The sequence below is a fragment of the Hermetia illucens genome, chromosome 2 (assembly GCF_905115235.1).
Source record: "Hermetia illucens chromosome 2, iHerIll2.2.curated.20191125, whole genome shotgun sequence".
In the NCBI taxonomy this organism is placed as follows: Eukaryota; Metazoa; Arthropoda; class Insecta; order Diptera; family Stratiomyidae; genus Hermetia; species Hermetia illucens.
Genome location: NC_051850.1, coordinates 74,510,446 through 74,582,534, shown reverse-complemented (window position 1 = coordinate 74,582,534; position 72,089 = coordinate 74,510,446). Strand labels below are relative to the sequence as shown.

The following is a 72,089-nucleotide window of genomic DNA, read 5'->3' as shown; positions in this document are numbered from 1 at the left end:
GATTTTGATAATGCACATCCGGCATGTGCTACATAGAGTTTGTTAGCCGGAATGAATGTATTTTATTTCATTACTGTTAAAGTGCAATATTGCTTTTATTAGGGGCATTTGGTGTATTTGATTACATTTGAATTTAGGTGCATTTGGTGTATTTGATTACATTTGATTGTGGGAAATTAGGTGTCTATGCGATTTGTTATGGGGACATAACTTCTCCCCCGCTGGAAGAAAGCGATGGCCAAAGAAACTGGATCTTTGCAGGTTCGTTGGTCGGAGCTATGACATGTAGAGTATGTTGGCCTGAGTTTTTGATAGTTCGTCTAGAAAAGGCATAATATATTATAAAAACGACGAGGATAATGCCTGTGGTTGCAGAGAGAGGTAGGTGCAGATCCATTAGTTCGAAGTCGGTTATCGAGTCCTTCTCTAGGCGCAAATTCGTGAATTGGTAGTCTCCTAGACGTTTGAGTTGAAGGTGATTATTAGTGGGCGATGTAAAGTTTATGTTGTTAAATGCAGCTGGATGTATGCTGATCTCGTCCCAGAAGGTTTGATCGAAATCTCGCAGTCCTTGAAGTGGATTAGGAGGGTTCCCTTCGCTTTAAAGTCGTTAGGTCCACAGGTAGTATTAACCATCGTTTCCGGAATACTGATCAGCAACAAGTGATTTGGCTCTGGTTCGAAAATCTCGATGTCGTTTTCGTGATCGTAGATGTGACATTCGGCAGGCTTGTGATTCAGGATGCTTGCTACGCATTTTGAATGAGAGACTTTTTCCAAATTAGTGGTTTCGAGGCAATAAAATGTCCCCTCGATATTTTGACATTTACTATTAAGTTCTTGGATATGTTCATGCCCAAGGATGGCATAGGGTTTTGTTAATATTGTTCGGGTTTTGTTAATAGGTAGTGGTATAAGGTGAAATAAGAAGTATGATTCTTTTGAGAGGACCGGGATTCTTATGTTGAAGATAATATTTGAGTTATTTGAGTAGGCTTGAAGACTTAATAATTCATATATGTGTTCATCGGATGTAATATTAATGTTTTGTTCTTCAAATAGGCGATATAATTCCGTTAGTTCTTGAGGATTCAGTATCATTTTGGATATATTGTTAAATTTTGCTAGAATGATTGCTTCTGAAATCCCGTTTAAGTGGTTATCAAGTACGTCAATGTTAATATTAATTTGATTCATATACTGCGAATGTTTTATGTTTCTATTATCATTTCGAATTTGGTTTTTGGAAATTTCATTAATATGTTTCAAATAGTCAGTTATTGTTTTTTGTTGTTGATTTATGTGCGCTGTAATGTTATCGAATCGTTCAATCATTTGCCCGTTTAGTTGGCCTTGTTGAGTTAATTTAGTTTCGAGTTGCCTTTCATTATCAAAGATTTTATTTATTTCGTTATTTATTCTTATCGCGTCGTTTGCATCCAGGTTCCCCGTAATACCTTTTATGATAGTACCTAGTCCGTCTATTAGTCCTCTTTTAGTCCGTTTGTGAGGCATCATTGCATCAAGTTTAGTTTTAACTTCGTCGACCTTTCTTTTTAATATTGTCGAAAATTGCTAGAGAGTCATGTATATTGTCAATATTTTCCTTGTATTTATCGAGTTGTACGATGTGTATCAAGTCTTTGTAGGATGTTATCAAACGTGCATTTCCCAAGTTTATTGGAAGTAGTCCATTCCTATGTGTCAGGTCCTGCAGGTTCATCGTCTGGCTGGTTACCATGGTCAGTAGGAAGAGTTCCCTGAAATTTTCGTTTTCTTTTAATTTTGGACTTATGTAATTTTTGGTTTTTGTCTGTAATAACTGTAACAAGATTATTCTTCTTAATTTTGGGTTTAGTAAATCTTCGATTCAATTCGTTTCGTCTACACTCTCTTCTAAACACTACCGATCCTTCGTTGTAATTTTCTGGGTTTTCTCTATTTTTATTTAGTTTTGTTAATCGTCTATTGGTTTGATCAAGTAGTAAACGTTCTATTTCGGGATAGAGTTGTGTTTGAAATTGTCTAAGTTTTTCTAGATATTCATGATTACTAGTGTACTTCGCGTCTTTGTCAAACTTGTAGGTTCTGCCGTAGAATAATTCAAAGGGAGTGTATTTCGTAGCTGAATGGATAGCGTTGTTGTAAGTGATGATTACTTCATTAAGTATGTCTTCTGGGTCCTTGTCTCGGTGTTTGTCGTGTATTATTCTGTAAGTTGCAGTGATAGTCGAGTTAAGCCTTTCTACAGGTCCGTTGCTGCTTGTCTGCTGGTAAGAAACTACGTAATGATTTAATGTATATTGTTTACAGAAGTCTTTGAAGATAGAAGATGTAAATTCGGTTCCTTGATCGGTTACGATTGTGACTAGATTTCTGGGAATACCGTGTAGACTGATGAAATATTTGAGTGATTTAATAATATTTAGGCTGTTTCGGGTTTCGAGAGTGTAGGCTGCCGCGAATTTCGAGAACTTATCAATGATGGTTAGTGTGTAGCGTTTGTCTATTGTGTATATGTCTATATGGAGTACGTCTAAAGTTTTTTTTGGAGGATCTGGGGTTTGGTGCTTCGGTTTTTGAGGATTTCTGTCATATTTAAGTGTTTGGAATTTTTCGCAATTGTTGATTATTTGTGTGATTTTGTTCTTCATAAAAGGAAAGTAATATTCTCTCATAAGATGACCAAGAGCCTCATTTATTCCTCGATGATTACTTTTTAGATGGTATTCAGTAATTAAAGCATCTTGTTCATCGCTCTCACTTATTTCTTTTAGGATTTCCATGCATCTTACGACCTTAAAGTTTTTGGATTGAGAAAAATAGTTTGAATGAGTTTCCTGTATTATTCTGAAAATTTCTTCGGTGGTATATATTGCAGTTAGTCTATTGGGAGGAATAAATTTTTTGAAGATGTCGATAAGGTTTGTTTCCGTATATTCTTGCATTCGAATGATACGTCGCTGTTTATTTCTGAATGGCATTTCGAGAATCGTTTGGGGTCTATTGTTAGTTTTTTCAAGTACCAATTGAAGAGAGAATTCGTTTAAAGGGCGTTCAGAAATAGGGATTCCTGTATTAAGGTTTTCTTCTGCGGAATGCACAGTGGAATCCATAGTACTTTGTGCGGATGTACCTGGAGTATCATTAACATAAACTTCAGTTAAGTTTTTATTGTTCGTCTCTTTATTGATTTTTATTCGACTTAAGGCGTCTGCGTTACTGTTCTGGCTACCCTTTTTATAATGCAATTCATAATCGTACTCTTCTAGCTTGAGCCTCCAACGTATCAGTCTAGAATTTGGATCCTTTAGATTCATCAACCAGATAAGGGGTTTGTGATCTGTCACTATTGTAAACTTCCTACCGAAGAGGTATGGGCGGAAGTACTTAGTGGCCCACACAATTGCCAAGAGCTCCTTTTCGATTGTCGAACAGTTGATCTCGGTATCAGTCAAGGTCCTACTAGCATAGCAGATTGGTTTATCACTGCCGATTGGCCCTTGTGATAATACACCACCAATTGCAAAGTTGCTCGCATCTGTTGTGAGCACAAAGGGTTTTTTGAAGTCCGGATGTTGAAGAAGGGGATCGTTGGTGAGAATATCTTTACAAGATTTAAAAGTTCTCAAATAGCGATCGTTTAGGTCAATACGTCGTCCCTTCTTTAGACATTCTGTGAGTGGTTTGGTTAATTTTGCAAAATTCCGAATAAATTTACGGTAATAGCCGAGTAACCCAAGAAATGATTTGATTTCTTTTGGGGTTCTCGGAATGGGAAAGTCGCTGATAGCCTGGATTTTTCTAGGATTTGGTTTAATACCTTCTGTTGTGACCAAGTGGCCAAGAAAAGCTATTTCCTTTTTGAGAAACTCGGACTTATCGAGTTGAACCTTAAGGTTTGCTTGACGAAGTCTCTGGAATACCTTTCGAAGATTTTCTACGTGTTCCTGCAAGGAGGTAAAGAATATAATAATGTCATCTAGGTACACTAGACAGATTGTTCCTTGCAATTCCTTTAAAATGTTATCCATGACTCGTTGAAAAGTCGAAGGGGCATTTTTCAGCCCAAATGGCATGCGTACATACTCGTAATGGCCACTTTCGACCGTGAAGGCCGTTTTAGAAACGTCGCGTGGATCCATCTCGATCTGATGGAACCCACTAGCGAGATCCAATGTCGAAAAGTACATAGACTTCCCTAGTTTGTCCAAAATGTCATTAATGTTTGGGAGTGGGTACCTGTCCCCTATTGTTTTCTCATTTAATTTCCTGTAGTATATAACCAATCGCCATTTTTGCTTACCACTCGCATCTGGTTTTTTTGGAACTATCCAGACAGGGGAGCTCCATGGTGAGTAGCTGGGTCTAATTATGCCCTGGTTAAGCATATCGGAGATTTGATTACGTATTTCAGGTTTGTGTATGAAAGGATATCTATAGGATTTTGTATAAATGGGTAGTTCATCGGTAGTTCTGATGCGATGTTTCACTTGGTTAGTGAAAGTCAAGTCTTGTCCTTCTCGGAGGAAGATATCGTCAAATTCTCTACAAACTTTGAACAAGCCTTTCTGTTCTTCGGTATTTAAATGTGACACTCGAAGAAGGTTAATAATATCCTCATGTAGAGCCAGTGGTGACTGATCCCTGTCACAGCAGATGTTTAGGTTATTTATTTCTTCGTATCGGTTTGAGAGTTTTTCCGCCATAAGGGGATGTTCAATTAAAAGGATTTGTTCTTTTTGTGAATGGTTAGAAACCTCAATTGGTGCGTACCAATTAACCGCGCTGTAAATTCCTTCCGAGATTGCTAGGTTAGGGGAGATTTTAGTTGATTTAATATAAATATCTCCATTTTGTATGTCAACAGGAAGTTTTACGATTACTTTTGTTTCGGGTGAAATTACGTATTTGTTAGACATGAAGTTCAAAGGGAGTACGGCATTGTTAGTCGTTACCACCTGGTTGCCTAGGTCTGCTTTAGCTCCGAGGTTACTCAAAATGTCTATCCCAAGTAGCCCATCAAAATAACCGTGAAATTTGAATATTAAGAAACGCGAGTTACCGGGTTGGTTGAATTCAGTAAAATTTGGTAAGATAACTTCTTCTTTGACTTCGTGTTTAGAAAGAACAGTGCTAATCGAAATAGGTTTAATTGATTTTATATCACTCGGATTGATATATTCGGGGTTGATGAATGATGAAGATGCTCCTGTGTCGATTAAAAATTTTAATGGACTTTCAAAAGGGGAGGAAATGCTAACATAGGGTAGTAGGTTACCGTGTGTGTTAATATCTAGGTATCCGATTGGGTTGACGAGGCATTCGTAGGAAAATTTTCCTCATCAATATTGTTTTCTTCGGAATTGTTGGAATGGTTGTAGTTTTCGTAGGGATAAAAAAAAATAAACGTCTTCATCATCTTAGTAATATTGGGAATAATATTGTTCGAGATTATAGGGTACGCTAGTTGGGTTACCTTCCTCACTATTAATGTTTAAGAGGGATTCCTTTTGGGTTTTAGAGTGTGAGTTAGACTCCTGTTCCCCTACATTGAACAATTCTTTAGATGTAAAATTAGCTGGTCCGGTTGACCGGAAGAAATTACTTCCTGGTTCTCTTTGCTGTGGATGGTTTCTTCGAATTGTACCTGAGCCTATTTCCATTGGTTCGGGTTTTGAAACAGGTCCATTACTTGGTCTATTAGGTATAGAAGGTCTTTGTTGGAAATGAGGATAGTTATTCTGAAATGGAACTTGTGGTTGGAATTGCTGAGGATACTGCGGAGGTCTAAACTGTTGTTGCCTGACAAAAGGATTTTGAGGTTGTTGATACATGCCATGTTGAGGTAAAAAGTTAGGTCTGTATTGTTGATTAAACGGAGTATTCGAGAACCCTTGTGGGGGTATTAAAGGAAACAAAGGTTACGTTTAAACACATCCTTATTTTGTTGGGGAAACATGATGTGTTTCAGCGGGTTAACTGGCCTTGGGTTTAATAGACTCCGGTTCGAATCTGACTTAGTATAAAGTATATTCTGCTCTTGTATGCAGCATGCGTAGGCTTCTGCAAGAGTTGTAGGTTTCATAGCCCGAACGGTGGACCCAAGTGGTTCTTTCAATCCCGATAAAAATGTGTTTAAGCACATCTCTTCGAAGAGAGATTTTTTTGCAGAGATCACATTGAGGTCACTTTCATGAATACACACTTGATTGTTCATACTACTAAGTATTTCGATAATTTCACTGTAAAATTTTTGCACCGAATCATTATTTTGTTTTAACACATGCAAGTCCCTTATTAAGGAGGTCTCATTCCTTTTGTCGGCGTAGTGAAGGGTGAGGTTGGTTTTAATGAGATTCCAATCTAATGGTGTCCCATACATATTGAGAACTTCGTTCGCTTCTCCAACAATTTTGTTGCGAATGGCCCTCAATAATAACTTGTCATATGGCGTTCCATTTGTAACATCGATAAGGGAAAGTATTTCGTCGACGTTGCCAAGGAAATCAAACAGTAATCGCGGGTTACCCTCGAATCTTGGGAGATCCTTGATTGCGTCAGGTACCCGTAATGAATTGAAAATATCTATGGTTGTAACCTGAGGTTGCGAACTTGTACCTGGGTTAGCCATTATACTATATTCTATTTTGTTTTCTTCTTCACTTCACTTCTTCACTGAATAAATTGGTTAATTTCGAGATTGAGCCAACGATTGATTGATTTGGAACACTAAGATTATTTTCGCTCGCGGGAGATTTTATATGACCACTACCGGATTTATATTTTCTTAATTTAGTAGGAGAGTTATTACGTCTAAATAGCCTAGGAAGCGTGTTATAGGGTTTTGAGGATGGGGATTTCGATTTGGATGGGAGAGGCATATGACCAAGAACTTACTTGAGTATAATGATCAGTAGGACTCTCATAATCCTTGCTTTGTTGGCTCGAGTAGCGATATGCTTTCGCTGAGCCTGCTCTGCGCAACAATTATCCTTCGTCACTTGCACTTGCACAAATTAGCACACCGAACCGTAAGCGATCAACCGTCGCGAACCGATAATCCTTCGGAATGATTTCTGCGTACTAGGAATCCTAAATCGTACCGTCCTCCGCCCTTACTTTTGCGACTGCGCCAGTTATGTGTCTGATAGACACGTCGAGTAAAAAAAATAAATGAAACAGAATTTTGTTCAGAAAAGAACCGTTTATTCCCGTGATAAAAAGTCTAGTGTCTTTCATTTCATTCTTTACAATATTTTATAACATGATTATGCCGATTTTGATAATGCACATCCGGCATGTGCTACATAGAGTTTGTTAGCCGGAATGAATGTATTTTATTTCATTACTGTTAAAGTGCAATATTGCTTTTATTAGGGGCATTTGGTGTATTTGATTACATTTGAATTTAGGTGCATTTGGTGTATTTGATTACATTTGATTGTGGGAAATTAGGTGTCTATGCGATTTGTTATAGGGACATGACTAACGCCAAGGTGACATTATATCCGCGGTTCGACGCAAACATCAGACAGTACGCTTTGCGTGCCCATCGCGAGGTTTGCTAGTTATATCGGCCGGCCCTATGAGGGGATCGCATGAGATAAACCTTCCAAGGTTCTAACCACAGGTAGATACTATACAGCTACCACACTCCCCCTTGCCTCTCAAAGAAGGGAAATCAGTGCGAGTACGCACGATTTGAAATTGCTCTGCTCCTGAGTATGAGCGAGATATAAAAAAAGGGGATCAACTGTGTTTGTCATGCCAGCCGGACCACAGTATATCTAATGAGCAGTACCAACACTAAAATGCCCCCCTTGCAAATGCATTGCGGAAACTTACCCATGATAGGCGCTAAAGAAAGACAAACCATAACCTTCATGAAATCGTATTTATAAGAGAGAGATCAAAAGAATATGTCAGCCGTGGGACTACTGCGTGCTCACCCATATAGCCAAAAGTAGGTTGACGTATTCACTTCTGCCTAAAAAAACAAAACGTGGCAATCTCACTAACACATTGGCAAGTCCGGATGGCATGCTGAAGGGCAGGGCAATTTGAAATCGTGCGTACTCCCATTGATTTCCCTTCTTGAGGGGCAACGGGGAGTGTGGTAGCTGTCTAGTATCTACCTGTGGCCCGGACTTGTTAAGGGATTGGTGAGATTGGGACGTTTTTGTCTATGGATAAGTGAATACGTGAAACTACTTTCAGCTATATGCTTGTTCTTCTTTCTCTTCAGCCTTTCTCCCGTTCACAAGCGGGGTCGACTCGGCGTAATCGGCTTCGCCATTTGGGTCTATCGAATGGATTATACGATATGACCAGATGGGTAGGTATCGTCTAAATGTTTGGCGCCAATACGGTGTCAAATTGGAAGTAAGTTGGACCGTTTAAAATTTTGGACGAAGTGATCTGTAAATTAAGTAAATAAATAATAGTATAATAATTCTACAAACTGCAAACTATCTATCTTAAATTGTTATCCATTTATATATCGGTTATAAATTTAGTAAATGCATAACCAACATTCATTCTGCCTTCAATCGGCTGTATACCTCATTTCCGGCAACGAACACTTTATTGGGAAGTTGGCGCATGAAGACGTTATATATGAAAAAATATTTTTTTTGGTTATTTTACTGACATTATTATTGAGATACTAATAGATTAACAATTACAGATTTTCAGCTCGGGTTCCGACCACACTGATCCGAATAGCACGCATAAATCCCTTCGTTTTAGCAAAGAGCTCTCCAGCACACAACCATCTGTTCGACAAATGTAAATTGATAAATGGTTGCCAAAGACCATTGATCTTCTGTTGGACTGAAGTAGCTGAAGTAATCCCATTCTCTGCTTCTCCAGTTGAAAGTAGATAATTTATTATCTGCCATCACGGTAGCCTGATGTATTTGGCTAGAGGATTGTTTCTCATAGAAAAACTCACGAAGAAAATGCACTTGATTGTAGTGCAACGTTTCTAAATCAAGTACCCCCCTTCCTCCCTGATGACGTGGGATAGTGATCCTCAATTTTTCGGCAGCTGTATTGTGCATGTTGTTGTTTGCAAGAACTACCCTTACACGTCTATTGGCAGATTCTAAATCCGTGTTACTCCACTGCATCACACCGAAAGTATACAGAAGGACGGGAATGGCGAAGGTGTTGATTGCCATGATTTAATTTTTGCCGTACAGCTCAGTTTTAAGAACAGGATCTAGACGTCGTTCAAATTCCCACAGCAACCTAGATTTGATTATTGCCAGAACAGGTGTTGTTACTTGCAATATGCCGAGGTATTTGGACACGTCGTCCGAATCCATACTCTCAATTCGGATGTTATTTTGGCTGTATCCTTCGTTGTCGGTGTGTTTTCCTCGAACAATTTTTTTTATGCGACATTTCTCCAAACCCAACTGCATGCCGATATCCCTGCTAAACTGGATGGTGACGCCCAGCAAGGAGCGAAATTGGTTCCCGTCTTTGGCATGCAATTTGATGTCGTCAATCTTATATATAACAAGTCATAATACCGGAAGCTCGCGCTTCGGGTATAAAGGTTTTGTGTTCATCTTATGTAAGAAATTTCATCGCACATTTTCCTATCCGTATATAGCTACAAATCCAACATACTCCTTCATATTTTTCCAAACTACGAGACATATGTACATATTACAGCCATAGATATTACGCTCACCCTAAACAAACAAATTGGCTATTTCCGAATACTGTACAGATATATGCACGTAAGTAGTATAGCTATGCGGGTTCTGCGCCAAAATCCCATGTATTTTTAAAGGGGCTTCCGATTTTTACATTTGCCGCCATCTTGGATTTTTGGGATGACGTCATAGGCTTTTTCCTAACGAATTGCATAATATGCGGAGTTGTTAATAATTAAATTAAAAAGCTCATTACATAATATTACCTTATATTGTGAAATAGCTTTTCAAGATTTTTACTCACTATGGATATTGGCAGTGATTTTTCATCTCAATAGATGGCGTTCTGTCGGTTATTGATATGTAAGAGTTTAATGTAGAAGGATTGAGTTCGAATTGGTTGGGTGCTAAAATATTGATATTTAAATTTATATTATTGCTCCACTTAGGTTAGATTAATAAGTACTACAATATACGCCAGTCAGTTTTCAAATACACACGTATGCGGTAAATGCCTAATTCAATGCCTTCTCTTTGATGATCACTTATCTGGTCAATGTACCTCGGTGCTATATCCAATTGATAATTTGAGATAGGAAAACTTGATGTTTATCCAATATCAGTTGAAAGAAGTGAAGGGTAAATGAAGCTTCAAAGCAAGAAAACCAATATTACCATATAATAAGAAATTTATTTATTGAATTAATCAAGTATATTACAATAGTGGATATAATTCATATTTTAAATTTAAAGAATATTCTAATACATAGTATAGTTTACAATATTTCCTTATTTGCTACGTTATCACTTATATCTACATCCATAATACTATGATGACCCCATGCAAGAGTTTCGAAAGTATCTTTTATTATGTACCTCTTATCATCATTAGCGCTCAGGGCAATTTTGAGTTGTCTTACTGAACTCACCTTATGTTTCTGAGATTGTATGAGATTTTGCTTTACTTCTTTTCGAGTGTTATTTTTTAAACAGTCTACAAAATCATCGAATGATAATCTATTTTTTACAATTTAACTTTTAACACCTTTAGATTTTTCCATTTTGTCTTCACCAGCCACGCGAATTGCATACATTTTTGAGAGTAAACCAACGAATTCGGTCATAATTTTCCCATTATTCTCATCTTCCATAAGGCCTAATACTTTTTTGTTTACGAGGGGTATTCCAAAAATGTTATTAGAAGGATAATCACTAGGATCAAAGCGATTGCGACAATCACGTTTAATTACTTCGTAGAAATCGTAACATTCTATTTCATATATAAGGGAATCTGTATCCGTATAACACAATGAACAGTTGAAACCAAATTCAGGAATCATATAATTATAGTGAAAATCATATATAGTGGTTTTTGCCAAATCTAAAATACACATACCTACATATATCGGTTTATTGAAGTAAATTTCAGATTTATTCAGTTCAATGGCTACAAGATTCTCATTAAAAACAGTTGACGCTTTAAATTCTTCTTCTTTCTTCTTTTTCTTCAGCCTTTGTCCCGTTCACAAGCGGGGTCGGCTCGTCGTGATCGGCTTCGCCATTTGGCTCTATCGAATGCCTGATCTGGGTGCTTTAAATTCTGGCTTTGCAATTAGCGATTCTGCTCCATACCGACCTGACCATTGTGTTACTAGTTTCACAATGCTATGTTTACGAACGTTTTCCATTGTTTTGCCAAACACAGCATTGTTCATTTTTGGATAAAGTTCGAAGTCGTGTGTTGAGTTCAATGTACGGTTTGAGCCAAGGAGACTGCCTAAAACTGAGAACTCTGTGAATTTTAGTAAGATTTAGACCATGCTCCATTGCTTGCTTCAAGTTTCGGTAATGGATGATATATTTAACTTTATCTTTTAAAGTAGCCAACAATTTTTCTTCTTTTGATCCAGGCGGTACACTGCGTTCTGAACAGAAGGGGAGTTGATTGTGTAGATTATGTAATTCTTTCGGATATTCCAGATCTACTTCAAGGATATAACCAATAGGTGACTCATCAGACACATCTTCTACTTTAAAATATAGTATATAGTATAGTATAGTATAATATTAATATTAATATTATACTGATAATTATTAATTAATATTAATTAATTAATATTATAATAATAATGATATTGATTATTATTGATTGATTGATTGATTGATTGATTATACTGATAATTATTAATTAATATTAATTAATTAATATTATAATAATATTGATTAATCATGATAGTCATTCAATCAATCAATCAATAATAATCAATATCATTATAAACAATGTACATTCTTTAAGTTTTCTAAGTTTCGTGCAACTCCGGGATAAACTATCAATTGTGGTAATTATTAGGTAAAGTTTTAAATTAATATTATCACTTCATTCTAATTAACCTGTAGTTTAAATACACATGCTTTATAATTTGCTGTTATTGTAGATAATGTGCAAGCCGTATGTCACAGCCACGCTTTCCCAGTTTGTCTTGTTACTCCAACGTGTTTCAAACTTCTTATCAAAGTGAAACCTCGTTGTCATGTTGTCCCTCGGTATCAGTAATTCGGGATACCGCCTAGAAAGGATATCAATCTTCCTTCGATTTAGGCAGCTCCCCGCCTCACTCATGCTACCGGCCATCCTGAATATTGATCTCCTTGCCTGCATCTGTATGTGCAGATGGAGAGGGGTTAATCCCAGAAGGACCTCCAGGGATGCCGTTGGGCATGTCCTCATTGCCCCACTGATACACACGCAAGCCAGCCTTTGGAGCTTATGTAATTCCCTGGCTTGTGTGCTGAGTTGGGTTCTTTCTGCCCAGATTACCGCTCCATAGGTAATCATTGGTCTTACTATTGCAGTATATATCCAAAGTAGTATCTTCGGGCTACAACCCCATTTTTTTCCTGCTATGGACCTGCAAGTCATCAGAGCCCTCGTGGCTTTCTGACAAGTGTTTCCGACATGTGTCTTCCAGAGTAATTTTTGGTCTAGCGTGATTCCCAAGTATTTGACCTCTGTTTCTCGTTTCACCTCCATATCATGTAATGTTATGGCTTTCAGGTCTCAGGGGTCGTTAGATTCTCAGGGGTCGTTAGCGATTTTTTTTAAACGGGTCGCTTACGATACGGGGTGTGACGTCCCCGAGGTGCCCGAGTAAGTAGTTTTGCCCCCTAGCTGGCAGCATACCTGCGTCCTAGGTAGTAGCCTCGAGAAAGCTTCTCGGTGAAGAGCGAACCGCGAATGACCGGTACACGTCGGGACACACTGGGAGTCTCCGGAGCCGTCGACAACTCTCTGTCGGCGTCGACGGGGTGATGTGAGCGTAGCTCTGCCAAGGTGGTAGTTGCGACGTGTATCAGGAGCCAGCCCCTTCGGGACCCTGGTCGGGAAGTGTGCATTGAACCGGTGTTAGTAGACCGCGTTGCCCCGAGCGAGCGCTGATCCGTCCGTGAATTCCGGGATCAGCTAAGCGTAGGTCAGGTCTCAGGGAACTGGGGTAGGGGCTGTGTCCCCGAGGGTATACCCGTTCTTGACTATTGCGGCCCGCTCCCTTGCATACGATGCGCTGGTAACTTTTTCATGGAGAATATTCTGAAAATTGTAAAAAAAACGTCGAAACAACAGACAAGGAGGAAGAGCTGGGTGCGTTTGGGCGGAGCACAAAGATGCGTCGTTCACCGCAGCGACCAGTGAAAGAGGCAACGAGGGCTCATATACCCGATGAGACACCGGGGCGCCCAAATAAAGAGGAAGCCTCATCAAGTGGTGCGACTGACCGTGCGGGGATGGCAACTCCACTACCTTGCAGTGCCCCTGTCCTGGAAGTAAGCTCAGTGAGAAACGCTAGCCCTGAGCAGATGGATTTCGGCACAAATCGAGTGGAAATGCATTCGACCGTCCTCGCTAGAGCCGAAGAGGAAAGGCTCATCCGAAAGTGCGCAGCAGTGGTGAAGCGTATGCGGTCGGCAACGTTCCTTCAGAGAAACGTCAGCAAAGGCGTCAAAAACGGGCTGATGGAACTGGAGGAGCTACTGGACCGCGTTTCCTTTTATAGACGCACGTGGAGAGCAGCGGAAGACGATTGTAGAGCAGAAACAGTCGCACTCCCCGCTGAGAATGCTGCTTGCGTCAAACGGACCGCAGATAGCCCTCTGCAAAGTGAACAGGGGAAAAAGCGGAAAGAGGACGACGTGCCTGAAGGAGACTTTATCGAAGTAGTCTCCAAGGCCCAAAAAAAAGGCGAAAAAGGATAAAAAGAAACAACGGACTCCGGCGCCAGAGACACGTCTGTCCAAAAACAAGGAGGCTGCCAACCCAAAGCCAGTAGCGGAAAAAACGAGGAAACGAAGAAGGACTAGACCGTCGGCTCTGCTCATTAAGCGACGGAAGGCAAGACATTTGCGGAAGTCCTTAGTGAAATCCGCTACAGGATGAAACTCGAGGAGAACGGAGCAGAGGTGTCTTCGATACGGAAAACAAGGAGTGGTGGAGTTCTCGTCGAACTGGGCCCAAATACGACCAACAAGAGCACGTTCTGCGAAGCGGTCAAGGGGTTATTGGGGGAGAAGGCCCTTGTTTCCAGCCTAGAACCCATGTGCTCTCTGGAAATACGGGATCTTGACTGCCTCACAGAAAAGGTCGAAGTAGAGGAGGCGCTAAAGCGTGAATGTCCAGAGGTAACCAATGCCCGGGTAGCTATTACCTCTGTAAATGCTCGAGGCCAAAAACTTGCCGTGGTGGATGTCCCCGAGCAACATGCGAGGAAACTCCTTAACAGCGGGAGAATCAAAATCGGATGGGTAGTATGCAGGGTACGAATGCGGATAGTCCCCACCAAGTGCTACAGGTGTCTGGACTATGGACACACGTCAGCAGCTTGCAAGGGTCCGGACAGGAAGACAGCATGCCGGAGATGCGGCCAAGCGGGTCATCAAGCAAAGACTTGCAAGGAAAGCGAGAGTTGTGTTCTCTGCAGGGATCGTGGTGCGTCTGGCGAAAGCGTCGCACACACTGCGGGCTCGGGACGGTGTCCGATCTTCAGGGCGGAATTGGAGAGGGCTAGGGTGCGAACGCCATGATTCGCATTTTGCAAATTAACATGCACCGGAGTGCAACCGCTCACCAGTTGCTAGAGCAGTTCGCTGCGGAAGTAAATGCTGATCTAGTGCTGATTAGCGAGCAATACCGAAACAAGGACCCGTCCTCATGGTATCTGGACTTATCGGGCACCGCTGCCATCTGGGTTCGGGACGACGTTCGACTTCGCGTTCTTGCCGAAGGCCGCGGGGACGGATTTGCCTGGATCCGGTGTTTATGGATAACGTTTTTTAGCGTTTACCTGACGCCGAATGAGTCGATTCCGGACTTTCAACGCCGGCTTGATGCTCTGGAGGACGCCGTTTCGAGCACGGAGGGACGAATCCTGGTTGGCGGTGATTTTAATGCCAGGGCTCTTGAATGGGGCATGCCTCAATCAGACTCCAGAGGGAAACGGATTCTGGAAATGGCGGCGAGAACCGGGCTCGTAATTTTAAACACCGGATCCACGCCAACGTTTCGGCGCTCAGGTTGTGAAGGAAGCATTCCCGACATAACTTTTGCGTCGGAATCTCTGGCATCATCGGTGGACGGGTGGCGAGTTCTAGAAGACTTCTCGGCAAGTGATCATCAGTACATTGCGTTCGAAGTGTTTGACGCTACTTGCCGGCGAGCACCAACACGACGTTCCCCCTGCGTGTGGAATGTCGCGAAGGTGAACATCGGAAGGTTCGTCGAAGCTCTTGGAGCAGGTAGGGCCGCACTGGGGGGCACTCCGGGGGGTGGTGGTGTCGCAGCTGACACCGTCGTAAATTCAGTGATGAATCTGATAACGACGGTGTGTGAGGCTTCCATGCCCCGGAGAGGCCCCAGGCGCGACAAGCCTTCTATGTACTGGTGGACGGCGGAAATTGCCGACCTACGGAAGGAGTGTCATAAGCTCCGCCGTTTGGCACAACGTTTCTACGCCAACGAGGAGGCATGTGCCATAAAGGCACAATATAGATCAGCAAAAAGGAGACTCCGCAGCGCTATAAATAAAAGCAAAGCTCGCGGCTGGCAAAACCTTGTTAATGAGGTGAATGATGACCCGTGGGGACTTGGCTACAAGCTTGTCACTCGGAAAATCGGGGCTCTGCGGAAGCCCTGCATACTGAGCACCGACCAGATGGACCGCATTGTGCGGGCATTGTTCTCTAGACACCCTGTACGGGTTGATGTAAACAGCGCGGAAAGCGTCGTGGATTGCCCCCTTTTCACAATGGGAGAACTCGAAGAAGCGGTTCTCACTATGAAAAACAGGAAGGCGCCAGGCCCTGATGGCATCCCGGCGGAAGTTTACAAACTGGTGTTCCGCCAACGGCCAGAATTGCTGCTCGAAGCGTTCAACGCGTGCTTGAAGGAGGGCATTTTTCCTTCTCGCTGGAAAGTGGCCAGACTCGTGTTGATCCGTAAGGGTAAAGGAGATCCGGAGCTCCCATCTGCATACCGACCGCTGTGTATGCTTGACACGGCCGGAAAAGTGCTCGAGAAGCTCATCAGGGGTAGACTCGCAGAAGCGATCCGTGCTGCCGGGGACTTATCTGCAAGGCAGTTCGGGTTTAGAACAGGGAAATCTACAGTGGATGCTGTTATGCAGGTCGTAGATGCGTTTAATCGAGCCGGTGCGCACAGCCGCCGATCTCGACGGATAGTGCTCCTCATAACGCTCGACGTCAGAAATGCCTTCAATTCCGTAAGATGGACAGATATGCTGGGCACACTAGAGAACTCCTTTCACGTGCCAAGCTATCTCTTGCGGATATTGAGGGATTATCTGAAAGACCGCTCCCTGTTCTATGAGACGCTAGAGGGCCAGAGGAGGATGGAAATCACGTCGGGAGTAGCGCAGGGATCCATCCTAAGGCCGGACCTCTGGAACGCTTCCTACGATAGTCTGCTGAGACTCGATATGCCTGAAGAGTCGCGCCTGGTCGGTTATGCAGACGACGTCGCGGCACTTGTTGCCGGACGCACTGTTGAACAGGCGCAAAGCAGACTTGGCATATTGATGCGACGGGTAAGCGGATGGATGACTGCTCACGGTTTCAACCTTGCGCTGGAGAAAACCGAAGTAGTCATCCTGACCAAAAGGAGAATCCCGACCTTGCGTCCCATATCGATCGGCGAGTTGACTATAGAGTCAAAACCAGCGGTTAAATACCTTGGTTTAATGCTCGACTCGAAGATGAGCTTCTTCGAGCAAATCAAAGCAGCCGCGGACAGGGCTGCAGCAGGAGTCGCGGCCTTGAGTCGGCTAATGGCGAATGTGGGCGGCCCTATATCAACTAGGAGACGTCTCCTCATGGGAGCAACGCAGTCCGTCCTTCTCTATGGTGCGGAGGTATGGGCTGATGCCCTTGACAAGGAGGTGCATCGTAAACGCCTAGCTCAAGTGCAGAGGCGGGGAGCTTTGCGAGTGGCGTCTGCTTATCGCACTGTCTCCGAACCGGCTGTGATGGTGATTGCGGGAGTGATCCCCGTTGCCCTCCTTGCCAAGGAGCGCAAAGCTATCTATCGCCGTAAGGGCGAAAACTTAAGAGAAGTGGTTGCCCGTGAAGAACGTCAACGCACCCTTAACGAGTGGCAAGTTTCTTGGCAAAATGAGCCAAGGGGCAAGTGGACTGCGCGGCTCATCGACAAATTAGACCCATGGTTGAACAGAAAGCACGGTGAGATTGATTACTTCCTTACCCAACTTCTAAGTGGGCATGGAGGTTTTCAGTCTTACCTGCACAGGGTTGGGAAGGCGCGATCTCCTGATTGTGTGTTCTGCAATAGAGTGCCGGATGACGCTGAACACACCTTTTTCTCTTGCGAGAGGTGGGATGGCCTCCGCCAGCAGCTTTATGCAAACACAGGGGAGCTCTCTCCAGACAACATTGTCAGAGAGATGCTGAAGAGCGCTGGCAGCTGTAATCGTATTGCGCATTATGTTCGGGCTCTTCTTACTACGAAGAAGATTGAACTCGACCGGCAGAGGGATCGGACGGTAAGGGGTTCCCTGAACTAACAACTCCCTTCCTCCCCTCCCCTCCCGTTGGTGAAAGGAATTCCCTGACTTGAAGGCTCCCAAAGCCGGGAGAGCGGGAGGGCTAGCCCGAAGTAATGTGTCAAACGGTTCCAGGCTAGTTCTCTGATGACAGGGAGGTGTTTAGTTGGTAGTCCGCCAGCGTGCGGGAGTCCAACACTCTGTGCGTAAACGCATTCACCTACCCTACTCCAAAAAAAAAAAAAAAAAAATGGCTTTCAGGTGATCCAGCTTACGCCTCCTAGTGAATGGTACTATGGTGGTTTTGGTTGGGTTGATCCGCAGTCCCACCTTCCTGCACCAGGCACTAGTAACCCTTAATCCAGTTTGGATTCTATCACATAGGGTATCTTCATATTTGCCCCTACAGATTAGAACAATGTCGTCCGCGTAGCCCTGGACTTGTATTCCAGTATTAGTTAACACGTCCAGGAGTTCATCCACTACCATACTCCACATCAGCGGCGATAGTACTCCGCCCTGTGGACAGCCTTGAGTGGTGTTCATGATAATAGAATTTGTACCTGTTTGTACCTCTATTTGTCTGCTTTCTAGCATTTTGCCCATCCAGAGTGCCAGGGCGTTCCCACTCCTTTGCGGCTCAGGGCATCCTGTATCTCTGGGTGCGATGTGTTGTCGAATGCTCCTTCGATATCCAAAAACGCGCACAGTGCAATTTCTTTTGTTTCAATGGCGTCCCGTAGTACCTCTGTCAGCTGATACAGAGCAGTTTCAGTTGACCTTCCTGCCCGGTAAGGGTGTTGACAGTGATGTAAGGGATTACGCTTTAGAACGTTAGTTCTAATATAGTTGTCTATGACCTTCTCCACCGTTTTGAGTACGAACGATGTTAGGCAGATTGGTCTGAAAGATTTAGGGTGAAAAGGATCCTTTTTACCCGCCTTCGGAATAAAGACCACTTTTGCCCGTCTCCATGCCCTTGGTATGTAACCCAGTGCTATGCTCCCCCTTACCACCCTCAGAAGAGACTCTAGGATAATTCCTAGGCCCCTCTGGATAAGTGCAGGGAAAATGCCATCTGCTCCGGGAGATTTCATTGGGTGAAAGGTTCCCACTGCCCATCTTAGCCTAGCTTCTGAGCATACCTCTTTTGCTAGTTTCCAGCTCTCTTTCCTTCCCCTTTTATTCGTTGTTGGGGTGTCAGGCAGATTATTGTCGCCTGCCGCCGAGGGGTAGGACCCCGGGAAATGAGTTCTGAGAAGCAGGTGTACCCTGTCCTCCTCATTCTCGGTGAATGTCCCATCTTCCTTTTTCAAGCAGACAGAGGATATTCTCCCGTCTTTGGCTACAGCCTTGTACAGCCTAGTTGCTTCTGTGATCTGTTCAATCCCTTCACAGAATTCCCTAAAGCTGTTCCGTTTCGCTTCCCTGATGGCGTTGCTATACGCAGTCAGTGCATTTTTATACCTCCGCCAGTCCCCGGTTCGTTTTGCCCGGTTAAAGAGTTTTCGTACCTCCGTTCTCATTCTGGCTAAGTTTCTGTTCCACCATGGTACATCCCTTGATGACTTGACTGTCTTGGCCGGACAGCTGGCCTCATATGCGTCAATGACGATTGTGTTGAGGTCTTCCACCACCGTTTCTAATTCTAATTCGCTCCTGATGTCACCGCTCCCTTGAAGGTGGGCAATGTTGTTGCTCAGGTGCATTGTGTAGGATTCCCAATACGTTCTCTTGGGATTCCTTATTATTCTTTTTATTTCGGAGTTACCCTCAATGTCGAATCTGATTATCCTGTGATCAGACATTGAGGGTTCATCCGACACCCTCCAATTCCTGACCATCCCGTTCATTAGGGTATTTCCTAGAGTTATATCTAGTACCTCTTGTCTGGTGCTGGTCACAAATGTTGGAGTGTTCCCTACGTTGTATATTTCTAACTTATTACTAAGAATAAATTCGAGAAGGTACTCACCTCTACGATTAGTGTCACTGCTTCCCCACACTACGTGGTGGGCGTTGGCATCGCAGCCGAGAAGAAGTGGTAACGGCCTCTCCTCGCAATACTCCGTCAGCTTTGCGACTTGTTCCGGTGGGGCCCGGCTCTCGTCTCCTGGGAAGTATCCCGATGCTACCACTACCTTTCGAGTGCTCCTCCCGGCTTCCAATGAGACTTGGATAGCCACAAGGTCCCCGGTTAAGAACTCTGAAAGACATATGTATTTTAGATTACGTTTGAGAATTATGCAAGCTCTTGGTTTTTCACAAGACGAGTCCCAAATTACCTGCATGTCTCCTCCTTGCAGACCGCGAATCTGCCCCCGGTACACCCAGGGCTCCTGAGCCAGCACTATTCCAATGTTCTCCTTGGAATTTGCCCTTGCAATCACTGCAGATGCAGCTCTCGCATGGTGGAGGTTTATCTGGGCTATCCTAGTGCTGGCCATTGGCTCCGTTATTGTTTGGAGCTCTTCTCCACTGTCGGAGTGTCACCCTCCTCCTCCGACATGGCGCTTTCCTGCGCGTCGCTGTCCACCCCGAGCCCTAGTAGTCCTAGGTCTAGGTCGTCCAGCTTCTGCTCTTCACTGGGCAGCAGGTCTATTTCCCTGGTTGATCCCGTTCTTTCCGCCTCTATGGCTTCCGCGACTTCTTCAGGGACCTCGGTAAGTTTTCCACCCGATGCCTCCTCCGAGGTTTCTTTCCTTGGCTTTTCCTTGTGCATATGCACGGGCATGTTGCCAAATCGGTAGTTGATATGACAACTCCGACGTTTAATTGCCTCTAGGGATCGGTCATCTACCCCGATCGTGAGGAGTTTACCCTTTCCCTCCACCTTGCTTCTGAAGACCCTCCATAGTCGAGTATGGAGATCTTCGTTCTGAGCAATTAGGAGTCTCATGAGGTCTTCTGTTACTATTGCCGCGGCCTTTGGGAGAAAAACTGTCACCATGTGGGCTCCTGGTATATCATCTCCAGCACATATTGACAGTTCCACCCCTTCCCAGCCTGGCAATCTAGGAATTATGGTTCTGACCCATTCTGCGGTACCTTCCGTCGCGCAGTCCACCAGTATAAGGCCTGGTCGAAAGCGTATCCCGGTGAACACCAGTTTCGACGTCCATCCCTTGATCATCTGCTTGACGACCAGTTCTTCAATGGTTTCCTGTTCCTCCCGAGTGAGTATTTGCTCGGGAAACCTTTTTGGCAGTATGGCCAGCCGAATGCCCTTGACCGCACTAGCATAGCTAATGCCGGGCTTCCTGGGTCCTGCCTTCACTCCTGACCTGCCCGGGTTTTCTCCTTTCGTGGGTTCAGGTCTGGGTTTTTTGGGGGCATTCCCTTCATGCGGGCTGATCTCTGCTGCTCCCCGCTTTCTCGGCTCCGGTAGAGATGGCTTAGGTCTGTCCTGACCCTTCTTGAGGGCCTCTTCTGGTTTCAGGCCTTCCTTCAGATAGCGCAGGTACCATTTAACCCCGGCGCCACTGAGACCTGTCTCCTTCCTGACGTCTGTTATGTTTATCTCAGACGTGCTTTTGCTGGTCCCTGCTCTTTGAGCAGTGGTGTTCGTTGGCTGTAGTCCATGCAGTATACCAATGCTCACCTTGGATTCACTGCTTGACGTCCCAACTTCTCCCTTCTTGGGTGTAGTCACCTGGCTTTCAGTAATTCGGAGACGTGCCTCCACCTGATTAACCAGTTTTGGTGCGGTACGGGGCCCCGCTTTTTTGGTTTTTGTTTTTTTTTTTTCCAATTTAGTACTCATTTGATTCCCACGAGTATGGGGGTTAAGAGGTCCGCCGTGCCATAGCCCCCCGTAGCACGGTAAGATCTAACTTACTCACTGAGGCGACCAGGTATCAGTGAGGCTCCGTTCGAATACAGTCAGTTACCCATGACTGCAAACTATCCAATGGGCACGGTTCGCATGACACCCTGGATTGGGGGAGGTGTTTTTCGACTCCCCAGTCTAGATCCGTAGCGTTTTGTTAATAGTAGGGTCACCTCGTACAGGGTGTGGCCATCACCACTCACTAACGGTCTTGGTAGACGAGAGGCTTGGCCCCTGAAAAGGCACACACCGTCCCAGAGGAGAGACAACTCATCCTTAGACAAAGATAGGTTGGCCTCAGGGAGCTATGTTCCGCATCAGTCTATCCTGCAGTACACTGCTTGACCCCATTAAAAACCTATCACGGCTTTTATCTTCACAAGTATCTCAACATAAAAGCAAAATTTTATTTTGTGAGCGATGTCTTCATTATTTTTATAGCCCAACACGTTTAGAAAAACATATTCAGGATTGTAATAAACTTAACAATTGTAAAATTCGGTTACCATCCGAAGATTCAATGTTTCTGAAATTTAAGAATTTTAGTAATAAAGTAGAAATTCCTTTTGTAATTTATGCAGATTTAGAGTGTCTACTGATACCAATTAATGATAAAAACAGGTATCAAGAACATATTCCCAGTAATGTAGGTTATTATATTAAGTGTTCGTCTGATCAAAATTTATCTTTCTACAAGAGTTATCGTGGGAAGGATTGCATAAAGTGGTTTATTAATGAATTGAAAAAAATTGCTGAATATCTACAGTCGATTTTCCTTTCCCCTGTTTTGACTGAGTTAACTATAGAAGAAACCAGTAATTTTAAAAATGCTTGCAAATGTCACATATGCGAAAAATTGTTTTCCATGAACGATATTAAAGTGCAAGATCACTGTCATCTTACAGGTAAATACCGAGGTGCAGCCCATAATGCATGAAACATTAATTTTAAAGATTCACATACAATTCCAGTTATTTTTCACAATCTTAGCGGCTACGATTCCCATTTCATTATTGAGAATTTAGCTTCTGGGTTAAGAGGTCGCATTGATCTACTGCCTATAAATAAAGAACGATATATTTCATTCACGAAACATTTGGAAGGATACTTAATTAAGTTCCGTTTTATTGATTCTTTCAGATTCATGGCAAATAGTCTGGATACATTAGCATCCTACCTAACCATGTTTCCTATTTTAAAGTCTCAATTCACAGATCTTACAGAAGATAAATTTAATCTCATAACTCGCAAACTTGTGTACCCATATGACTATTTTAACTATTTCGATAAATTCACAGAAACAGCAATCCCTGATTTTCCCCAGTTTTATAACAAATTAAATGACGAAAGTGTAAGTGCACACCTCAAGAATTTGGGAGGAATTTTCAATACAAAATCTTGGCGAATACTCTGATTTGTATCTAAAAATTGATGTTCTTCTTCTGGCGGATGTTTTTGAAGAATTTCGTTCAAATTGTCATAATACATACGGTCTTGACCCAGCTCACTACTTCACACTTCCTGGTTATACCTGGGATGCAATGCTCAAATGCACTGATGTTACTTTAGAATTATTGACTGATGTAGATATGTTAATGTTTTTTGAACGCGGCATTAGAGGAGGACTTAGTCAATGTTCAAAACGTTATTCGAAGGCAAACAATAAATATATGTGCAATTACAACTCAACTAAGCCGTCTAAATTCTTGATTTATAATGATATTAATAATCAATATGGGTGGGCAATGTGCCAATTTCTACCACAAAATAGTTTTGAGTGGCTGGAAAATACGGCAGATTTTAAAGTAGAAGATGTGTCTGATGAGTCACCTATTGGTTATATCCTTGAAGTAGATCTGGAATATCCGAAAGAATTACATAATCTACACAATCAACTCCCCTTCTGTTCAGAACGCAGTGTACCGCCTGGATCAAAAGAAGAAAAATTTTTGGCTACTTTAAAAGATAAAGTTAAATATATCATCCATTACCGAAACTTGAAGCAAGCAATGGAGCATGGTCTAAATCTTACTAAAATTCACAGAGTTCTCAGTTTTAGGCAGTCTCCTTGGCTCAAACCGTACATTGAACTCAACACACGACTTCGAACTTTATCCAAAAATGACTTTGAAAAACATTTGTTTAAACTGATGAACAATGCTGTGTTTGGCAAAACAATGGAAAACGTTCGTAAACATAGCATTGTGAAACTAGTAACACAATGGTCAGGTCGGTATGGAGCAGAATCGCTAATTGCAAAGCCAGAATTTAAAGCGTCAACTGTTTTTAATGAGAATCTTGTAGCCATTGAACTGAATAAATCTGAAATTTACGTCAATAAACCGATATATGTAGGTATGTGTATTTTGGATTTGGCAAAAATCACTATATATGATTTCCACTATAATTATATGATTCCTGAATTTGGTTTCAACTGTTCATTGTGTTATACGGATACAGATTCCCTTATATATGAAATAGAATGTTACGATTTCTACGAAGTAATTAAACATGATTGTCGCAATCGCTTTGATACTAGTGATTATCCTTCTAATAACATTTTTGGAATACCCCTCGTAAACAAAAAAGTATTAGGCCTTATGAAAGATGAGAATAATGGGAAAATTATGACCGAATTCGTTGGTTTACGCTCAAAAATGTATGCAATTCGCGTGGCTGGTGAAGCTAAAATGAAAAAATCTAAAGGTGTTAAAAGTTAAATTGTAAAAAATAGATTATCATTCGATGATTTTGTAGACTGTTTAAAAAATAACACTCGAAAAGAAGTAAAGCAAAATCTCATACAATCTCAGAAACATAAGGTGAGTTCAGTAAGACAACTCAAAATTGCCCTGAGCGCTAATGATGATAAGAGGTACATAATAAAAGATACTTTCGAAACTCTTGCATGGGGTCATCATAGTATTATGGATGTAGATATAAGTGATAACGTAGCAAATAAGGAAATATTGTAAACTATACTATGTATTAGAATATTCTTTAAATTTAAAATATGAATTATATCCACTATTGTAATATACTTGATTAATTCAATAAATAAATTTCTTATTATATGGTAATATTGGTTTTCTTGCTTTGAAGCTTCATTTACCCTTCACTTCTTTCAACTGATATTGGATAAACATCAAGTTTTCCTTTCTCAAATTATCAATTGGATATAGCACCGAGGTACATTGACCAGATAAGTGATCATCAAAGAGAAGGCATTGAATTAGGCATTTACCGCATACGTGTGTATTTGAAAACTGACTGGCGTATATTGTAGTACTTATTAATCTAACCTAAGTGGAGCAATAATATAAATTTAAATATCAATATTTTAGCACCCAACCAATTCGAACTCAATCCTTCTACATTAAACTTTTACATATCAATAACCGACACAACGCCATCTATTGAGATGAAAAATCACTGCCAATATCCATAGTGAGTAAAAATCTTGAAAAGCTATTTCACAATATAAGGTAATATTATGTAATGAGCTTTTTAATTTAATTATTAACAACTCCGCATATTATGCAATTCGTTAGGAAAAAGCCTATGACGTCATCCCAAAAATCCAAGATGGCGGCAAATGTAAAAATCGGAAGCCCCTTTAAAAATACATGGGATTTTGGCGCAGAACCCGCATAGCTATACTACTCACGTATATAAATTGGTCGTACCCATATTTCCGATTTACTTCTTGTATTTGAATTAGGCAAAGTTCATTAGCACGCATATATTATATACCTTCATACACACATGTCTGGTTGACAGATAACTGAAAAAATAAAACAAAATAATTCTCTGCGACCCAATTCATAAGAACTCATTTCGTTGTGGTATTGACGAATTGATATATGATGATGACGTCATGCAGGCTGTAGAGTACACGAAATTCACAAAAAAACGTGAAGTTTCACCCCCTATAACTTTGTTAATAATAGTTGGATTTTCTTCAAACCTGACCAAACTGTGCACTATGTTCTTCATTACACGCATGCTAAGTTTTGTACTTCTGGGATGAACACAAGGGGGGTGCCGGGTAAATTTCTAAAATGTGGAAATATACTATTATTAACTCTATTTGTGCAGATATTGGAACCGGATATATGTTGAGGCCTAGATTTCGTAGATATGCACCACTGTGATTTTTTTAAGATTTTTCGATTGGATAGGTTCTGAGAACGAGACACACTTTTTGGGGGTCATATTTTGAGCCCTCACTCCCCTATGTTTCACCCAACATCAAATGTTGAACCAGTTTCGGAAAATACTAATCGATGCCTTTCATTTGATATCCCACATGGCTACATTTTGTGAAAAAAAAATTTGCACCCTCCATCCACATGTATGGGGAGCCCCCCCTTAAACTTAACACAAGATGGCGTCACTTACTGCATGTAAAGGGAACACCAGATTACATACTCTCACTAATTTTCGTGACAATCGATCTAGCCGTTTTCGAATAAATCGGGTGTGACAGACAGACAGACAGACAGACGGACAGACAGACACCGTCTCGATTCTAATAAGGTTTTGTTTCAGACAAAACCTTAAAAATCAATTGCTGTTCGTTAGTCTCGCTAAAACTCGAAAACGGCTGAACGGATTTATCTTATCTTGGTTTTGAAATGTCCGTGGAGGTCTAGGGAAGGTTTAAAAGGTGGGAAAAATTCGAATAATTGCCGGTAAAACCCTAAAAACAGCACTTTTCTTCTTCCCATATAAACATTTTTTTCTAAATAAAATTTAATAAAATTTTTTTCTAAATAAAATTTAAAATAAATTGATATTCAATAAAGTTAAATCACTCACTGTGTTCATCGGACCTCATATTACAACCAAGTGATAATCTTTTATTTCTAAAAAGACAAAAGACATCAAATGTTTCACAGCTCAGAACATGTTGTATTGGAAAATATAATTTCTGTTTTTAGTATTGTTTATTCAGCGTGTTCTCCCAGATATAGCGCAAAAGTTCAATAACCATAATTGGCTGGGTGAACGAGCAATGTTGGCGGTGAAAAATAAAGATGCCGAGGATCTCAATGCTATCATTCAGAATTTTCATCCAGGACAGTTGGTTTCCTTCAAATCAGTTGACACCGTTATGAACCAGGAAGACGTAGTCAACTATCCCACGGAGTTTTTAAATTCACTGGAATTGTGTGGATTACCACCTCACAATTTGCAGTTAAAAATAGGGTCAGTTGTCATGATGCTGCGTAACATTAATCAACCTCGACTGTGCATTGGAACAAGACTGGGACTGGGACGTCATTGAGGCAACAATCATAAAAGGAAAATACAAAGGAGAGGATGTCTTGATCCTGCCGATACCGATGATTCCAACGGATTTACCATTCGGTTTTTAACGCTTACAATTTCCACTACGTCTGGCCTTTGCGATGACCATAAATAAATCGCAAGGACAGTCGTTAGAAGTTTGCGGAATAAACTTAGAGTTTCCCTATTTCGCGCATGGACAATTATACGTCACGTGTTCGCGCGTCGAAAAACCGTCTTCTTTGTTTATTTACGCACCACAAAACAAAACAAAAAATATAGTTTATGAGAAAGCTTTAAGTTGAGCAACAAACTGTATCATAGCAGTGTGTCTGTCAATATGAAATTTAAACCTTATAAATAGCCAATATCTCAGGAAAGCTTTACTTTGTAATCAAGCAACATGATGTGTCGAAAATAATAATAAAACTTCATGCTTCATTCACAATATGCTTTTTTATTAAATACGGATTCGTTTTGTTTATTTTAAAATTATTTTATACAAAAGTTTAGGTCATTTATTTATCGATTGAAGCAGTACGAAGCCTGCCGGGTCAGCTAGTGTACATTAAATGGCTTACTGTACATTTCGACAATATACCATGCTTGACTTGGAACCCATATTTGCCTTCATGCAAAAGATCGGATAGTGGATTCAAAGCCAAACAAAACCACAGTGGGCTTAGAGAGTCGCCTTGGAAAATGCCACGCCTGATTGGTATCTCTCCTGATGTTTGTGAGGATACCGATAGCTTCGTGCTCCAATTCTTCATTACTGTTCTCAGAAGAAGAACGACATTCGGGTTGATCTTATACAAGCGTAACACTTGTAGTAACCACGAATGTGATATGGAGTCAAAGGCTGAGGCTGTCGAGATATTTCGTTTCTGATGGACAGCCTGCTTTACAGCTACCGTATCGATTATAAGCTGTTCTTTACAGCCTCGGGAGCCTTTTGCGCATTTTTTCTTTGCTCCTCAGCTATCAATTTATGAACGTCAAGATGTTTTGAGATGTTCGCGCACAGAACTGAAATGAAGACCTTGTAGATGGTAGGATGAAAAGTAATTGGTCGACATTTTGAAGAGCAAGAGGCACCCGGTTCCTTGGGGATGAGGAAAGTTATCCCCTTGGTGAAAAATGGTGGAACTAAATCAGGATCGGCAATTATCTGATTAAATTGATTTGCCAATATCCTGTGAGTGCTCTTGAATCGCTTCAGTCAGAAGTTGTGAATCTTGTCAACTCCTGGCGCCTTCCAGTTACCTGCTTTGTTTCTACGTCGAATTCAGTTACGTACGTAAACTTCGTGGAAAATTTGTTGTCTAGTGGGTAGGGCAACTCGATTATTTTTCACTATCACCCGGTATTGAATAACAACGTTCTGCTCCGGAACATGACTTAGTTCCGGGAAGCGGGTTATGAACGCGTCATGGAGTCGGTGTCTGAACCCTGATGGATTCCGTTCCAAATCCGTGACGCGGTAATAGGCGCGGACGATAAATTCGTTAAGATGATTCGTCCAAACCATACGACGCCTAGGTCTCCCATTCCTGGTGGTTGACGACATAACCGCCAAAATATCCAAGGCGAAGAGCCGCTCTGATGTTGTCGAACGACCCTTAATCGTGTTGGGTACTCTCTTCATATCCCTGGGGTCCCATCAAAAGAATTTGAAATATTATCCCCAATTTTTTTGCCACGAGTGTTGGGGAGGCAGTCAACCCTGCAACATAGCCCCAATGTTGCAATGTCCCATGGTTACCTCCAAAGGCAGGGAAGGTATTTGGAGGGGAGCCGCAGAAATACACTGTAACGTCACTGCAATTCATCCGATAGGCGCGATCCCCCCATCCGATCCCTTCACCCCGGATTACGGATTTGTTAAGGAGGTTTACTCCCCCTGAAAGGGAAGAACCGGTAAGGGAAGACGAACACAAAGGGAAACGTTCTGCTTGTCCGCGGCTACTTATTTACAAGATTAACTTCCGGTATTCGTAGCTGAGGTCATGTCATTATTCGCAACCCATGACACGCGCCTGGTCGTATGCAGCTCTGCGTGTGCCACTCAGGTCGGGATTAAGCTGGTGCACCAGGTATATATATATATTGGGCGCATTAGCCCCCAACTAGGAGTCAGATTTAAAGGGCAGGTTAATAAAGTCCCAATCGTGTATAATGTTACCCAATTAGAAGTTCGGTTTCTTGTCAATCCCGTGGATCTCAAATATTGTACTATTTGCGAGCTTGCCTTTCAGGTCAAAGAGATCATCACAGTACACTGGGCGAAGGTGTATGAAACAGTAACCTGTCAGTTTAATATACTGCAAACCGAGTTAAGTCTCCCCCGCGACAATGAGCACACTATAGCTGCATTGAAACGAGAACTTCAGGGAGTAATTGATGTGGATAATGGGTTCGAGCAGTATATACCCCACGTTTGTGTTGGGTTAGGGCTACATTGACATTGACTATGGATTAGTCTTTTGTGATAACAATTGACCGAAGTTAGAACAAGTCGGAAAACCGGAAGCTCGGCGCTTCAGGTATCAAAGGTTTTGTTTCCTTGTGATCTCCCGGAATTTCATCACCATCATCAACGGCGCAACAACCGGTATCCGGTCTAGGTCTGCCTTAATAAGGAACTCCAGGCATCCCGGTTTTGCGCAGAGGTCCACCAATTTGATATCCCTAAAAGCTGTCTGGCGTCCTGACCTACACCATCGCTCCATCTTAGGCAGGGTCTGCCTCGTCTTCTTTTTCTACCATAGATGTTGCCATTATAGACTTTCCGGGTGGGATTATCTTCATCCATACGGATTAAGTGACCCGCCCACCTTAACCTATTGAACCGGATTTTATCCACAACCGGATGGTCATGGTATCGCTCATAGATTTCGTCATTGTATAGGCTACGGAATCGTCCATCCTCATGTAGGGGGCCAAAAATTCTTCGGAGGATTCTTCTCTCGAACGCGGCCAAGAGTTCGCAATTTTTCTTGCTAAGAACCCAAGTTTCCGAGGAATACATGAGGACTGGCAAGATCATAGTCTTGTACAGTAAGAGCTTTGACCCTATGGTGAGACGTTTCGAGCAGAACAGTCTTTGTAAGCTGAAATACGTTGGCTAACAACAACCGTGCGCGGATTCCATCATCGTAGTTGTTATCGGTTGTGATTTCCGACCCTAGATAGGAGAAATTGTCAACGGTCTCAAAGTTGTATTCTCCTATCCTTATTCTTCTTCGTGTTTGACCAGTGCGGTTTGACGTTGTTGGTTGATTCGTCTTCGGTGCTGACGTTGCACCATATATTTTGTCTTGCCTTCATTGATGTGCAGCCCAAGATCTCGCGCCGCCTGCTCGATCTGGATGAAGGCAGTTTGTACGTCTTGTGTGGTTCTTCCCATGATGTCGATATCGTCAGCATAGGCCAGTAGTTGGGTGGACTTGAAGAGGATCGTACCTCTTGCATTTACCTCAGCATCACAGATCTCGAGGGCCAGGTTAAAGAAGACGCATAATAGCGCATCCCCTTGTCGTAGACCATTGTTGACGTCGAATGGTCTTGAGAGGGATCCTGCTGCTTTTATCTGACCTCGCACATTGGTCAGGGTCAGCCCAGTCAGTCTTATTAATTTCGTCGGGATACCGAATTCTCTCATGGCCGTGTACAGTTTTACCCTGGCTATGCTATCATAGGCGGCTTTAAAGTCGATGAACAGATGGTGCAACTATTGTCCATATTCCAACAGTTTTTCCATCGCTTGCCGCAGTGAGATAATCTGATCTGTTGCTGATTTGCCTGGAGTGAAGCCTCTTTGGTATGGGCCAGTGATGTTCTGGGCGTATGGGGCTATCCGGCCTAGCAAGATAGTGGAGAATATCTTATAGATGGTACTCAGTAACGTGATACCTCTATAATTGCTGCACTGTGTGATATCTCCCTTTTTATGTATGAGACAGATAATGCCTCATTGCCAATCGTCAGGCATTAATTCGCTATCCCATACCTTGAGCACAAGTTGATGAACCACTTGGTGTAACTGGTCGCCTCCATATTTAACCAATTCGGCTGTAATTCCATCGGCTCCTGGCGACTTATGATTTTTTAGCCGATGAATTGCCCGGACTGTTTCTCCTAAACTTGGTGGTGGCAGTATTTGTCCGTCGCCCTTGCCGTGATGCAAACGTCGTCGTGGCATCGTAGCGTCACATGCTTCGGTTACACGCTGAGACAGCTGTGTGACCCTTTCCACCGCTGTTCCATCCGGATCATGGGCTCCCTCCAATGCGGCCACGAATGTCTCCTCGTCGAAAGCTCCGATAGACCAGCCAACCGCCTTAGCCTTTCCACCTCCAGAGCGTCGTTGACTGCTTCCCACACCAGTGAAGTGCTAACAAATGTCAGGTCAACGATCGAACCCGACCCTCTTCCTCGAAAGGTGGGCACGCATCCAACGTTGGCCAGCACGATGTCCAGCTCCGCAAATGACTCCAACAGAATTTGACCTCTGGTGTTCGTCGATCGGCTTCCCCACTCCAGGGCCCACGCGTTGAAATCGCCCGCAATGATTTTAGGGCTGCGGTCTCTAACGTCCAACACCAGACTGTCTAACATCTCCTCATATTGTGCTAAGGTTGCACTAGGAGGAGCGTAGCAGCTGTAAATATGGACACCGTTGACCTTCATCCTTATAAAACCGGCTGCCGGGGGGGCCATGACTTCCTGAATGGCCTGTCTCCGCACGCCCAGATTGCGGCGTTGCCAGACGCATCCACCGCCCAAGTCGCACCGCTGTAGTTTCTGTACGGCTCGCAAATAACCGCGACATCGACATTCGACTCTCGAATGGTTTGTGAGAGCAGGTCCTGAGTTGCCTCACAGTGATTGAGATTGATACATAACATACACCGTGGATCTCCGGTGCAATCTTTGATGAGGTGGCCCTCTTCCCCACATTACTATATATGGGTGCTAATGAAGTTTGCGGGTAGTGTCTAATTAAGATAAATATATTTGTACATTAAACCAGCGGCATTTAATATACGTGCTATAAATGTACATATAATATAATATAATAATATAATATAATATAATATAATATAATATAATATAATATAATATAATATAATATAATATAATATAATACAATATAATACAATATAATATAATATAATATAATATAATATAATATAATATAATATAATATAATATAATATAATATAATATAATATAATATAATATAATATAATATAATATAATATAATATAATATAATATAATATAATATAATATAATATAATATAATATAATATAATATAATATAATATAATATAATATAATATAATATAATATAATATAATATAATATAATATAATATAATATAATATAATATAATATAATATAATATAATATAATATAATATAATATAATATAATATAATATAATATAATATAATATAATATAATATAATATAATATAATATAATATAATATAATATAATATAATATAATATAATATAATATAATATAATATAATATAATATAATATAATATAATACAATATAATATAATATAATATAATATAATATAATATAATATAATATAATATAATATAATATAATATAATATAATATAATATAATATAATATAATATAATATAATATAATATAATATAATATAATATAATATAATATAATATAATATAATATAATATAATATAATATAATATAATACAATATAATATAATATAATATAATATAATATAATATAATATAATATAATATAATATAATATAATATAATATAATATAATATAATATAATATAATATAATATAATATAATATAATATAATATAATATAATATAATATAATATAATATAATATAATATAATATAATATAATATAATATAATATAATATAATATAATATAATATAATATAATATAATATAATATAATATAATATAATATAATATAATATAATATAATATAATATAATATAATATAATATAATATAATATAATATAATATAATATAATATAATATAATATAATATAATATAATATAATATAATATAATATAATATAATATAATATAATATAATATAATATAATATAATATAATATAATATAATATAATATAATATAATATAATATAATATAATATAATATAATATAATATAATATAATATAATATAATATAATATAATATAATATAATATAATATAATATAATATAATATAATATAATATAATATAATATAATATAATATAATATAATATAATATAATATAATATAATATAATATAATATAATATAATATAATATAATATAATATAATATAATATAATATAATATAATATAATATAATATAATATAATATTTTTTTTTTTTGTTTTTTTTTTGTGCGTACACGGAGGTGGAAAATCTTAGAAAGACACGTCCGCCGCAGCTCCGCCGCCCGAACGGCGGAACAACAGCGGGCGCGTGTGGGATTCACACCCACTAAAAACCACCCCCGGTCTCTCCAGCCCCAGCCCCGCGGGACCACCATGGAGGTACTACTTCGCGGGGTAGGTTTGCTCTTAGGCACTCATCCTTCTCCTAATTGCAGCTTTCCTCCTTCTTTGTTCTTTCAGCAACTCCTCCTGCATTTGGATGATTGCGGAGCTAACCGCAAGCCACTTCTCCTCGGACTCCAGCATCTCAGTAACTAAGCTCTCCGGGGTCCCGCTCCTGCCCAGCACCTGGTTTAAGCTCCTTCTCTCCATCGCAAATCGTGGGCAGTGAAACATCACATGCTCTGGATCCTCCGGTATGCCATCGCATCTGGGACAGTTCGGAAAATCATCCAACCCAAAGCGGTGCAGATACTGCCTGTAGCAACCATCGTGTCCCGTGAGGAACTGGGTAATGTGGTAGTTGGTATCCCCATGTTTTCGCTCAAGCCACACCCTAATGTTGGGAATGAGCCTGTGCGTCCACCGACCTTTCGCAGACTCGTCCCATCTGCGTTGCCAGAGATCAAGCGACTCTGACCTTGCCGCATTTCTACGCTGTGCATGCCCCTCCATATGTCTTGCATTGTACAGGACACTCATTTCTTTGGCCAGAATGTCAACCGGGATCATGCCTGCCACCACCAATACTGCCTCATCTGATGTGGTTCTAAAAGCACTGCAAACCCTCAAAGCCATCCGCAGTAAACCGAGTTCACCTGCTTCCATCTCTGAGAGTTTGCAAGCGCCTCCGCCCACACAGGCGACGAGTAGAGCAGGATGGAGCGCACCACTCCGGCTAGCACCAACCTCCGGCAATGTTTCGGCCCACCAATATTTGGCAACATTTTTGCAAGTGCCGTGGTGGCACTGGCTGCCTTTTGGCATGCATACTCTAGGTGCTCCCTAAAACTCAATTTGGTGTCAATTATTACCCCCAGGTATTTGATAGCCGGCTTTGATACGACCGTATGTCCACCGACCTCCACTTTTACAGTATTATTTTTCCTGCGTTTCGTTATCAAGACCGCTTCCGTTTTCGCGTCCGCCAAGGTCAGCCCGGCCTTTTCTAGCCAGGACTTTACCGCTCTCACCGTTTCCGTTGCGTAAACCTCCACATCTTCTGGGTGTTTTGCTGCAACAACCACAGCTAGGTCATCAGCAAAGCCGACAATCGTATTCCCCTCTGGGACGGGAAGAGCAAGCACCCCATTATACATGATATTCCACAACAGGGGACCAAGTACCGATCCCTATGGTACCCCGGCTGTGACAATGTACTCTTTGGGGCCCTCATCCGTCCCGCACCAGAGAGTCCTCTCTGAGAGGTAGTTTTCCACCAAATTCGCTAAGTATCCGGGGACACCTATGTCAGCCAACGCCCCTTTAATTCTATTCCAGTTGGCCGAGTTGAATGCGTTTTTGACATCCAACGCCACCACGGCACAGCAGCCGCCAGAAATCAGTGCACCTTTTGCCAGGTTTACCACCATGCCAATTGCGTCCACCGTAGAGTGGGCGCGTCGGAAACCAAACTGGCGTTCCGACAAACCATTGTTGGCTTCGACGATGGGCAGGAGTCTGTTGTAGATGACTCTCTCCATCATCTTCCCCATTGTATCCAACAGGCAGATAGGACGATACGACGCTGGGTTTCCAGGTTGCTTGCCAGGCTTCGGAAGCAACACCAACTTTTGCTTTTTCCACTGGGCAGGGAATATTCCTTCTTTTAGGCACGCCTCGAAGGTGTTGGCGAAAAGGTCGGGCCTAGTCTTCACTGCCAGTTTCAAAGCTCGGTTGGGGATGCCATCCAAACCTGGGGCCTTGTTGTCACCGAACCTACCACATATTTCCCGCAGCTCCTCTACAGTTACAGGCGGTATTATGCCGTCATTTGGTTGGACAAAAACTTGTCTTCCCCTATTTTCGTGGTGAGGGAACAGAGTGGTAACAATCTGTTTCAGGAGGCGCGGACAGGTCACCTGGGGTGATTTCCGCAGCCTTTTCATCACCACTCTGTAAGCCTCGCCCCAAGGGTTTATGTCGGCATGGTCGCACAGCTGTTTGAAGCAGTTCTTTTTGCTCCTCCGAATGGCTTCCTTTAGGCGGCCACGCAATTGCTTGTGTGCCTCCTCTCGACCGTCGCCACCGGGTTTTCCCCTGAGCCTCTGGCAAAGCCTCCTTGCCCGAAAACATGCGGCTCGCAAACTTGCGATTTCATTGTTCCACCAGTAGTTGGGTTGCCTACTGGGGAGCAATCGCCTTCTGGGCATAGTTGCATCGCATGCTTCCGTCACCCATCGAGTGATCTGGGTGGCTTTCTCTCCAGCCGTACCATTCAGGGATATGTCGGATTTGAGCACCGCGGAAAACGTGTCCCCCTCGAACGCTTTCACTGTCCAGCCAAGCATACCACCCGGCATTTTGCGAAAACTCTTTTTCGAGCTCGATCCGCCCTTGATCTCTATGCAGATTGCCTGGTGGTCGCTGTGAGTATAGTCCTCACTGACATGCCAAGCGATTCTACTGGCTAAAGCGGCACTCACGTATGTCAGGTCCACTATAGACCCCAGACCCCTTCCCCGGAAAGTGTACGAAGACCCAACATTCGCCAGTACCACGTCCAGCTCCGCGAATGCTTCGAGGAGAACATGTCCCCTCACATTAGTTATCCGGCTGCCCCATTCAAGAGCCCACGCATTGAAATCGCCTCCTATTATGATCGGCCAACGTCCTCTTGCATCCAAAACAAGAGCAGCAAGCATCCGCTCATACTCGATGAGTGTAGCGCTGGGTGGAGCATAGCAGCTGTAGATGTGGATGCCCTTCACCTTCGCTCTGATGAAGCCCTCCTCCGGGTGCTCCATTATTTCCTGGAAGGCTTGTTCTCCACAAGTCCACAGCGCTGCTTGGCCCGTTTGGTCTTTGACCCAAACGCTACCACCGCGGTTTCGGTATGGTTCACTTAGTATGGCCACATCGATGTTTTTCTCGCGGATAGTTTGCGCGAGTAGATCCTGCGCCGCCTCGCAGTGGTTGAGGTTGATTTGTATCAACCTCATCTGCGATTTGTGCTAAGGGCTCTCCTGTATTCCGGGCACCTGCTGCTGCCTGCAATGTGCCGATGGTCCACACCCTCCTTTCCTTTGCACAGTAGACAATTTGGGTCAGCTCCGCAGTCCTTGCTGATGTGGCCCTCCACTCCGCATCTCCTGCATTGCTTTGACCTGTCATTTGGGTTAGTGCATGACTTCGCAATGTGACCAAAGCCAAGGCATCTAAAGCACCGTTTTAACGCCACCTGTTCCCTAAGGCGACACATAACCCAGCCTATTCTCACTCTCCCTGCTGCTAACAGTTTGAGTGCGTTCTCTACTGGTAGGCTGATGATGGCGGTTTGTGTTCCCCCATAGGCTTTCCTTTGAGTTTTTACCGCTGACTCCTGTAGTCCGGCAAGATCGAACTGTTTCTCCAACGCTTCGCGAACCTCCTCCTTCGTCGTGATTTCATCTATATCTTTGCAGATTATAGTGATCTCCGGCCTGCTAGCTCTTATTTCAGCTTCCTGCCCTAAAGTCTTCCCGATTTGGCTTAAGAATTTGTCCGCGGTTACATCCTTGGATTTCTTAAGTTCCAACATAAGATCTCCCTTCTGCGACCGTCTAATACGGCTGACGTTGTCTCCCAAATTGGTGAGTTCGGGGTCTGCCTTCACTTTCCTGAGTATGTCGGCGTATGACCCTTCGCCTCGTTTGGAAATGAAAATCACCTCCGGTCTAATCTTCCTCCGATAGTTTCTTTTCCGCGGTTCTACCTTCCTCCAAGCTTCCGCATCCGCCTTTGAAGGTTCGATCCCTTTTCTCGAGGTAGCCACTGCAGTATTTTCCCTGGTAGCTTCAGACATAATTTTCATGAACTCCGCCTTTTTGGGAGTTGAGTCCTTTCTTCTTTTCGGGGTTTGCTGGCCTGTTGAGTCATTCAGCTTCTCGCGCAGCCTCTTCCCCGGTTTCTCCCCTTTTGTGTTTTGAACCGGCGTTACTTGAGTTGCCTGGTTCACTTTTCCAATCGGCGACTTCCCTACTCGTTCATCCTGAGCCTTGCCGTACGTCAAACGGATGCCTCTTATCATGGCCCTTATATTTTGGTGAATATTCCTGCGCTCCTTTATGAACTCACACAGCTCCATGATCTTTTTACCGAGGGCAGTAAAGGCAGCTCCAGACTGATCATTGTCCAAAACATCGCTCGGGTGAATCGGTGTCAGCGATTCTTCCTCATCGAAGACTCCCGCTATACGCTTCCCACTGGGGGTAGCGATCGTGGGGGCTTGTGCCCGTGTGGGAGGGGATCTGCGAAAAATCGAGCTCCTTCTGAACGGATCCATCACTGGAGCCAGTTCAAGTTCCTCCCGTACGCTTGTAACATTAGATGCCACAGTAGCCAAGGTTCCCACTACTGAGGCACTGCGGTCGTTGGATATCGACGGCCGGGAGCCCGCTTGCTCACTCCCAAAAACCGCCGGCACTGGGTTTCCGAAGCCCTGCACCGTAACTTCATTCTTCTTCTGCTCCTCCATGTTTGGTTTTATTTCTGGGTATCCTTCCCATAGCCAATTTTTATCCACGGGTGGGCGTTTACTTCCCACCTACCCGGCCTGCGCATAAACATGCCCATACACGCACATCTCCGGATGCGTGCATGTGCATGGCCATGACACATTCGCCGAGCATTCCCTTATCCGCACGAAGGGACGCGCCTGATGGGAGATTTGGCAACTCCACACAGGAATATAATATAATATAATATAATATAATATAATATAATATAATATAATATAATATAATATAATATAATATAATATAATATAATATAATATAATATAATATAATATAATATAATATAATATAATATAATATAATATAATATAATATAATATAATATAATATAATATAATATAATATAATATAATATAATATAATATAATATAATATAATATAATATAATATAATATAATATAATATAATATAATATAATATAATATAATATAATATAATATAATATAATATAATATAATATAATATAATATAATATAATATAATATAATATAATATAATATAATATAATATAATATAATATAATATAATATAATATAATATAATATAATATAATATAATATAATATAATATAATATAATATAATATAATATAATATAATATAATATAATATAATATAATATAATATAATATAATATAATATAATATAATATAATATAATATAATATAATATAATATAATATAATATAATATAATATAATATAATATAATATAATATAATATAATATAATATAATATAATATAATATAATATAATATAATATAATATAATATAATATAATATAATATAATATAATATAATATAATATAATATAATATAATATAATATAATATAATATAATATAATATAATATAATATAATATAATATAATATAATATAATATAATATAATATAATATAATATAATATAATATAATATAATATAATATAATATAATATAATATAATATAATATAATATAATATAATATAATATAATATAATATAATATAATATAATATAATATAATATAATATAATATAATATAATATAATATAATATAATATAATATAATATAATATAATATAATATAATATAATATAATATAATATAATATAATATAATATAATATAATATAATATAATATAATATAATATAATATAATATAATATTTTTTTTTTGTTTTTTTTTTGTGCGTACACGGAGGTGGAAAATCTTAGAAAGACACGTCCGCCGCAGCTCCGCCGCCCGAACGGCGGAACAACAGCGGGCGCGTGTGGGATTCACACCCACTAAAAACCACCCCCGGTCTCTCCAGCCCCAGCCCCGCGGGACCACCATTGAGGTATTACTTCGCGGGGTAGGTTTGCTGTTAGGCACTCATCCTTCTCCTATTTGCAGCTTTCCTCCTTCTTTGTTCTTTCAGCAACTCCTCCTGCATTTGGATGATTGCGGAGCTAACCGCAAGCCACTTCTCCTCGGACTCCAGCATCTCAGGAACTAAGCTCTCCGGGGTCCCGCTCCTGCCCAGCACCTGGTTTAAGCTCCTTCTCTCCATCGCAAATCGTGGGCAGTGAAACATCACATGCTCTGGATCCTCCGGTATGCCATCGCATCTGGGACAGTTCGGAAAATCATCCAACCCAAAGCGGTGCAGATACTGCCTGTAGCAACCATCGTGTCCCGTGAGGAACTGGGTAATGTGGTAGTTGGTATCCCCATGTTTTCGCTCAAGCCACACCCTAATGTTGGGAATGAGCCTGTGCGTCCACCGACCTTTCGCAGACTCGTCCCATCTGCGTTGCCAGAGATCAAGCGACTCTGACCTTGCCGCATTTCGACGCTGTGCATGCCCCTCCATATGTCTTGCATTGTACAGGACACTCATTTCTTTGGCCAGAATGTCAACCGGGATCATGCCTGCCACCACCAATACTGCTTCATCTGATGTGGTTCTAAAAGCACTGCAAACCCTCAAAGCACCAACCTCCGGCAATGTTTCGGCCCACCAATATTTGGCAACATTTTTGCAAGTGCCGTGGTGGCACTGGCTGCCTTTTGGCATGTATACTCTAGGTGTTCCCTAAAACTCAATTTGGTGTCAATTATTACCCCCAGGTATTTGATAGCCGGCTTTGATACGACCGTATGTCCACCGACCTCCACTTTTACAGTATTATTTTTCCTGCGTTTCGTTATCAAGACCGCTTCCGTTTTCGCGTCCGCCAAGGTCAGCCCGGCCTTTTCTAGCCAGGACTTTACCGCTCTCACCGTTTCCGTTGCGTAAACCTCCACATCTTCTGGGTGTTTTGCTGCAACAACCACAGCTAGGTCATCAGCAAAGCCGACAATCGTATTCCCCTCTGGGACGGGAAGAGCAAGCACCCCATTATACATGATATTCCACAACAGGGGACCAAGTACCGATCCCTATGGTACCCCGGCTGTGACAATGTACTCTTTGGGGCCCTCATCCGTCCCGCACCAGAGAGTCCTCTCTGAGAGGTAGTTTTCCACCAAATTCGCTAAGTATCCGGGGACACCTATGTCAGCCAACGCCCCTTTAATTCTATTCCAGTTGGCCGAGTTGAATGCGTTTTTGACATCCAACGCCACCACGGCACAGCAGCCGCCAGAAATCAGTGCACCTTTTGCCAGGTTTACCACCATGCCAATTGCGTCGGGAATAGCACCTGGAGGTTTACCAGGCTTAGGCAGAAGTACCAACTTCTGTCGCTTCCAAGCCGCCGGAAATATTCCTTCGGACATGCACGCTTCGAACAGCTCAGCGAACATGTCCGGCCTGGATTTCACGGCAAGCTTAAGGGCCTTATTCGGTACTCCGTCCAGACCCGGCGCTTTATTGTTTCCTATTCTGCCGCAGATCTCCAGCAGTTCGTCTCTGGTGACTGGAGGAATTGCCGTCACATTCAGAGGTGGTTGAAATATGTCGGTGCTCTCCTCTTGCCGGGGGAATAACCCCTGGATGATTTTCAGCAAGAGGGTGGGACACGTGATCTGCGGAGAGGAGCGGCCTCTGAATCGCCCCATCACTATTCTATAAGCACTCCCCCACGGGTTGATGTCCGCTTCTGAGCAGAGTTCCTTAAAGCATTTTGTCTTGCTTCGCTGGATGGCGAGCTTGAGGGTTTTGCGGGCTGCCTTATAGGCGCACTCTTTTTGCCCCTGATCGACTCTACCTACCGCCCTCTGAGCCACCCTTCTGGCTCGATGGTAGGCTGATCGAAGACCGGTCAGTTCATCATTCCACCAGTAGTTTGGTCTTCTACTGGGGAATGAGCACCTTCTAGGCATGGACGCGTCACATGCTTTGGCGATGCATTGAGCCAGATGGACGGCTCCTTCCGTAGAGGCGCCTGCCTTATCAGGTTGATCTAACCACACCTCTAAGAAGCTCTGATCATCCAAAGATTTTGCAGACCAGCCTGAAACCTTTTTCGGTTTCGGGCATGATAGCTCTTTGCCCTGTGGCTCGACACATGTCTCAAAGAAGATTGCCTGGTGATCGCTGTGGATGTAGCGTTCGCTGATGCACCAGGACATACCACGCGCCGGCGCAGGGCTGATAAAGGTCAGGTCTACAACCGAGCCTGACCCCCCTTTCTGAAAGGTGTTTACGGCACCTTCGTTAGCCAAAACCATGTCCAGCTGCGCAAAAGCCTCTAACAGACTGCGCCCCTTAGCATTTGATTCTCTGCTACCCCACTCTAGAGCCCAAGCATTGAAATCAGCAGCAATCACCTTTGGACTTCGTCCCCTTGCGTCGAGAACAAGATTATCAAGCATCTGCTCGAATTCAGGCAGTGTCAAACTTGGTGGGGCTTAGCAGCTGTATACATATACACCACTTATTTTCGCCCACACAAAGCCACTGGCTGCTTGACTTGCAGTACACTGTATGGCTTGTCGACCACAAGCCCATATCGCCGCTCCACCAGTCGAATCTGTGACCCATACGCCACCGTGGCGGTTTCTGTACGGTTCACTTATGATGGCAACCTCCATCTTAGATTCGAACGTGGTCTGCTCAAGTAAATCCTGAGCGACCCTGCAATGAATGAGGTTTATTTGAATAAAACTCATTTCCTCATGGCAGTGAGCGCCTTCCTAAATTCCGGACATTTGGCACTTCCGGCAGTGTGCCGGTTATCCTATCCCTCTTTGGCTGCGCACAATAGGCATTTGGGGTCCCTATTGCACTCTCTGGCAATATGGCCTTTCTCCCCATACCTTCTGCATCGATCGGACTGATCAATGTTGCTGGTGCATGCCTTCGCGAAGTGCCCAAACATGAGGCATTTAAAGCACCGCTTTAGTGAAGTTTGTTCTCTTAAACGGCAAACAACCCATTCAATCCGAAACTTTCCGGCAGCTAACAACATCTGCGCTGCCTCCGCTGGCACTCGTATGGTGGCCGTTTGAGTGCCACTGTGGCGCGGCAGGATTCGCAGCATTCGAAATTTATTTCGAATGTTGCGAGTGCGAGCGAATAGATGGCGCGGATCTATCCACTTTGCGTAGCACGCCACGGGAGTGGAAGATCGCAGAAAAGTGTGCCATGAGTTGTTGTCAAAAACGTGGTAGACACACAAAAAATTAATCTAATGCAGTAATTATGTTTTTCGTAAATGTCTCTGATTTGTAATATTAAGTTCGAATATATGAATAAATACTGAAGTCTTTTGAATTAAAAATAGGAAAATGGAAGTTGAGTCCGCCGACTAAGATTAGGTCAAATAACATGTATAACTAATTTAATAATAAATGTTAACTTAAATATTATAATAAATATAAGTAATGTTAAATACTTAATTGGTGACCCCGATATTTAAAAAACGACAAATTATCCGCCATCGCCGCCATTGGTGAAGTTCTATTGACGACAAAATTCGTCCGAGCAACACGGCAGAAATAGAACTTCCAAACACCGAGAAATCTATCAAAAACATCAGTAGACCGTACGGCAAGTGATTTTCACGCGTTCGCATCTACAGTTGAGTGTGGAGTGCCGTTGTAAACATCACGAAAACGTGTCGCATCTCCACATCCCGAGTCGGAGCAGAGGCAAGAAAAAACGCGAGAAAACCTTCTCTACACAGTGTACTGCGCGACACACGTCGGACCCTCTCCAGAAGTAGATTTTCACGCGACTTCCCGTACGCACGCCCTCCTGCACAACACCTTTCACGCACCGGACTAGTCATCATTGTCACAACGATCAACAACAGCAGCAAACGGCTGTCCCCGTCGCCGCCACCGCTGCCGTCCACAGTCGTCGCAACCAGCCACTTCCGCCGCCGGAATCGTCTCCACCATCGCCGCAGAGGTCGAAACCGCCGCCGTCACTGCAGCCCTCGCCGTCAAGATCAGCGCAGCTGACCGACACCAGCATCACCGCTATCAGGCAGACACCGAAGACCCCGCCACCATCGCTGCAGCAGAAGCCGCCACCACCGCCGCCGCCTTCACATCAACGCCGTCTTCACCAAAGAGGCCGCAGCAGCGAAGCATTATTGTAATTTATTATTGTTCAATACATTAGAAGTTTTAAAAAAAATAGTAATAAAAGATTGAAATCGCTGCAAGAGACGGCGAAGAGGTGTTTAGCATCGCGAGTTCACCATTTTCATTGGTGGTGTTTTCGGTCTGCGCTGGAGAGCGTCCGCTTCGATCATCATTTTTTTTTTTTTTTTTTTCTCGTTTCGTGCGTGCATTTGTGGGTGCGGCCTGCCGTGTCGGTGTAAAGTTCAACGCGTTTCAGTATAAACTCACCGCGTTTACATCTCAATCTCGTACTTCTCTGTAAGAAAAATGTCTTTTGACAATAAAGACGCGGCAGGCCCATCGGACCCGCAAGTGACCGCCCTCGCCGTACGCGTTCCTCCGTTTTGGCGGCGGAACCCCGAGCTGTGGTTCGTGCATTTGGAAGCACAATTCCAAATGTCCGGCATCACATCGGACGCGACCCGCTTCAACTACGCGGTGGTCGGCCTGGACGAAGAGTCCATACTTCTGGTGTCCGACGTGGTGAAGTCGACATCGTACGTGCAGCTCAAGAGCGAGTTGATCAGGCGCCTGTCGGCAAGCGAGTCGGCAAAATTAGACCACTTGCTGGCGGGTTTAACGTTGGGTGATCGAACTCCCAGCCAATTGCTTCGTGAAATGAGGCAATTGGGTGGGAGCAAGATCGGCGACGACCTCATCAAGTCGCTCTGGCTGCGTCGGCTCCCGGAGGGCACCCAGGCGATCCTCGCTTGCGTCTCCGGTTCCTTGGAGGAACTGGCAGCAACGGCCGACCAGGTCCAGGAGGTGTACGTACGCCCAACCTTGGCGGCCGTTCAACCACCGTCGGATGAGGTGGGTGAATTGAGGCGCGAGATTGCTGCTTTAACAGCCAGTATGGCCGAGATGCGGGCGACGTTGGACGCTCAGCGTTCGGGCGCCAGATCGCGAGGACGCTCACGGTCTGCCACCCGAAAAGGGCGATCAGGTAGCAGGTCGTCAAGACAGTCCACGGACCAAGGGATTTGCTGGTACCACCGCAGATTCGGGGATAAAGCGACAAGATGTACGCTACCGTGTAGATTCTCTCCTACCGCAAAAAAACTAGGTCCGCGGGGGGTCTTGGCGGCGGCCACCCAGAACGCAGCGCCACGTCGCCTAACTATTTTCGACCCCCTCAGCGGGCGCAGCTACCTCATCGATACTGGTGCGGAGGTTTCGGTTCTTCCCGTACCTCGGCAACATCAACTTTTCCTTCAACCGCTCAAACTTGCGGCAGCAAATTCCTCCCGCATAAACACGTACGGGTATAGGCAAGTGGACGTGAGTCTTGGCTTGCGTAGGACGTTTTCGTGGCGTTTCATCCTGGCGGATGTCAGCTTCCCCATACTAGGCGCAGACTTCCTGTGTCACTATGGATTGCTGGTGGACTTGCAAAACAAGTCTCTTATAGATTCCACGACCAACCTTAATTCGTCGGGACATATGGTATCTCACCCAGGCAATAATCTTTCCGTTCTTTTAGAAGACATTACCGACTCTCGTGTTCGGGCACTTCTCCAAAAGTTCAGCCAGATTACTACCAACTGTGGTCTCTCCAAACCAGTGAAGCACAATGTGCAGCACCGCATTATCACTACTGGTTCCCCGATCTTCTCGAAGGTGCGTCCTCTACCATCTCAGAAACTGGCAATTGCACGGAAAGAGTTTGAACAACTCGTTCAACAGGGTATCTGCAGGCCCTCAAACAGCTGTTGGTCTTCCCCACTGCATATGGTCCCTAAGCCAAACGGCGAATGGCGCCCATGTGGGGATTACAGAAGGCTAAATGCACAGACTGTTCCTGACCGATATCCAATTCCACTCATCCACGACTTTGCGCATCACCTCGCGAATTGCCGCATCTTTTCGACCTTGGACTTAACCAAGGCTTATCACCAAATCCCAGTAGCTCCTGAAGACATTCCAAAGACGGCAATATGCACACCCTTTGGACTCTTCGAGTTCACCCGGATGACTTTCGGATTGTGCAATGCGGCGCAAACCTTTCAAAGGTTCATTCACTCAGTCCTGCGAAACCTCGAATTCTGTTTCGCATATTTGGATGATGTTTTGGTCGCTTCTTCCACTGAGTCTGAGCACTTAGCCCATCTCGAGTGCATTTTTCAACGTCTCCTTCAGGCCGGTTTAGTCCTAAACGTTGAGAAATGCAAATTCCTTCAACAACAGGTGAGATTCCTCGGCCATTTCATTTCCCCTGAAGGAATACAGCCCGACCCAGACAAGGTGCAAGCGATAACAAGCTTCCCGCGTCCAAAGACAGTGAGGGAGTTGAGGAGGTTCTTGGGCATGCTAAACTTCTACCGTCGTTTCCTGCCAAGGCCGCCCATCTCCAGTCCATTTTGAACGCGTACTTGTCTGGCCCCAAAACTAAGGACACACGAGAGATCGTGTGGTCTGAAGAGGCTATCTGCGCGTTTGACAAATCCCGTCAACAACTGGCCGACGCTACACTCTTGGCATTTCCTCTGCAAGATGCACCCCTAGCCGTTTTTGTTGATGCCTCTGACATCGCAGTAGGTGCTGCCCTTCACCAAAAGGTGGACCAAGTTTGGCAGCCGTTGAGCTTCTTCTCGAAGCAGTTGAATCCCGCTCAACGGAACTACAGCACCTACGATCGCGAACTGCTCGCCGCATACCTGTCCATCAAATACTTCCGTTTCTCCCTAGAAGGCCGGCCGTTCACAGTGTTCACGGACCATAAGCCTCTCACGTTCGCTTTGAAACAGAAGCCCGACAAAGCGTCCCCTCGTCAGCTTCGACACCTGAGCTTCATAAGCCAGTTCACGTCAGACATCCAGCACGTGTCCGGGAAGGACAACATTGTTGCTGACGCTTTGTCTCGTGTCTCCGAAGTTAACATCCCCGCCTCACTCGATTTCTCGGCTATTGCCAAGGCGCAAGGGGATGACGCAGCACTTCAGAGCCTCAAGTCCAACCCCAAATACAAATTTCGGGAGTTGCCCATCTTCGGCTCAAACCTCTCGCTCTGCTGCGAAGACTCGGAAAAGGGACCTCGGCCATACATTCCGGCCACATTTCGCAAGGAAGTGTTCCACGCAGTTCACGACTTGGCGCACCCCGGCATCAGGACAACAAACCGGTTAGTCACCGGAAAATACTTCTGGCCCTCCATGAACAAGGATATCAATTCCTGGGCCAGAGAGTGCATCGCATGCCAAAAGTGTAAAGTCTCCAGACATGTAAGGAAAGAAGTGGGCTCATTCCCCCGCACTACCAAGCGTTTCCACACCATACACCTCGACATAATAGGGCCTTTGCGAGACTCGCACGGTTATAAGTATTGCCTCACAATCATCGACAGGTTCACGCGGTGGCCTGAGGCAATACCTCTGAAAGACATTACGGCGCAATCATGTGCTGAAGCCCTCTGTCGAGAGTGGATACCTCGCTTTGGCGTCCCTGCAGTGGTCATCACTGACCAGGGAATGCAATTTGAGTCCACCCTTTTCTCCGAGTTAGGCAAACTCCTTGGTTTTAAACGCCAGCGGACTACGGCATACCACCCACAATCCAATGGGATGCTGGAACGTTGGCACCGGACGCTGAAAGCCGCCATTATGGCACGCGACGACCCGTCCTGGACGCAAGTCTTGCCTCTCGTCCTACTCGGCCTTCGTACAACCCGCCGAGAGGAATTTGCTGCCAGCCCCGCGGAGCTGGTTTACGGGGAGAACCCAAGACTCCCAAGCGATCCGGTCTTCGACAAGAGATCGGGTCTCACGGAGTCGGGGTTGGTGCGTCTGCTGAGGGACAATCTCCGACGCATCAAGGCGCCACCACCCACTCGACACTCGTCCATACCTGCCAGTTCGCCCAAGGAGCTGGACACTTGCACGCACGTGCTAATCAGGACGGATGCCGTCCGGAAGCCGCTGCAGCCTCCATATGAGGGCCCGTACCGCGTTCTCGAGCGGGGAGAACATTTCTTCCAGCTTGAGATCGGTGGTCACAAAAAGGCGGTCTCTTTGTCCAGGCTGAAACCCGCGTGCGCCCCGAAGCAACGTCGTGTCCGCTTTGTGGATTAACGGCGAACGAAGTTCGGGGATCAGTCGCCGAAACCCCTAGGTTTCATCTGGGGGCGGAGTGATGTGGCGCGGCAGGATTCGCAGCATTCGAAATTTATTTCGAATGTTGCGAGTGCGAGCGAATAGATGGTGCGGATCTATCCACTTTGCGTAGCACGCCACAGGAGTGGAAGATCGCAGAAAAGTGTGCCATGAGTTGTTGTCAAAAACGTGGTAGACACACAAAAAATTAATCTAATGCAGTAATTATGTTTTTCGTAAATGTCTCTGATTTGTAATATTAAGTTCGAATATATGAATAAATACTGAAGTCTTTTGAATTAAAAATAGGAAAATGGAAGTTGAGTCCGCCGACTAAGATTAGGTCAAATAACATGTATAACTAATTTAATAATAAATGTTAACTTAAATATTATAATAAATATAAGTAATGTTAAATACTTAACCACCATAGGCTTTCCGTAGACCGACAACAGACTCCTCTGTAAGTTCTTTCAACTTGAATTGCTCCTTCAGAGCAGTACAAATTTCTCCTTGCGATGTAACTTCATCGAGATCCTTACATTGTATATAGATCTCATGTTTTTGGGCACGCACTGCGGCATTCTCCCCAAGTGAGTTTTTCACTTGAGTGCGAAAGTCATCAGTTTTGCCACCGGTGGATCTTTTCAGCTCGAACATGGGATCCCCTTTCTGGGTTCTTCGGATTCTGTTCACATTTCCGCTCAGATCTTTTAGGTCGGGATCTGCTTTGACCTTTTTGAGTATCTCCGCGTAGGAGAGATTGCCCTTACTGGAGATAACAATCGCATCTGGACGAGTTCGCACTTTTGCTTTTCGTTTCGCTTTTTTGTTGGTTACTTTAGTCCATCCATCGTTTTCGTTGGTCTTGGGCTTCGTAACGCTGGTCGAGTTTCCTAGATTCGCTGTATGCTTTCCTCCTTCTGAACTGTTGGTGTTGGTTTTCAGGATGTCCTGCCGCCTTTTTTTCTCTTAGGCGCCTGCTGATTATTTAAGGGATCCCCCTCTTTTTCACGTACTCGCTTATTTCGCTGGGATTCGATGGTAGTACGGTTAGGCGTCACTTGGTTCGCTTGTGATACTGTTGGCACAGCGGGGTTCGGCGTGTTGTTATTATTCTTCTCCTCCATCTGTGATCTATTTTAGAGGACTCTAATGGCCCTCACCATATTCTTTATAGCTTGGTGCACGTTGTGCTTGTCCTTGATAAACTCGGACAGCTCAACTATCTTTGCCCCAAGCTGGGTGAAGGGTAATTCCTCCGGATCGGGACTCCACTCCTTATAAGCCCCGACAGGGTTACTCTTTTTATACGATGTTTCACTTTTGCTAGTTATTGATCATGCCTGTACTTTTTCCTTCATCGCCTTTAGCATTGGTGGAGATCTCAAAGTTGATGAGCTTCTTTTGAATGGATCCTTATCTTGTTCCTGGAGCACCCCTAGCTGTCGCGCATCTTGAACATATGCTGTGGGTGTTGTTACAGTTTTTGTCGTCCAACGATCCATCTTCAGTTCATCCTTAGTTGTTCTTGCTACTAGTGTTCTCAGTAAGGTCGTACTTCGCTTGAACACTTCCTTCTCCAGATCCAAATCACTTGTAACATTATATGCCAAGGTGGCCAAGTTGTCCACCACCGAGGCACTGCGGTCGAGGGATATCGACGACCGGGAGCCCGCTTGCTCACTCCCAAAAGCGGCCGGTACTGGGGTTCCGAGCCCCTGCACCGTAAGTTTACTCCTTCTCTCGTCTTCCATGGTGGTTTTATGTTCTGAGTATCCTTCCCATAGCCATTTTGGTCCACGCACCAGAGATGAGCAAACATTAGCCCATACACAGTCAGAAAAGAAAAGTGCATGAACACATATTTACACATCAATAGGTATGCCCCGATCCGCCACCTGATGGGAGATCTGGTCTGTCTGTCTGTCCGTCACACGCATTTTTCTCGGAGACGGTTATAGCGATTGACACCAAATTTGGTAGAAAGGTGGGAACTGTGAACGCTCACACATACAGTGAGTTACATCCTTTTACGTTGAACTTAAGGGGGGGCCCCCATACATGCGAAAGGGGGGTGTAAATTTTTTTTTCATCAAATATAGTCACGTGGGGTATCAAATTAAAGGTCTCGATTAGTACTTTTCGAAGCCGGTCTTAGTTTTGACACTTGTTGGAAACGTGGGGAGCGTGGGGGGTTGAAAGTGATCACTTCTTTAAGGAGGCCATTCTCAGAAACTACTAAACCGAAAAATCTGAAAAAAATCAGGAGGCTGCCACTATATGGTGCCTTGGCTTCGAAATACCTTTCATACCGATATCTGTTCAAAGAAAGTTAATAATAGTATATAACTATATTTTTTCTAATTGGCTGGAAACCCCCCTTAAATTCATCCTAGCGGGACGAAATTCTGCAGTGATGTAGGCTATAATGTAGAGCATGATCATACCAATGGATGGAAATCGCACTATTACTAACAAATTTATAATACGTCGAAGTTATTGCTTCTTTGAAAATTGAAGACTATCAATGTCAATATCACCCGAAAGTGGACATACGCATATATTACGTGCTACGTACTAAGAAATACATAAAACCTTTCGTACCTGAAGCGCCCAGCTTCCGGTTTCCCGACTTGTTATCTCCTGTTGATGACTTTTTAGGGACTAGTAGTATAGGTGAGTTGAAATGCGATGTTGAGTGCTCAATGATACCGTCGTCCAACATTTGTTTGCCTTGACGATTGATTTCCGTTTTTTGGGCTTCGTTTTGTTTGTAAAATCGGTTCAATGTCTGTCTGTCTGTCTGCCTGTCCGTCTGTTTGTCTGTCTGTCTGTCACAGGCACTTTTCTCAGAAACGGCTATACCGATTGACACGAAATTTGGTGAAAAGGTGGGACCTATGGACCCCCAGACACGCAGTGAGTGATATCCTTCTACATTGAGGTTTAGGCGGGGTCCCCATACATGCAAAAGGGGGGTGTAAAATTTTTTTTCACCAAATATACTCATGTGGGGTATCAAATGAAAGGTCTTGGTTAGTACTTTTGGAAGCCGGTCTTAGTTTTGAGATTTGTTAAAAAGGCGGGGAGTGGGAGGGGTGGAAAGTGATGATTTCTTTATCGGAGCCATTCTCAGAAACTACCCAGCCGAAAAATCTGAAAAAAATTACGAAGCTGCCTCTATATGGTGCCCATGCCCCAAAATACTGTCCATATCGATATCTGTTCAAATTAAGTTAATAACAGTATATTACCGTATTTTTGGGAAAATTGAGTAAAACTCCCCTTGAGTTTATGTCAGAGTTATAAAGGTTGGTAGTAGTTAAAAATATAATATGAAGCATATTATCTCCAAGTTCAAGTTATTAGTAACAAAGTTACAGCAGCTCAAAGTTGCCTTACCGTGTAAATTTACAACCTGAAGTATTAAATCTGATTTGCTAAATGCATATTTTTAACGGGCTATGTTCAAATGGGATAATTCTACACTCAAATATACTCACACAAGAAACAAACAAAACGTTTCATACCTGAAGCGACCAGCTTCCGGTTTCCCGACTTGTTTGTGTATACCGCTGAGTTATCGCTCAACTGGATATGTTGGCTATAAAAATTGTTGGTGGTTAATGACTCGTTTTCCATATTAAGGGGGTTACCCCGTGTATCGGATCCGCGGAATCGAATGTTCTTTTGGCATCGAGTGTACCTAGATATAGTGTAGAATATATGGCCAAGTGATTTTTTATATTCGGAGTCGTTCGGAAATTATAGTGTTAAACAGATAATAAGTCACATGGCAGATTTATGACGATCGCCGTAATAAAGCTCGTATTTATTGGTCTGAATGACGCACGAATGACTTCGCTAAAAGGACAAGAATTGAAGCCAGGGCCGCACATGTGTTTCTTCAAGAAACCCAAAGTTTATGGACTAGGTATAGTAGATTAATGGTCAGTTAAGGTTCAGGACAATTTCTCCGATCTAGGGTCGAAAATCACAACCGATAACAACTACGATGATGGAATCCGCGCACGGTTGTTGTCAGCCAACGGCGCCTATTTCAGCTTACAAAAACTGTTCCGCTCGAAACGTCTATGATCTTGCCAGTCCTCATGTATTCCTCGGAGACTTGGGTTCTTAATAACTCTTGGCCGCGTTCGAGAGAAGAATCCTCCGAAGAATTTTTGGCCCCCTACATGAGGATAGACGATTCCGTAGCTCACATAACGACGAAATCTATGAGCGATAACATGACCGTCAGGTTGTGGATAAAATCCTGCGCAATAGGTTACGGTGGGCGGGTCACTTAATCTGTATGGATGAGGATGATCCAGCCCGGAAAGTCTATAGGCGCAATATCCATGGTAGAAAAAGAAGACGAGGCAGACCCTGCCTAAGATGGAGCCATGGCGTAGGCCAGGACGCCAGACAGCTTTTAGGGATATCAAATTGGTGGACCTCGGCGCAAAATCGGGATGTCTGGAGTTCGTTATTAAGGCAGGCCTAGACCGGATACCGGTTGTTGCGCCGTTGATGATGGCTAAAAGTCGCATTCTACGTTTCAAATGTGTTTTTCTCGAAACCGCATGTTGAAAATCGGCTGCCACCATAGCCCAAAATCTATCCAAGCAAATTCTTTAAAATTTTCAGGACTTATTCAGAACATATTTCTACGGTCCGCAAACTAGGATAATTGCGATTCATTCAGTAATTTTTTTTTATTCATTGAGGAAGTCTTAAAAAACACCAAAATTCAAGCAAAAAAGTTTAACAAGGCACCAAAAATTTAGTTTTTAATATTTTTTAATAATCCTAGTTTGCGGACCTCTAGCCCTCTAACGTGGCAGCAGGAAAACACCTTTTTTTGGAGACGGGTGTATAAATTGCTCTGTATTTCAATAACGAACTATGTGATCGGGCTGGAAAAATTACTATGGACGCTCAAGATATTAATGGTGATTCGTATTTGCATCTTTATCCAGTTCTTCATAGAAAATTTAAAAAAAAAGCCAAAAAAAAGACGGCCTTCACACCCCCTTAAGCGGCTCATCCCGTGTTTCGGATTCGCGGAATCGAAATTTTTTTTGCAATTGTTTTATCTAGATATAGTATTGAATATATGGGCAATATATGGGCAATCTGTCCTACGCGGAGATACTCAGGAAAGTCAAAGCAGATTCTGACCTAAAAGATTTGAGCGGAAATGTGAATAGAATTCGAAGAACCCAGGAAGGGGATCTCATGTTCGAGCTGAAAAGATCCAGCGTAGGCAAAACTGATAACTTGGGGACAACGCCGCAATATGTGCCCAAAACCATGAGATCTACATACAATGTAAGGATCTCGACGAAGTGATACCGAAAGGAGAAATTTGTATTGCTCTGAGGGAGTAATTCAAGATGGAAGAACTTACCGGGTAGTCTGTTGCGGGTTTTCGAAAAGCTTATGGCGGCAACGCAGAAGTTGTTGGGAGCCAGAAAAGTTCAGATTGGATGGGTTGCCTGCCTTTTAAGAAAACAAACTTCACTAAAGAGGTGCTTTAAATGTTTCATGTTTGGGCACTTCACCAGCAGCATTGATTGACCCGATGCAGAAGGTGAGGAGAAAAAGGTCATATTGCTAGGGAGTACAATAAGGACCCCAAGTTCCTATTGTGCGAAGTGAAAGAGGGTCAGGATAACCGGCATATTACCGGAAGTGGCGAATGTCCGGAATTTAGGAAAGCGCTCACTGCAATGAGAAAATGAGGTTTATTCAAATAAACCTCAATCATTGTAGGGTCGTTCAGGATTTACTTGAGCAGACCATATAGCAACCGCCAGGGTGACATATGGGTCACAAATTCTACTGGTGGCACGGTCAAAGGGGCCTGCGGTCGACAGGCCATACAATGTACTGCAAGTCAGGCAGCCAGTGGCTTTGTGTGGGCGAAAATAAGTGGTGTATATGTATACAGCTGTTATGCCTCACCAAGTCTAACAGTCTGAATTCGAGGAAATTCTTAATAATCTTGTTATCGACGCAAGGGGATGAAGTCCAAAGGTGATTACTGGTCATTTCAACGCTTAGACCCTTGAGTGGGGTGGCAGAGAGTCAAATGCAAGGGGGCGTAGTTTATTAGAAGCTTTTGCGCAGATGAACATAGTTTTGGCTAACGAAAGTTCTGTAAACACTTTTGAGAAAGGGGGGTCAGATTCGATTGGGGACCTGGGCTTTGTGAGCCCTCCGCTGGCGCCTGGTATGTCCAAGAGCGTCAACGAACGCTACAACCGCAGCGATCACCAGGCAATCTTCTTTGAGACATGCGTCAAGCCGCAGGACAAAGGCCCATCATGCAAAAGCTTTGGATAAGCAGACCTTCATATCAACCAGATAAAGCAGGCCTCTACGGAAAGAGCCATCCATGTGGCCCAATATGTCGCCAAAGCAAGTGACGCGTCCTGAATAGGAGGTGCTCATTCTCAGCAGAAGACCAAACTACTGGTGGAACTGGCCGGCGTTCGATCAGCTTGCCACCGAGCCAGAAGCGTGGCTCAGAGGGCGGTAGATTGAATCGATCAGGGGCAAAAAGATCTCCCCTATAACGCAGCCCGCAAAGACCTCGTACTCGCCATGCAACGAAGCACGAAGAAATGCTTTAAGTAGCTCTACTCAGCAGCGGACGTAAACCCGTGAGGGAGTGTCCACAGAATCGAGATGGGGGGATTCAGAGGCCGTTCATGTTTACAAATCACGTGTCCTACCCTCTTGCTGAAAATCAGCCAACGGTTATTCCCCCAGCAAGTGGAGGGCACCGACACATTCCAACCTCCTCTGAACGTGGTGGCAATTTCGCTAGTCACCAGAGACGAGCTGCTGGAGATGTGCGGTGAAATAGGAGACAATGAAGCGTCGGGTCTTGACGGAGTACCTAATAAGGCCCTTAAGCTTGCCGTGAAATGCAGGTCGGACATGTTAGCTGAGTTGGTCGAAGCGAAGTGCAGCAGGAGCAAAACGACTACCAGCTGACTTCGACAACGTCGCTGCATCTATTGAGCGATTAAGAAATAACTATAAAATTCAAAAATCCGTTTTAATTTATTATTGAATGCAAAATTATTGGAGTAGTATTAAAAGTTAAACCGCCGCAAGAGACGGCGTCGATAGTGTTTGCGGAATTTTTCATCGCGGGATTTCCACTATTTTGACGAGCTATTGTGTTCTTTTCGGTCTGCGCATCAAGCGTCCGCTTCGAGGTGCGTCGTTGGTTTCTCTTTTTTCGCTCGTGCGGACATTTGTGGGTGCGGCCTGCCGTGGTCAAATTAGGGTCATGCAAAATTCGGTATCGGCGCGATAGAAACCCGCGCGAAAGAAACTCGCGTCGTAGCATTAGATTCTCGAGATGTCAGCTGACAATAAAGACGCGGCAGGCCCATCGGACCCTCAGGTGACCACCCTCACCATGCGCGTCCCTCCATTTTGGCGGCGGAACCCGGAGCTGTGGTTTGTCTATCTGGAAGCACAGTTCCAGATGTTTGCAATAACGGCGAACGTGATCAAATTTAACCACGTGACTGTAGATCTGGATGAGGAGTCCGTCCTCCTGGTGGCCGACGTAGCAAAGTCGGCCTCTTACACGCTTCTTAAGACCGAGTTGATCAAGCGCCTATCGGTAAGTGAGTCAGCTAAACTGGATCACTTCCTGGCAGGTGTAACATTGGGCGATCGAACTCCCAGCCAATTGCTTCGCGAAATGAAGCAATTGGGTGGGAGCAAGATCGGCGATGACTTGATAAAATCGCTCTGGCTGCGTTGACTCCCGGAGGGCACCTAGGCGGTCCTCCTGTACATCTCCGATTCTTTGGAGGCACTGGCAGCGGCGTTCAGCAGCCTTCTGACGAAGTTGGCGTGAAATAGGCGCGTTTGTGGCCAGTATGGCTGAAATGAGCGCGACCTGGGCGCTTAGCGTTCGGTGTGGAGGTTTCGGTTCTTCCCGTACCCCGGCCCCATCGACAATTTCCTCAATCGTTGGCGGCAGCAAATTTCTTCCGAATTAACACATACGGGTAGAACCAAGTGGACGTGGGTCTTGGCTTGCGTAGGACGTTTTCGTAGTGATTCATCCTGGCATATGTCAGCTTCCCATGGCGGACTCGCAAAACAAGTCTCTTATAGATCCCACGACCAACCTAAATTCGTCGGGTCAAATGGCATCTCACCCAAGTAACTATCTTTCCGTACTTTTGAGGACATTACCGACTTTCTTGTTCGGGCACTCCTCGAAAAGTTCAGGCAGTGAAGCATAATGTGCAGCACCTCATTAACGCTACTGATTCCCCTATCTTCTCGAAGGTGCGTCCCCTACCATCCCAGAAGCTGCCTATTGCACGGAAAAAGTTTGAACAACTTATGCAACAGGGTATCAGCAGACCACTCCATATGGTCCCTAAGCCAAACGGCGAATAGCGCTCCTGTGGGGTTTACAGAAGGATAAACGCGCAGATTATTACAGAGCGATATGTTATTCTGCTTATCATGACTTTCCGCATCATCTCGCAAACTGCCGCATCTTTTCGACCTTGCATTTAACCAAGGCCTATCACCAAATCCGTGTAGCTCCAGAAGACATTCCAAAGACGGCAATATGCACACTGTTTGGACTCTTCGAGTTCACTTGGATGACTTTCGGATTGTGTAATGCGGCGCAAACCTTTCAAAGGTTCATCCACTCAGTCTTGCGAAACCTCGACTTCTGGTTCGTATATTTGGATGATGTTTTGGTCGCTTCTTCCTCAGAGTCTGAGCAGTTAGCTCATCTCGAGTGCATTTTTCAACGTCTCTTTCAGGCCGGTGAAGTCCTAAACGTTAAGAAATGCAAGTTCCTCCAGACACAGATGAGATTGCTCGACCACTTCATTTCCACTGACGCAATACAGCCCAACCCAGACAAGGTGCAAGCGGTCTCAAGCTTCTCGCGTCCGAACACCGCGAAGGATTTGCGGAGGTTCTTGGGTATGTTAAACTTCTATCGTCGTTTCCTGCCCAAGGCCGCCCAACACCAGTCCGTTTTAAACGCGTACTTGTCTGGCCCCAAAATAAAAGACACACGAGAGATGCTTCCCTACCCGTTTTTGTTGGTGCCTCTATCATCACGGTAGGTGCTTCTCTTCACCAAAAGTTGAATCAGGTTTGGCAGCCGTTGAGCTCCTTCTCTAAGCAATTGAACCCCGCCCAATGGAACTATAGCACCTACGATCGAAAACTACTCGCTACGTACTTGAGCGTAAGCACTTCCGCTTCTCCCTAGAAGGCAGGCCGTTCATAGTGTTCACGGACCATAAGCCTCTCACATATGCTTTAAAATAAAAGCTCGGCAAAGCGTCGCCTCAGCTTCGACATCTGCTCGAACCACTCTCTCTGCTGCGAAGACTCGGAAAAGGGACCCCGGCCATACATTCCGGCCACCTTTCGCAAGGAAGTGTTCCACGCGGTTCACGACTTAGCGCATCCAAGCATTAGGACCACAAATCGGCTAGTCACCGAGACATACTTCAGACCCTCCATGAACAAGGATTCCAACTCCTGGGCCAGAGAGTGCATCGCATGCTGGAAGTGTAAAGTCGCCAGGCATGGAAGGAAAGACCACCAAGCGGTTCCACACCATACACCTCGACATCGTAGGCCCTATTCGAGACTCGCACGGTTACAAGTATTGCCTTACAATCACCGACAGGTTTACGCGGTGGTCTGAGGCAATACCTCTGAAGGACATTACGGCGCAATATTGCGCTGAAGGCCTCTGTCGAGAGTGGATCCCTCGCTTTGGCATTCCTGCAGTGGTCATCACTGACCAGCGAATGCAATTTGAGTCCAACTTTTTCTCGGAGTTAGGCAAACTTCTGGGTTTCAAACGCCAGCGGACTACGGCATCATCATCATCATCATCAACGGCGCAACAGCCGGTATCCGGTCTAGGCCTGCCTTAATAAGGAACTCCAGACATCCCGGTTTTTCGCCGAGGTCCACCAATTCGATATCCCTAAAAGCTGTCTGGCGTCCTGACCTACGCCATCGCTCCATCTTAGGCAGGGTCTGCCTCGTCTTCTTTTTCTACCATAGATATTGCCCTTATAGACTTTCCGGGTGGGATCATCCTCATCCATACGGATTAAGTGACCCGCCCACCTTAACCTATTGAGCCGGATTTTATACACAACCGGACGGTCATGGTACCGCTCATAGATTTCGTCATTGTATAGGCTACGGAATCGTCCATCCTCATGTAGGGGGCCAAAAATTCTTCGGAGGATTCTTCTCTCGAACGCGGCAAAGAGTTCGCAATTTTTCTTGCTAAGAACCCAAGTTTCCGAGGAATACATGAGGACTGGCAAGATCGTAGTCTTGTACAGTAAGAGCTTTGACCCTATGGTGAGACGTTTCGAGCGGAACAGTCTTTGTAAGCTGAAATAGGCTCTGTTGGCTGACAACAACCGTACGCGGATTCCATCATCGTAGTTGTTATCGGTTGTGATTTTCGACCCTAGATAGGAGAAATTGTCAACGGTCTCAAAGTTGTATTCTCCTATCCTTATCCTTCTTCGTGTTTGTGTTTGACCAGTGCGGTTTGATGTTGTTGGTTGATTCGTCTTCGGTGCTGACGTTGCCACCATATATTTTGTCTTGCCTTCATTGATGTGCAGCCCAAGATCTCGCGCCGCCTGCTCGATCTGGATGAAGGCAGTTTGTACGTCTTGTGTGGTTCTTCCCATGATGTCGATATCGTCAGCATAGGCCAGTAGTTGGGTGGACTTGAAGAGGATCGTACCTCTTGCATTTACCTCAGCATCACAGATCTCGAGGGCCAGGTTAAAGAAGACGCATAATAGCGCATCCCCTTGTCGTAGACCGTTGTTGATGTCGAATGGTCTTGAGAGTGATCCTGCTGTTTTTATCTGACCTCGCACATTGGTCAGGGTCAGCCTAGTCAGTCTTATTAATTTCGTCGGGATACCGAATTCTCCCATGGCCGTGTACAGTTTTACCCTGGCTATGCTATCATAGGCGGCTTTAAAGTGGATGAACAGATGGTGCAACTATTGTCCATATTCCAACAGTTTTTCCATCGCTTGCCGCAGTGAGATAATCTGATCTGTTGCTGATTTGCCTGGAGTGAAGCCTCTTTGGTATGGGCCAATGATGTTCTGGGCGTATGGGGCTATCCGGCCTAGCAAGATAGTGGAGAATATCTTATAGATGGTACTCAGCAACGTGATACCTCTATAATTGCTGCACTGTATGATATCTCCCTTTTTATGTATGAGACAGATAATGCCTCGTTGCCAATCGTCAGGCATTAATTCGCTGTCCCATACCTTGAGCACAAGTTGATGTACCACTTGGTGTAACTGGTCGCCTCCATATTTAACCAATTCGGCTGTAATTCCATCGGCTCCTGGCGACTTATGATTTTTTAGCCGATGAATTGCACGGACTGTTTCTCCTAAACTTGGTGGTGGCAGTATTTGTCCGTTGTTTTCAGTTGACGGGACCTCCAGCTCGCCGATGTTCTGGTTGTTCAGTAGCTCATCAAAGTACTCAACTCATCGCTCTAATAAGCCCATTCTGTCGGAAATAAGATTTCCATCTTTGTCTCGGCAGGATGAGCATCGAAGTGTATAAGGCTTCATCCTGCTGACTTGTTGGTAAAACTTCCGCGCCTGGTGCGGTTGCTCCCTGTACTTTTCTAGTTCATAGACTTGTTGGTTCTCCCAGGCTTCCTTTTTCCGTCTGTGAAGTCGCTTCTCCACTCGACGGAGTTCGTGATTACATTTGATTGATTACTCGGTATGCGGCATTCTTCCGTTCCGTTGCTAGCTTACATTCATCGTCAAACCAGCCGTTCCGACTCCTTTTGCGGCTGGGGCCAAGTATGTTTGTGGTGGTATCCATGGTAACGTTCTTCAGGTGATTGTGAAGATCATTTGTTGATGCTTCATCTCCAGGTCCTCTGTTGACTGCGGTTATTGCAGCATCCATTTCCCTCTTATAGGTGTCGGGGACGGTTTTGTTGTGGATGGCTTCAGTGTTCACTCTCACCTGATTGTCAGAGGGGATTATAGGTGGTATTGTTATTCGAGCTCGGAGCACCATGCCAACGAGATAGTGATCCGAGTCTATATTGGCCCCCCTATGTGTTCTGACATTCATCAAGGCTGAGAGGTGGCGGCGTTCGATCTACACGTGGCCAATTTGGTTGAAAGTGGTCCCGTCTGGAGAGGCCCACGTATGTTTGTGAACCGCTTTCCGCGCAAACCAGGTACTTCCAACAACCATTTCGTGTGACCTTGCTAATTGAATAGTCCGCAGTCCGTTATCATTTGTTTTTTCGTGTAAGTTATGGGAGCCAACGTATCGCCTGAATACGGGCTCCTTCCCTACTTGGCTGTTAAAATCCCGAAGTATGATTTTGATATCATATCTGGGATAGGCATCGAGGGCTCGTTCTACTGCCTCGTAGAAAGTATCCTTCTCCGACTCTGCAGTCTCCTCTGTAGGGGCGTGAACGTTTATGAGGTTTTTATTTCTAAACTTGCCTCGCAAGCGCAGATTGCATAGCCGTTCGCTTATGTTTTCAAAGCCGATAACAGCAGGTTTCATTTTTTGGCTGACTAAGAAACCTACTCCGAGCACATGGTTTACTGGATGACCGCTATAATACATGGTGTAGTGGCTCTTCTCGACGAAACCGGTCCCTGTCCATCGCATCTCTTGTAACTCTGTTATATCAGCCCTATATTGGGACAGGGTATCGGCTAGCTGCTCATCAGCTTCATCTCTGTACAGGGAGCGCACGTTCCCGTTGCCGGGTCCGTCGTTTTAAAATCCGTTCTGTCTGAGGCTCCTGTTGTGGCTTCGTAACAAGTTGTTTTCCGTGTAGGGTTGTCAGCCCTACCCAACCCCCAACCTGGAGGACCAGTTGGTACAATTTGTCCCGTTTTTAGGCGCGGGAGACTCGCCTTCATCCTTCTCCGTCTGCAGCTTTTCGTTAAGAAAAAGCTCCCAGCGGTCACCACGTGGAGGTGGAGATAGGGTTTGGTAGTAGAGCTATTGGTGTTGGTTCAGCAGGTATTTCCCAGGTTTTATGCTCCATCGTGGGTACCAATCCACCTTCCGCCCCGGGACCTATACTACCCTATACTACGGCATACCACCCGCAATCTGAAAACCTCCATTATGGCACGCGACGATCCGTCCTGGACTCAAGTCTTGCCTCTCGTCCTACTCGGCCTATGAACAACCCGCCGCGAGGAGTTTGCTGCCAGCCCCGCGGAGCTGGTATACGGGGAGAACTCAAGGCTCCCAAGTAATCCGGTCTTCGACAAAAGATCGGTTCCCACAGAGTTGGGATTTCTGTGTCTGCGGAGGGAAAATCTTTGACTCATCAAAACCACACCTCCCATCTGATACTCGTCCACACCTGCCTGTGCGGCCAGGGAGCTGGACACGGGCGCGCACGTCCTGGTCAGGACGGACGCCGGCCGGAAGCCGCTGCAGCCTCCATATGAAGGCCTACACCGTGTTCTCGAGCGAGGAGAGCATTTCTTCCAGGTTGAAATCGGTGAACACCAAAAGACTGTCTCCCTATCCACGCTGAAGCCGTATGCGCCCCAAACCGACATCGCGTTCGCTTCGCGGAATGTTGGAGAACGCAGCTCTGTAGGTTTCAGCTGGGGGCGGAATGATGTGGCGCACCAGGATTAACAAAATTCGAAATTTATTTCGAATGTTGTTTATGCTAGCGGATAGATGACGTGCTGGCGCCCTCCGTGGTTTTTTAGAACTCGCCACGAGAGTGGAGCCAGCGGTGAGAAAGTTCCGTTGGTTGGAGACAGAGAAACCGCATAGAAAATAACCTGTCTCTTTTGCTCCAACTGCCGGTGCGAACATACGAGTCACTCGCGTAATTAAATCTTATTGCCCGTCAAATAAATTATTGAAATAGTGGATTGTACTCTAATAATCAATTGAAAATTGGTATAAAGGATGGAAATATTTGTATATCAATTAAGTTGAATAGAACAGACGATATTGTTAAAGTTTGATCTATTATTTAGCGAGAAAATAGTGAACAATTCTTGTGGACGACATGTATTCATTCGCGCATGAAAGTGTTATTGTAAATACCTAGCTCGTAAATAGAAGTGATATTTCAATCTTGAGGACCGTGAAATCAAACCCTCCTCTTTTATGCTGGTCCCAAGCCCAGGTAAAGAAGGAGGGTTTGAGGCAACGTACTCTGTACTATCCTCAGTAAAACAAAAATGAAATGCTGAGATCAGGGAAAGAGATAAATAGAGTATAGTTGGAGTTATTCTACTATGCTAAATCCTACCTGATCTCTCTTGGTGACAGGCCCCGCGACAGGTCGATCAAGAAAATGCATAGAATGTCGTTACAAACATGATGATCTGATTGAGTCTCAAGCCTCGGAGAAATGCTAGGGCGTCCACCTCAGTCGACGCGGCAGAACGGGCCCCGGTCCTGTCGAGAAATGGGCAAGGGTTCTTGACGCATGGATGGCGTCAGGACGCAAGCAAGTTAGTCCGCACACAACGAACAAAACAAATACGTGTCTACACGCTAAATGTTGGTACCCTAACTGGAAAGACGGAGGAACTCGCAAGAGCCCTTCGGAAAAGGTGCATTGACATCTGCGCTCTGCAAGAAACCCGATGGTCTGGTTCCAAAAGCTGCGACATTGAACGCGAACGCGGTAAAAATGGCTACAAACTTCTCTATTTTGGTAACCCACACACTCAATTTGGTGTTGGCATTGCCATCTCAGAGGGTTTCCGTGATGCCATTAAAGAAGTCGAACGATTTGATGATCGGCTGATGAAGCTCACCATTATATCAGCTGATCGCACTATTCACTTCTTCACCGCGTATGCACCACAGACAGGTCGACCTGATGCCGAGAAAGATGCCTTCTGGCAACTTCTCGATGAAAAGACTTGTCACGTGCCTGCTGACGATTACATAATCATTGCCGGCGATCTTAATGGTCATGTGGGTGAAAAGGCAGACGGTAACAGGTGCCATGGGGGAAAGGGGTTCGGGGCGCGCAATGAAGGTGGCGAACGTATAATCGATTTTGCAGACACCCATGACCTTGTACTTATGAATACATGGTTCATCAAACGATTGTCTCATCTTCCCCCATTTTATAGTGGGAACAATAAAACGCAAATCGACTATATTCTCATAAGACACCGACATTTTACCACTGTTACTGATTGCAAAGTCGTTCCCTATGAGACCATCGCACCTCAACATCGGCCGTTGATTGCCGTCCTGCGAATTAAGCCACCGATAAAACAGCGTGAGGAACGCACTGGCCCGCCGCGCATTAAATGGTGGCGATTTGGTGAGAAGAAAGAAGAAACGGTCTCACTCATACGATTGCCAACCATTACGAATGTGGAAGAATCATGGAACCAAATAAAAGACACGATCCACAAAGCGGCCTCTGCAACCCTCGGGGTCACCAAGCCGGGTAAGTGGTACATCAACCGAGATACTTGGCTTTAGAATGATGATGTTGAAATGAAGGTCCGTGAAAAGAAACGCCTCTACCACAAATTTCTCGACGATAAAACGCCTGCTATTTGGCAAATTTATAAGAATGCCAACCGGGAATCAAAGAAAGCGGTCGCTGTCACCGAGCGAACCATTTCAAAAATCTTTACGATAAACTGGACACTCGGGATGGCGAGAGAGATCTGTATCGACTTGCTAAAAGCCGTGATGAACGCACACAGGATATCGAACACTTCTGTTGTGTTAATGACAAGAACAGTACCTTGCTTACCAACGGTCGAGCCGCAACGGATAGGTGGCGAGAATACTTTGAGCAGATTTTAACTGAAGAATTTGTCATCCTCCGCTTCCACAATCATTGCCGACATTTGGAGCAGTTCCACCAGTCAGCGCAACTGAAGTCGAGAAGGCAATAAAACAAATGAAATCAGGGAAAGCAACAGGACCTGACGACATCGCATTTGAGCTCTGGAAAGCGATGAGCTGGGACCCGACACTGTGGCTCAGTGAATTCTTTAACCGGGTTATTCAGGAAGGAAGAACACCATCTGACTGGCAAGAAAGTACCACTGTTCCAATATGGAAAAAGAAAGGTAGTCCAGTAGAATGTTCAAATTACCGTCCGATCCGGTTACTTTCCCATACCATGAAGATTTTTGAACGCATTCTTGACAACCGTATTCTCGAAATCGGTGAAATAACCGTGAATCAAGCCGGATTTGTCAAGAACTGCGGAACTACTGACGCAATACACGCTGCGCGGTTACTCATGGAGAAACACCGTGAGAAGCATCGCCCTCTTTACATTGCCTTTCTGGATCTGGAGAAAGCGTTTGACCGTGTACCACACGAACTCATCTGGTATGCCTTACGACAACACTCCGTTCCAGAAGAACTCGTGCGCTGGGTTCAATTGCTCTACCACGATCCGAAAAGTAAAGTTCGAAGTATGGCGGGTGTATCAAAACCGCTTCGTGTCTCTGTTGGAGTTCATCAAGGAAGTGCCCTCTCACCACTCCTCTTTGTCCTTGTTATGGACACCGTTACACGGGATATCCAACGTCCGGCGCCTTACACACTGCTTTATGCAGATGATGTTTTCCTAGCATCTGATAGCAAAAATGATCTTGAGCAACTTGTTCAAAAATGGAATGATTGCCTCATGCAACACGGTCTCAGATTGAATTTAAACTGAATTTTTGACGGCTGATCCCCATGAAACAGGCACAATCACTGTCAGCGGCAGTGATCTGCCCAGAACTGAGCGATTTAAATACCTCGGGTCAACGCTATCAGCCAATGGAGAACTGCGTTATGAAATTGTTTCACGCATTAACGTAACCTGGATGAAGTGGCGTTCCACAACTGTATCAACGCATCAACGAACGTCTCAAATCTAAAATTTACCGCAATATCGTCCGTCCAGTCGCTCTCTATGGTTCTGAGTGTTGGCCGACCATAAAAGACAATGAACGGCGTCTTGCGGTAATAGAGACGAAGATGCTACGTTAGACTAGTGGCGTCACACGTTTAGATCACATCCGAAATGAGGAGATCCGCGATCGTTATGGGGTTGCACCGATCGTGGAAAAGTTGCGAGAGAGGCGTCTTCAATGGTATGGTCACGCAATTCGTGCCAATTAGAATTCACTTGCCAAGATTGGTCTGAACATCGAAGTCGATGGCAAACGACCAAAAGGCAGACCTAAACAACAGTGGCTTGATACGTTGGATGGGGATTTGAAAGCCTCGAGATTGCACCCAGATCAAGGATTTGACGGAGCCAAATGGCGAAGCCGATCACGACGAGCCGACCCCGCTTGTGAACGGGACAAAGGCTGAAGAAAAAGAAGAAAAAGAAGAAGAAGAGGACCGTGAAATCCAGTCATAGCGTGAAGAATTTCGCTGAATAGTGAACTGACTCCGCCCCGTGATGTAATTCCTTATGGTGGTTCCGCGAGGGAGGGAGTCGGTGGTAGCTTTAGTGGATGTAAATCCCACACACTGGTGTGTATGACGGACAGACAGACGAACGGACAGACAGACCGGAAACCGCTTCGGGTATGAAAGGTTTCGTGTGTTTCCTTTATAAAGACTGTTTGAGCGATTCCCACAAGCCATCGACCGTCTAAGTCCGCGTAAACATCGTCAGCAATCATCGGCAGTGGTTGCTGTAAGGTCAGCGTACATGGCAGAATGCTCCAATTACAAAACAATCATTAGCATAGTTCCAGTAATGTATACACATGAGCATATTCTGACGACGTCGAAGCAACAAACAAAACTTGACCTGGACAACTGTTTAAGCTGCGGATTGCTGCAAGTGGTCTTGGCGACTGAGGCTACTTGAGTTGCAGCGAGGCGGAAATCAACGGAGTTTTTGAGAGCAATTCAACGGAATTAGCAGTGGAGTTTTCGCGGAGGAGTTTAGCGGGTTGAGTTAGCGGAGTAGTGTAGGGGTAGTGTTGGAGTCGCAGAGCGGAGTAGTGTTGGAGCACTACTTACACGGACTTTCTATCGCGAATATTCTGCAGTTTCCCTTTACCTTGTTCTTCGAGCCTTTCTCTGAGTAACCTGGTGCTGTGCGTTGTGTCAATACTTCCCGCAAGTGAAACGGTCAATTTTCGCGCTTGTTGTGTGCTTTCTCAGACTTGCGATTTTGTTCCAGCAACAATATTTTGCATCTAGCTTTGTAATTACTGTTCCCCGGTCAATTACCTTAAAGTGTTACAAGTGCAACGATTTGTAAATAAATCTGACCTTTTTTGCATATCTTTAGGCGAACCTAGATACTAATTCCTGTTTCCCTGTTATCGAACAGACGAAAAGTATTACGTGGTACTGTGGCAGCACGCTTGCTTATTGTGCGCCTGGTGCTGAGTCCGATTCCTCCACGCGTCGTTTGACACTTCTGTTCCGCTAATAAACCTATGCTGTTGCCGAATCTATTCTGGGTGCGCGTAATTTTCAGTCTTCATATTACCAACGATAAACTATTATGAGTTCCCAGTGAATCATTTTGCATCATTAGCTTCTGCGGCTGTGTCTCTAACACTCTTTTTAAATATATTATGGCAACTTCCTCGCCGATTTATGGTAATCTGTGCGCCATTTGTAAGGAGCCAGAATCTATTCGCTCCAAAATTTTAGACTGCGATGGGTACTGTGGTGCGACCTTCCACGCGAAATATTTGGGTATTCCCTCTGCGTTTATAGATAATCGCGCAAAATTTTCACCGAACGTTACCGATTGTTATAACGCCTGCTGCGCTACCACGCTATTTGATGCAATTCAGCTGCTGCATTAACACACGCGACTTTGGCAACAATTCAACATGCAGTTTCAAAATTGCCGACAATTCTGCCCCCACAAGTTGCAGCTTCATCGAGCGTAGCTTCAGCTCCTGCGATGCCGCTGACCGGGCCCCGGTCGACTAATTCTCTGCCTCTCTCTGGCACACTCTATTCCAGTGCGTCTAAAGAAGATTGTATCAACCCGATGACTACCGCTAGCCAACAGAAAAATCGTCCCCCATCCAAGGGACTCACCATCGGATGCGTTACGCCCTTCTGGCGATTGTCCTAAAGTCGCTGCATTAGCACCACCACACGCTTGCTCCTGTGTATCATCGACGCCGGCCACCGGTGAACCGCAGGCCTTTCCGACCTCATCTCGCCCGAGCGGGCCCCAATTGAACATCGCGTTGCCGCCAAAACAACTGTTCGCGTCAAGGCTAGCGTACCCCACCACGTCCGACGAAATTCTGACCTATATCAGAAGCAAAACCAACTCAACTTTGTCACCTCTTCAATGTGCGAAGCTGACGAAAGATGGCTCTCCTGGCCGAGTGAAAGCTTCCTTCAAAGTGACATATCACCACAACTTTGATACTATCTTCCAATCTTCCTTTTGGCCACAGGGGTCTTCGTCAAGCCTTATCAGAGGACTAAGCTTCGTGACGATTTCCGGTCCACGCAGACAGGATTTTAGATTCTGAGCTCCTCGAAAGTTACTCTATTTTGACAGAGACTGCGCTGCGCTTGGCAAGACAACTGGCGGAGGAGCCCTAATAGCTGTTAAGTCCCCTCTCCTTGCCGAAATCATCTTTTCCTCCCCCTCCCCCTCCTACGATTCTGTCACCATACGTGCTTTCCACCAAACGTATGTCCTTTTATCATATTGTGTGTATATTTTCCCTGCCTAAGCCCGCCTTCTCTGTACGAGGATTTCTTCGACAGATTATCCGAGGTCCTAACCGTTTCGTTTCCCTCATTTCTTTTCATCCTCTGTGGCGACTTTAATCTTCCTATGCTCTCTTGGCACATTACTCCTGGCCTTCCCTCAGTCCCTAATAACTCGACCCACCCTTTCCTTCCTCTATCCACTATCATGTACACCTGTGGTGCCCTCCAGTTTAACCTTTCTAGAAACCACTTAGATCGCACTCTTGATCTTGTCCTCTCTAACTTTTCTGTGCGTTGTCTTTCCCAATCCCTTCAGGCTCCGTCTTACGTTGCCCCATCATCCTGCTCTCGAGTTCGATGTTCAGATATCCCCACTCCATTCTCCGGTCGCTTGCAAGCCTACCAAGTTCAACTTTCGTAAGGCAAACTTCGAAGGTCTGAATTCAGCCCTGGTGTCAATCAACTGGGTCCCCCTCCCCTCTCCACTTACGTGTGACCAAGCACTCAACACTTTCTATACAATTTTATCTGATATTCTTCCTTGTTACGTTCCCTCCTCTCCTAAGTGCTAACGCTCTTACCCCGTCTGTTTCACCACTGAAGTTCACAAAAAACTACGTCAAAAAGAGACTGCGAGGAAGAAGTTCCTGTCATCTAAAAATGATGCTGACTTAGTTTTTTTCAAATCTCTACGTTCATCGGTCAAATCCTTAATACGTAAGTCCAGAAACGAATATTTGACCAGTGTGGAAGACTGACTTAAACCCGGAAACTTGAAACCTTTTTGGTCAGACATTTTCAACTCCCGCTGCCCTGCCCAGTTATCCCCTCCGTCCATTAAATTCTCTGGCTTCTCAGCTAACTCCCACCAACTATCTTGTGGTTTACTCTGCCGCTAATTTTCGTCAGTCTATGTTCCCCCTCCTTCCTCCGAATCCCTCCCGATGGTGGATGTAGCCTGCCCCGCATCGACTACCATTCCCCTTCTTATTCCTATCCTTGTCGAGTGCCTCATTGACAAACTTGATGCCAACGTCGGGCCTAGCTACGATGGTCTTCCAAACCTCCTTTTGCTCGAAACTGGTAAGTCCATCTCCCATCCTCTATCTCTTATTTTCAACGAAAGCCTCAAAGAGAATCATTTTCCCGGCTTGTGGAATGAGGCTCTCGTCATCCCCATACACAAAAGTGGCGATCGTGCGCTCGCCGATAATTATCGTGCCATTTCCCTCCTGTCCTCCTGTTCCAAAATCCTGGAAAGATATGTCAGCGACTGGTTGTCCGCCCGCTTTGGCCAGGACATAGTGAAAGAGCAACATGGCTTCGTTAAACGTAGGTCCACTACCTCCAACCTGCTTGACTTTACCAACTTTGCCGCCAAATGTCTAAATTCACGGCAAGAAGTGCATAACATTTACGCTGACTTCGCTAAAGCCTTTGACACTCTAAATCACAAGATACTTCTATCCAAACTCTCGTCTCTAAACGTTCCCATACCACTTGTTTTATGGCTTGCCCCTTATCTTTCCAAGCAATTCCTGCCGCGTCTCTTTTGACAGCTGTACTTCCGGCTTCTCCTCCCCCTCTTCTGGCGTCCCACAAGGATCTATTCTGGGTCCCCTGTTATTTTTATTTTTTATTAACGTCCTTCCTTCCCTCCTTATTTGTCCCTGTTTGCTCTATGCAGACGACCTTAAGCTGCTTTCCGCTATATCGTCGCCTATGGACTGTTTCCCTTCAATCTAACCTGGACACTCTTGTTCTTTGGTGCTCGACTAATGGTTTAGCGCTATACGTCAGAAAGTGTCACTCTATGTGCTACTCCCTAAAATCCTCACCCACTTCTTTCTCCTACTCTCGTAACGGGCATACCTTATTCTGCTGAAATTCCTGTCAAGACCTTGAAGTCACTTTCGACAATAAGCTCCCGTCAGGTTTTATATTTCGCTCCTGCTCTGATTATGACTCCATCCAACCCTCCTTAGCTCTCTTCAATTCCCTCGTGAGGAATACCCTCGAGTATTGCTCCGTAATCTGGTCTCCCTCCCGTAAATGTGCAATGTTAATTCACCCGTTCCCTCTTCTTTAAGAAAAGCTTCCCTCGTGTGGACTACCTCTCTCGTTTCCGCTCTCTGAACCTTTCCTTCCGACAACAGCGTAGGTCCTATCTGGATCTATGTGCATTTTTTAAACGTTCCTCCCGTGTGATGGACTGCTCCGCCACTGACGACATCACCTGCCGTCCTCCGTCTTATAACACACGTAGCGCAGATATTTTCAACATGCCCTTCGCAGAACTCGAAGTCTACTTTCACTCCCCCATTCCTAGGCTTTGCCGAAATTACAATGCAGAATAGCTTGGTCGTTTGAACTTTTCTACCTAAAGTAGTTTTAAACATGGGATAAGTTTTTCGCTTTCTCCTCCTCCTGAGGACAATAAATAATTGAAGTTTTCTCTGTTTGTTGCCCGTTAAATTAAATAAATAAATAAATAAACAAATACACTCAGCAGCGAGGGACATATCGAAGAGGCGATCGTCTCTCCCAAGAAATAAGTGCGCCTAGGCTACTAGGCTGGAATTGGGGTGACCTGTACCATTTTTTAATACTCCCAAACAATTGGTCCGTCGAGCCGGATAGGATGCCAAACTAGGACCCTTCACGTAAGTGTCTACAAATAACTTGTAATTTATTATTGAAATAAAGTGAATTTCATTTGATATTGTGTGCTCGTGTTTTTAATGAAATTAAAGTGCGACTACAAACTTCTTTGTGTTCCGCCGCGACAATACTGTACATCGGTAAAATTATCGGTGCTTTGTTTGTGCGGGAACAACATAGGGGCGTTCAGACCAAATGAAAGGTCCTTGTAGTGTAGTAGAAAGGTCCTTCTACGATTCCAGTGCACCATTTGTTGTTACGTGGGCGCGTTCAGATAAAAGGATAGGTCCGTACAGTGTTGCGCTTCCCACGTATTCAGTGCCCCGTTCAGTGTATTGCCATTGCGGAGTGGAAATCACTAATTAGGCGTTGCGGCGCTCGAATTAAGGACTCAAAATTATTATCGTTGCGACGCTCAAATTAAGAGCGCAAACTAATTTATTGTTGCGGTGCTCAAATTGCGATTGCAAAGTAATTATTGCTGCGACGCTTGAATTTAGAGCGCAAAGTTATTATCGCTGCGGCGCTCGAATTAAGGGCGCAAACTAATCAATCGTTGCGGCGCTCGAATTAAGGGCGCAAAATTATTATTGCTGTGGCGCTCAGATTAAGAGCGCAAAGTAACTATTGTTGCGGCGCTCGAATTTTGGGCGGAAAGTTATTATCGTTACGGTGCTCAAATTAAGGGCGCAAAGTTATCTTATCGTTGCGGAGCTCTGCATTATCGCGATCTTCAAATTAAGCCAGAATGGAGGTTGAGGCAATTATTGATGCCCGGCAGGAAAGGGTCACAAAACTCGAAAGTGTGAGGGAGACCCTAGTCAAGCTCCGAGGAGAAAAAGGGACGCGGGAGCGTTTTGCTGCGGGATGGGAATAAGTGCCAAAATGCTTATTTTTGGGAAAATAAATTATCCGTAATGATGGGTATTTACAATGCGACTCAGGAGCTGATTGAGCGTGTTCATCGCGATCTCATTCCCGAAAGCTCTCCAGTCGATGCAGAAATCACAGGTGGCAGGACAACATCGAGTCCGCGCCCCGGACCTTCAGCAGAGTTTAACGCTGCTCCTTGAGCGCTGGTGGAAAAGGAAATCCAGGCCCGCATTGATCTTCCCCAGGTAGTGTTGCAAGACCCCAGCACCATTGTAAAGGCACTTGACACAATGCGCTCAGTGATTTTTGAAAGGCTAGGTTCAATTGTGATCGAGGTGTACTATTCATACCTTTTATCCTTACCCGTAAAATGGATATCTCTACCCGCCGGGAATTTGATTCATTGCTTAGGCACCCAAAACTTCCCGTGATAATTGATGATATTGATCTATTTCTGGAAAATAGATACATAATTATGTCTCCCAGGGGGGGATTAGGCGATTCGACCAGAAGAACATCCCGTTGCTAAGAAGGCAGAGACCTTAGGTGGTCGGAAGAAACCGCGCAAGGAAATTTCACTTGCCGCAAAGGAACAGGGGAAAAATAATGCGGTTTCCATGGTATATTTTTATGGAAGAACATCTGGTGCTGAAATGGCCACGGTTAATAAACAGGAAGGACAAACGGGATCTGCTCCATCATTATGGGATATGTGTCTTCTGCGCCTCCCACAAGTTCAAAAAAGGTACGTGTAAAGTATTTCAACGCACAAAAATTAAAACACAAAAGAGTCCATCAATTTGTCTTTATTTATTTGATTGGTGCTCGATATTCGACCGAGATCTTTTATCTTCTATAATCTTCTACTTTATTGTTTCACCGCGTATCTCCGATTGAGATCCTTTCTTATCTTAAAGCGTAAAACTGGACAAGTGGAAGGGTTTCAAGCTAAACCTGTTTTCACACACACATATTCACCACACACATGTATTATTGAAAGATCTCCGTCAAGATCCATTCCCAATTTTCTCATTTGTGTAGGATTGCAAGCTGTGGCAACAAGTTAGTACGTCTACTAATTGCGTGTTACCATGCTCGTCCTACACGTTTAACTAAACCTCTTCCACGACAATTATTACATAGTTTTCATCCGATTGCGCATTGATAATCAATGAGTCGGAGACACTTTATCTC

General features: G+C 44.3%; 1 protein-coding gene across 1 annotated transcript; it reads left to right on the top strand.

Annotated features, from left to right (window-relative positions):
• Nucleotides 1–22,428: 22,428 nt before the first annotated feature.
• On the top strand, nucleotides 22,429–26,853 carry LOC119648468. Its single transcript, XM_038050229.1, has 5 exons — nucleotides 22,429–22,468; nucleotides 22,535–22,886; nucleotides 22,933–24,222; nucleotides 24,298–24,385; nucleotides 26,521–26,853. Exons 1-5 carry the CDS (start codon nucleotides 22,429–22,431, stop codon nucleotides 26,851–26,853), a joined length of 2,103 nt encoding a protein of 700 aa, XP_037906157.1.
• The last annotated feature ends 45,236 nt before the right edge of the window (nucleotides 26,854–72,089 follow it).

Excerpts from the sequence above, each read along its gene's own strand:
- LOC119648468 (XM_038050229.1), top strand. The coding sequence starts at position 22,429 with ATGAACGATATTAAAGTGCAAGATCACTGTCATCTTACAG. Across the intron at positions 22,469-22,534 it reads AGATCACTGTCATCTTACAG|TTATTTTTCACAATCTTAGC; the intron begins GTAAATACCGAG and ends ATACAATTCCAG. Across the intron at positions 22,887-22,932 it reads GCAATCCCTGATTTTCCCCA|AATTTGGGAGGAATTTTCAA; the intron begins GTTTTATAACAA and ends GCACACCTCAAG.